The sequence below is a fragment of the Sminthopsis crassicaudata genome, chromosome 1, assembly GCF_048593235.1.
Source record: "Sminthopsis crassicaudata isolate SCR6 chromosome 1, ASM4859323v1, whole genome shotgun sequence".
Lineage (NCBI taxonomy): Eukaryota > Metazoa > Chordata > Mammalia > Dasyuromorphia > Dasyuridae > Sminthopsis > Sminthopsis crassicaudata.
This window is the reverse complement of record NC_133617.1, coordinates 274,200,999-274,273,087: the sequence shown is the minus strand read 5'-3', so window position 1 is coordinate 274,273,087 and position 72,089 is coordinate 274,200,999. Positions and strand designations below refer to the sequence as shown.

The window sequence follows — 72,089 nt, the reverse complement described above, 5'->3', positions numbered from 1 at the left end:
CTCCATCTTTCCTTCTGTTTTATGATAGCTAACTCTTTTCTTCAATCTTGTTTGAATTCCAGTGCTCTTACCCCTCAGTCCTTTCCCAGGCCATCAACTTTTCAGTTACACTTCTCTCTCATCCTTAATCTAAATCCCTTGGTGAGCCAGTTCAATTGAGGACTATCCTCTTTTCTTGAGTACCTTGGCTTTTTATCTTATCACTGATCTCTGCCTGCCAAATCCCAACTTTGTATTATTCCCACCATCTGTAGCCTTAACTTCTCTTCACTTACTGCTGAATGAAGCTGGAGAAAATTACCAAACCTTATTGATTGGTTAGAAATATGTTACTCAATCTCAACATGGCTCCCAAGTGGCAAGTCCACCTTTTTACATGACCCTTTTAATTGATTCCCTAGCAGTCACTGACCAAAGGGGCTTAAAAAAAATCTTTCCATCCTTACTCCAAACATTCCTCCTTCAGCTCTTTCAGCTGAGAACTTTGTCTCATACTTCACTGAAAAAAATTGAAGCCTTATACAGAGAGCTTCTTTTCCCATACTTTTCCTCTCACATAATGTAGATTCCTTCTGCTCCTATCAGGTCTTTCAATTAAAGATGATACTTCTCCTTTATTTATTTATTTATTTGTTTATTTATTTTTTAAAATAATAATAGCTTTTTATTTTCAAAATATTTGTAAAGATAGTTTTCAACATTCACCCTTGCAAAAATCTTATATTCTAAAATTTTCTCCCTTCCTTCTCCCTATCCCTTCACTTCCCCTAGACATTTTTCCTTTCTAATGCAAACTTTAAAAATTTTTTTTAATTTAATAGAATTTAATTTTTTAATATATGCAAAGTTATTTTTATCATTTACCTTTGCAAAATCTTGTGTTCCAAGTTTTTCTCCCTTTCCACCCCCTTTCTTCTTCCTAAGACAGCATTGCACATTGCACTGCACATACATCAGATCAAAATGGGGGAAAAAATCAAACAAACCCTAGCACGAAAACATCAACAAAAAGGTGAAAATACTATGCTTTGATCCACATTCAGTCTCCATAATTCTCTTTGAATGGGGATGGCATGTTTCAGTGTAAATCTGTTGGAAATCATCTCATTGTTGACAAGAGCCAAGTTTATCACAGTTGATCATCATGTAATCACCTTGTTACTATGTACAATGCTCTTTTGGTTCTGCTCACTTCACTCAGCATCAATTCATTTAAATCTTTCTGAAATAAGCCTGCTCATCATTTCTTATAGAACAATAATACTTCATTACATTCATGTATCATAACTCATTCAGCCACTCCCCATTGATGGATACCCACTCAATTTCCAGTTGCTTAATGCAAATCCTTTTATTTGCACAAATGATTCTATTCCTACCTTCTCTAGTAAATTGTCCCCTCTATCCTCTCTCTCTTTCAGGAATCTGCTGTGTGTGCTGGCTTTTTCTTCCCTGTTGTCTACAAATATCCCTATCCTAAAGGCCACTCACCCCCTTCCCACTTGATCCTATCTTTCCTGCTATCTCTTTCCCTTCATGGCTATTTTCTTGGAAGAAATATTTTACAATCAGCACTTTCTCTTTCTTTCCCCTCACTCTCTGGAGTGTGGTTTCCCTCTTACCCTTCCAGTTTTACCACTTGCTCCCCTCCAGTGACTCTACAATCCAATACCACCAGCCTCTTTGCTATTCTTCACACATACAGCACTCCATCTCTTGACTCCCGGCATTTTTACTCTCTTCTAAGCCTGAAATGTTTTCCCCTCCCTTATTTTCACAAGTTGACATTCTTCAAGTTTCAGCTAAAATCCCTCCTACTATTTGCCAACCACTGTGATAAGCAGCAAAGATAAAAAGAAAGGCATAAATAGTCCCTTCTATCTAGCAGTATACAATTTAATGTGAAGGAAACAGCATAAAGGGAGACCAGGAAATACTTCTTGCTTAACAAATACTGATAGACTTTTCTTGAAGGATAGATAGTGTTATCCTTAACAGGAACAGAGAAGTTTGAAGGAGGAATGTAAAAGGAAAGATGATGACTCCTGTTTGGGACATGTTGAATTTGAAATCCACTAGGATATCCAAATTGAAATGTCCATCCAAATTCCTTGAGAGCAGGACTGTTTTATTGTGTTTATATCCACTTCCTGGCAAGTGCCTGGCTTGTAGCAGGTGCTTTAAAATGATTGTTGAATGAATCCAATGACCATCCATAATTTCATAGGACTGACAAAGGATACTATCTGCATTTTGAAAAAGAGGCAATAGGTTTAGGATACAGAATGACACACACATACATTTTATACACACACACACACACACACACACACACATATATATATATATATACATATATATATATATATATATTTATTTATTTTATTTTATTTTATTTTTTTTTGCTGAGGCAATTGGGTTAAGTGACTTGTTCAGGGTCATAGAGCCAGGAAGTAAGTATCTGAGATCAGATTTAAACTCAAGTCTTTCTGAGTCCACTGAACCAACTAGCAGCCCCTCATATATTTGTTTTGCTTGATTAAATATATCTTTACAAAGAATTTGTTCTTTCTTTCTCTTTTTTAATGGGGTAAAGAGTGAGAAGAAGAGAAAATAGGTTTCTGTTAATTTAAAAAATAAAAACAGAAAGATAGAAGATGCTATAGATATGAAGTACTGCAATCACTAAGATGAGGCTATTGCTAATTTTGCTTAATTTTTAAAACTTTGTTATAAGAGATCTTACAAGGAATTGGGATAATCTGTAAGTGTAATGTAAAGCCAAAATAAATCAATAAACTAGAATAAAGGAAAAAATGATTGTTGAATGAATCAAAGTTTTAAAGTCAGAATTTTGATTTAATGCAAAGAAAGATATATTAGTGTGAGACAGGTGGGCTGCAAGACCCCCTTCCCTGATGAACTAATCAGAGATATCATCAAATACAAAGATGAAGCATTTATTTAATCCCTGCAGGGAGAGGCCCAGACACATATGAGAGCCATCCTCACTTGCCATGTCAGCCTGGAACCTGAGCAGCTTCCGGTTTGTCCAGGGTTTAAAATTAAAAGACCTGAGCCTTCTCATTGGATAGACTAAAAGGACACAACTATCCTTGACCAATGGTCATCAATGCTGGCAGATAGTGGTCAAGCTAATAGACTAAATATCAATTTATGCCAAATACTGATAAATGTCATCAGCTCAGGTTAAGTAAATATGTTTATAGCTGGCCAAGGCTCAAATTAAATATGGGCCTGCACATATTATATGGGTCATAGGGGAAACACAGAAATAATGAAAATAAAATAGAGAAAAATAATTCATACATTCCTGTAAGTTTTTCACCTTATCTCTCTATTCCACACAATTACAAATATACAGATATTTTAATTTGCATCTATGTATTTGTGTTTTCTATCTTCCACTGACCATTTGCTTTGATTTACAGACATTTGCTGTAAGAGGAAAAAATCAGGGACAGCAATAAGGCAGTTTTACTTCAGGTAACTGTCCTAATTTTTCTTTAACCATTCCACCTTAAGCTAAACTCAGGAATAATCAGGTGGGTTCTCATTCAAAAGAACACCACTGGGAAATTGAGTCTGAAGGAGCCTACCTTCAGCAGAGATCAAGATCGTCCTTCTAATTCATTCCCAAATATTCTTCTACTGTAACAGCTTCTTCTGAGTAGCTTGTGGCATATTTCTTTCAGATGGTAGAACACTAGTTTGATGATCTATCCAGACATTCATACCTGAATTTGAAACTCCAAATAAAATATCAGCTGTGGTCCCAAATGATTTTATCTCCTACAGCAATTATCATTAATCAAAGCTTCAGATGAATCTAGCTCAAGGATCATAGTATGAGATTCATCCTAGAAATTTCACAGGTTACACAGCTTATCTTTCATATCTAAATAGATAGTCATTTTGCTTTTTAAATACCCAATACATAGAAATTCTAAATTGCATATTGTCCATCCTGTTTCCATATAAAAGAAACTTTTGGATATAACATTTTCTGTCTCATCTCTATCTCCTCCCAATGCCTATTTTCTCAAACCTTCTCCTACATACTTTAAATACTCCCAAACCAATAACCCTTCTAAATAGATGCTCTATTTAAATTATTAATTGCTTTTGCAAATCAATCTTTCTTGTCCCTCTGGATCACACATGCAAAAGTTACTTGGGATCATGTGACTCAATACGGAGAAATATTTCATCCAATCAGTCCCATTCAGTAGTTAAGTATTAAAAAAACAAAGCAAAGACTTATACTTTAAAGTCTTCAAGTTATGTATTATGTATTAAATATATAGGATGTTAGAATTGAAAAGGTAGTTTAATCTTTATTTGGAGGGGCAAAATGTTTCTTCTACACATCCTCAACAAAGTGCTATCCACCTTCTCCTTAAAAACCTTTAGTAAAGGGGAAGTCATTATTTCCTCAGGTAGATCAAGGCATTTTTTTGACAGCACTAATCAGCCCTGAGAATCAAGTAGGAGGGTAGGGATACTCCCAAAGATTGGGAGGGGTTGAGATTTAGGGTTTTTCCAAACCAGGTCCACCCCTCCCCCCAAAAAAATCAGGCATATATAGTTCCTATTACATTGGGAGCATGTGGACATTTGATGAATCTACTTCTGGATGTTCCAAATGGAGAATAGTATCCTCTACCATCCATAACTCCAATTATGCACAGCAGGAAGCTGGCTCATGAAACAAATATTCATCCGTTCCTAGAATTGGACCCTTTTATGCCAGTTTACTGTCTCTGTCTATTGTTATTGATAAGGTAATAATTTTAGAATAATCTACATGCAGTTACTACTGGGCTTATATCCCAAAGAGATATTAAAGAAGGGAAAGTGATGTGTACGTACAAGAATGTGTGTGGCAGCTCTCTTTGTAGTGGCCAGAAACTGGAAACTACGTGGATGCCCATCAATTGGAGAATGGCTGAATAAATTGTGGTATATGAATATTATGGAATATTATTGTTCTGTAAGAAATGACCAACAACAGGATGATTTCAGAATGGCCTGGAGAGACTTACATGAACTGATGCTGAGTGAAATGAGGAGGACCAGGAGATCGTTGTATACTTCAACAACAATACTGTATGATGATCAATTCTGATGGACATGGCCATCTTCAACAATGAGATGAACCAAATCAGTTCCAATAGAGCAGTAATGAACTGAACCAGCTACAAACAGTGAAAGAACTCTGAGAGATGACTATGAACCACTACATAGAATTCCCATTACCTCTATTTTTGTCCACCTGCATTTTTGATTTCCTTCACAGGCTAATTGTACACTATTTCAAAGTCCTATTCTTTTTGTACAACAAAACAACTGTTTGGACATGTATACATATATTGTATTTAACTTATACTTTAATATATTTAACATGTATTGGTCAACCTGCCATCTGCGGGGTGGGAAGGAGGGGAAAAATTAGAACAAAAAGTTTGGCAATTGTCAGTATTATAAAATTATCCATGCATATATCTGGTAAATAAAAACTGGGAAAAAAAGAATAATCTACATGCAGTAAGCACTATTGCCTAATTAGAGCAAAGGTCCCAATCAATATCAAATTTTAGAAGAAATGATGAAAACTTGAAAGACAATAGTTTATAAACACTTTCAACTTGGCTTACATAAAAAGTTATTGGTTCTAGAAAATGGGAAATATATGAAAAAAATGTAGTTTTACTACTTTCTACAAAATTTTACTAGATGTAAAGTAACCACTATATTAAGGAAAACAAGAGTCTAGAAAATGCAATAAGCTAGAAATATCTGATTTCCTTGTCAAGAAGCTAGACATGGCAGCCAAGAAGAAGAGCATGGGTCTAAACTATTCATATTAGCAAAACATTACATAAGAAGATGGCGAAGATTCTGACCTCATAAAATAGTAAAAAACTGTGTTGATGAAATGAATTTGCAAAAATCTTTGCATGAAGCCCAAACAAGACATATCAGCTCAAGGGCATTTATAGAGGAACTTAAAAGAATGGGGAAAATAGGAATAGATCTGTCACCATTTCTTTTGGCACCTGTTTTCATCATTTGTGACAGTAGCACTACCACACTTGGATTCTTAAATCCTTCAGTTCCTGATATACTATGTGTGGAAGCAGATATAGTGCTAAAGAAGAAGGTGATAAATTGAATTTCATTTTACTTTTTAATAATGTCTTTTATTATTATGAACTTCATATACATCAACAAATATAAATATTTCCTTATTTAAAAAAACTGAAAAAGAGGATCATGTAGAATATCATAGATCTCTATTACATATAGCTCATTTTAAAAATGGTGATTTGAACATTGACCTCCATGTTTGTGTCCTCTTATGAATTTCTTTTTGTTCCCTCTGTATGTTTTTTAAATGCTTACTTGATGCTTCCTTTTCCTTCTCTTTTTCTTCTTTGCCTATTACTCTTCTTCCTCTTTCTTTCATGATTACTTATTCTCTCAATGTTCAGTATCTTCTGGTTCTTATTTATAATGTCTTTTCTAATAAAAAAAAAATACAACAATGCCAAATATTTTGATGATTACGGCTTTGTAGAATAGTCTGATGTTGGCAAGGAACTAGAAATTAAGGGAATACCCATCAGTTGGGGAATTATGGAATATGAATGTAATGTAATACTATTGTTCTATAAGAAATGATGAATATGTGGATTTCAGGAAAACCTGGAAAGACTTACATGAGCTGATGCTGAGTGAAGTGGGTAGAATCAGAACACTGAACACTGTAACAGTAAAATTTTACAAGGATCAACTTTGATAAAACTAGCTCTTCTCAGCGATACAGTGACTTAAGATAATTCCAAATGACTCATGATGGAAATGCTGTTCATATTCAGGACTATGGAGTCTGAATGCAGAACAATGCATACTACTTTCCCTTTTTATTGTTGTTGTTTTTTTCTTTCTTGTAGTTTTGCTATTTTGTTCTGATTCTTTTCTCACAACATAACTAATGTGGAAATATGACTAATATGTTAGTACATATGTAACCTATACTAGATTGTTGTTTTGGGGAAGGAAGAGAGGAGAGAAGGAATGGGGAAAAAAATGAAAATAAAAAAAAGTAAATGCTGAAAAGTATCTTTATATATAATTGGAAAAAAATAAAATACAACTAAGTGGGAAGGGGAAGAATCTTTTGAGATTTATTGCTTTCTTCTCACTCTTTCATAATTTCCCTAGAAGTTCTTGACCTTTTGTTCCTCCACTTGAATTTTGTTATTATTTTTCTAATTCTATAAAGTAGCATTTTGGTAGTTTGATAAGTATGTGATTGAATTTACAATTCAGTTTAAATAGTAATATCATTTTTGTTATATTGGTGTGGATTGTCATGAGCAATTAACATTTCTTCAATCATATAGCTCTACATTTCTTGAAAGATTATTTTAAAATTAAAGTCATATAGTTCAGATGTGTTTTAGTGGGTTGACTCCAAAATATTAAATGTATTTTGCAATTATTTGGAAAGGATTTTTTTTCTATTTTTGCTAAATTTTATTGTAAATATATAGAAAGACTGATAATTTTGTGCATTTATTTCATATTCTACTACTTTGCTAAAATGATTTTTAGTTAAGGCTTTAGAGTTCTGTAAACAAATCATTGTGCCTTCTGTAAAACACAGATACTATTTGCCATTTTAGTACAGTTATTCCTATGCTTTTTAATATTTTAAGTAGAAATGGGTATCATATCAAAAGCTTTTTTCTGTACCTAATAATATAATCACAATTATTATCATAATTGTTATTCAGGTGATATATAATGTTTATGATTTCTCTAATATTGAGCTAATACTACAATCCTGATATAAATTGCACCTGATGATAATGTACAATATTTTAATATGCTTTTATTCTCCCTGATAATAGTTTATTTAATATTGTGTTTAAGTTTTAATCTTCATTAAAAATTGTTGGTCTGTAGTTTTCATTCTCTACTTTATCTCTCCCAGGACTCCTAGGACCATATTTGGGATTTGTGGTAACCCCTCTTTCCCTATTTTTGCAAACAATTTCTGTAAAATAAAAATTAATTATTTTTTGAATATTTTATAGAATTTAATTGTGTATCCATGTAGTTCTGTTTTCCCCCCTTTAGTAATTCTTCTGAGGGTAGTAGATTGCTTGAGCTCATGGGTTCTGAGCCACAGTAGAACTAAAGCTGATTGTATGTCTATGGCAGGCAAATCTAACAAGAGGATGGTGAGCCTCTGGGAGGGAAGGGCCACTAAATTGTCCATAGAGCGGTGAATCAGCCGGGTTCAAAAGATGACCAGGGTGTCTAGGACAGTGAAAGATGCACAAAAAAACAAAACAAAACTCATAGTATATGAAGGCCAAATGAGGATATTTAACTTGGAAGAAGAGAAAACTAAAAGCAAATATGATCACTATTTTCTATTATTGGAAAGTCTGTTTTGTATAAGAAGATGAAATTTGCTTTGTTACTTCAGTGGACAAAATACTCTAATTGATGAGAGTTACAGGGAAGCAATATTTTGACTCAGCCTGAGAATGAACTTTCTAACAAGTAAATATTTAATCATGGAACTAGCTGCTTCATTTGGTAGTGAGCTTTCTATTCTTGAATATGATCAACAGAGATAGTAAATGATTCTTTCTCTGGGAAGTTCAAGAGGAGATTCTTACATGGGGTGGGAAGTTGTAATAAATGGCCTTTTAAGAAGTAGTTCAATGTTTCAATTCTAAATTTTAAAGTATTGTGGCTGGCTGAACCAGAAATTCCTCCTCTTTACTTCCTCCCCTACTTTTAAGCATCAGCCACCAAGTTCTGTATGTTTAGCATTTAAAAAGATGGTATATTCATAATACAGAGGAGTGAGCTGGAATAATCACCATACAGATACCTTCTAACTCACCTTATGCTTCCTCTGTTCCAACTCACGAACATTTTGTCAGTGTCTAGTTTAAACAACTTCATGGATCCTTCATGTCTTTACAGGAGGAGAAAACTTATCTCTCCTTCACTCCCTCCTTCCCTGATCCACACATAAGTGGAAGCCAGTCATTCTGGAGCAGATTTATATGAGTCTTATACAACCTACATAACAGGTTAGATTTGGCCCAGTAATTTCAGGAAAGAGCTCTAATTAATCTGAAAACTTTCTCAATATATTTCAGAAAGTTAGGAAATGAATTATTTGAATCATTTTTGGTAAGTAAACTATTCTTCCTCTTTTCTTTTTGGGAAAAAAAAAAGATTCACTGTTGAACCTAATGACTGCTGCCCTTTGTAATACCACTGGAGCTGTTTTTCTAGTAGTATTAATAAATTTATGCTGATTCACCAAACCTTGTCCCATCCTCTTTGTGGACAATGACAACACTTGGGAGGCAGCTGGCTGGGAAGAGAGGTATAGTATATGGTTAAGGAACAGAGCAAAACAAACAGGTCCTTCTAGGAACTGACCTTGTAACCTTGGCTTCAGTATACTTGGTTCTGGCTAATTGAACTAACTGGTCATTGAATCATGCTAAATAATAGAAAGACAAAAGATAATATTCTTCTCTGGAAGAGTTTAAATGGGGATGAGAAGTAGAGATATACTGAATGAGTTTGGAAATGTCAAATGGATATGTTGGGGAGAATTAAATGGAATACTTTCATGAAACAATTGCATTCAATTTAAGAAACATTTATTAAATGACTTTTGTTGGGAATATTATGCTAAATGCTGAGGAAGTGCAAAGTCTAGATAACACTATACTTGCTCTCATAGAGCAAGCTAGAGTTGAGCAGGGAGCATAATTTTTTTCAAATTCCTCTTCAGGATTCTAGCTTCAGACTCTCCTAGATATAGAGGAGAAACAGATATAATACCTGTGCCTTTTGATATCATGGAAAGAATACCTGGAGTCAGAGGATCTGGGTTCAAATCCTGCCATCTGTGATCAGTCCTATCTGATTGTTCATAATCCTATTATGAATTTTCCTTGGCAAAGATACTAGATATGTTGCCATTTCCTTCTCCAGTGTATTAAAAGAGGTTAAATGACTCATGTAAGGTCACACAATTAGTATTTGTTTGAGGTAGATTTGAATTCACATCCTTTTGATTCCAGACTCAGAGTTCTATCCATTGAGCCAACCAGTTGCCTTAGATGAGCAAATCCCTTTACTTTTCTGAGCCTGAGTTTTTCCATCTATGAAATGAGAACTAGGATTACATTATGACTAAGATCTCTTCTGATTTTAAATAACAACTGAATGGAAGCAAGAGTATCCTAGTTTCTATAGGCACCCTTGGCTCAGACCTTATGTCTATAAAAGAAGGGAAAATCCTTTTCTTTTCTTTTTCTTTTTTTTTTAAGCTTTTTAAAAAAAATTTTTCAAAACATATGCATAGATGGTTTCAACATTCATTCTTGTTTTCCAAATTTTTTTCTCCCTCCCTTCCCTCTACTCTCTCCCCTAGACGCAAGTAATCCAATATATGTCAAACACGTGCAATTCTTCTATACATATTTCCATAATTACCACATTGCACAAGAAAAATAAGATTTAAAAAGAAAAAAATGAGAAAAAAAAAAAACAAAATGCAAGCAAATAACTGTGAATTACTTAAGGACAAAGATTGTCTTTGGCCTTTTTTTGTATTCCCAGTCCTTATCACAGTGGAAGGCATTTAGTAGATACTTAATACATGTTTATTGATTAATTGATTGAAGTTCTGACTGGTGACCCAAACTACCTTTCCTTTTCTGGGCAATGTTACCAGATGACTGCAGGAATTAAAATTGTTCTGCCTACACAGGAAAGGGGGCTGTGATTTTCTCCCCTCCTCTTTCTGAATCCCAGTACCATCAGGATGGGTGAGGATATCTAGGGTAAAGATAAAAAGGGTTGAGATTCTAGTAAGCCTGCAAAAGCAGACTGATTGTGTGCATCATGATGGGTGCTGTGGGTGAATGAGTAGTTCTTTAATTTAGCATTGTTTTATTTTGTCATCTTAGAAAATATTTCCTTAAAACTTATGTTTACTTCTTTAAATTTTAACTATTGTCACATAGATGAGAATTTTTTTTTGATAGGGCCATAAGATCTTAGAGATGATTCTCTCATTTTGTAGATGAAGAAACTGAGAATCAGAGAGGTTGTGACATTCACAAATTCATATAATTAGAAAGTAGAAGAACCAGGACCTGAATCTACAATAATTTATTTTTCATGATTATATATATTTGTAATGGGTTTTTCTTGTCTTTTCAATGGGAGAAGAAGAGAATTAAGGCCTCAAAATTAAATTAAAAATAAAAAGGAGTTTTTTTTTAAAAAAGGAAAATTGTTAGGAGCACTTAATCATATTTGGAGCTGTTCAGTCCTTTCATTTTATAGACAAACTTTCTTAAACTGTGAGTCATAACTCCATATGGGGTCACATAATTGAATGTGAAAAATTTGGCAATAGTAAAAGGTATGAAATAGTCAGGCCAGGATTTAATTCTTCATGTAAAAAGAAACAAGTAATTCATCTCATTTAGTATGGAAATTTTCTTTTCTTTCTAATAAGTGGTAAAATTATACGTATACAAAAGAATTGTTTTAAAATAAATTTCTTTATGATTTATTATCAGCAAATGTTTGATTTGTATACCCATTTTATATACCTATATACTCAGGGTCTTGTAAAAATTTCTTGGATGAAAAGTGGTAATGAGTGGAAAAAGTTTAAATAGCTCTGAAATATTTGATAAAACTGAACCCTAGAGAAAGTGACAATAATAATATGATTATTATTATATATTATATTGTAACATATAAGATAAATATATAATTATATAAAAAGTAATATAATAGTAAGTAATATTTAGACTTATCCTCTCTGACTCATTCTTTCTCTCTTCCTATTACCTTAATCATTGCCTTTTAACAAAGGAAATGTTCATTTGTAAGTTTTCTGTATAAAATATAAAAGTTTAGCAGACCATTATGTTAAGCCACTACATTAGATCATAAGTTAAGATGAGCTTGGCTCTCCTTACTCCCTGTCAGGCCAGTTTTCTGTCATCTCAGGCCAGCAGATCTGGTATAGAAGCTCAGGGTTATGCAGAGTTTCAATTGTTTAAAATCATGAGAGGGGAAGGCAACACAATAAACCATCATTGCCATTAGCTTTTGATTTATCAGGCCACATGTCCCACTTGGGTGACGGATGTCATTAACATCAGGCTTGACTGGCTCAGTCGTCTGTCTCTGTCTAGAGTGTCTTCGGACATGAACGCGATCAACAGATGGGGAATTTCATGGCTACAAATGGAATTGTTTATCCTCTCATTGTTCTTGTGTCAGCAATCACGCCAAATCCATTACCCACCAATAAAAAGATCAGCGTACCCTCCATTCAGCTTTCAATCGAGCACAGGCTCCATTGAGGGGATTTAGAGTTTTAGGAGGTATTATGAAAATAATAATGAGCCGCATAAAAATTATGTAAGAACAGTTTGAAGTGCCCATTCTTAACTCAGGGATTTAGAATATTTGATAAAGAAGGAAGGCCTGGTGAATTGATTTACTATTTTCTTTAATGTGAAGTGATGCTCTGGAGAACACTGACTCTTAATACTGCAAAAAATTTTAAGTTAATGGCTTTATTATCTGACTATAAAAAAAATCACAATTATTTTCTCGAATTCCCTGAATTTTGAGGAAAAAATAACATGTTAAATTCATGATGAAAAATTTCCTAATATATTTCCAGCTTAACTAATACCTTGTGGGAATATTTCCTTTGTGTAGCTAAATGTCAGTATCTATGGAATAATTTATAGTTTTCTTATAGGATTAATATATATAGATATTTTTATTGTTCCACAAAAGAAAACTTGTATTTTGGATATAATTTCAACCTAGTATCAAGTCATTATTAATAAGATTTAAAAGAATGGGTTTTTGAGTTCCATTTTTATCCTTTGACACATTCTTTAATATGACATTTCTAATTTAAAGATCAGATTTTAGATTTTCAGACTGCCATTTGGAGTACTGGGAACACTGAGGTTGTGTCTATATGGAAACATGGAACCACAGTGCTCATTTAGTTCAACTCACCCTGAACAGAAACCTTCCTTCCCACATCCCCCACTTCCACCCCTGCCCCTTTGCCTTGTACATACCTGACAAGAGGTCATCCAAGCTTTGATTTAAAAACTTCTAGTGAAGATGAAGTCATCGCTTTCCAAAGCATCTTTTGGATGACTCTAATTTTTATGAAATTCTTCCTTAAGTCAAGTCTAGATTTTCACCTTTGCAATATTCATTCATTATTCCTGGTTATACTCACTGGATCCAGACTGAATAAGCCCCAAACCTTTCTCACTTACTTTCTTGATTCTAAATATCCTTAATTCCATCTACCAATTTCTTATGGCATGATCTAGGCACTATACCTTTTCAATCATCCCTTCTTTATTCCTAGTTAAACAGATTTGTTATTTCATCCTTTCTTCATTTAATGTTTAAAAAGGTTAAAATCAATTTGCAAAAGACTAAATTTCAGATTTAAACATTAAATCCCACACTTAGAAAACTATGCAGTTAATATTAAAAGAAGTCACTATAGACGAATTGAGAAGAATATGTCACAAAGATAATAAAAGATTCAGCACCAGGTAAATTCTTCCACAGATAAAATCATTTGGGAGCTTTTTAAGATGCTGAATTCCCTTATTCCTTGTTTATTTGTTTCTTAACTCGAAATGTCAAAAAGATTTCTTTAATATTATCATTTCGTGAGTCAGATTTTAGGGAAATAAGGTTATAATAGCATCTAAACATTAACATTAACTAGGATTACTAGGCACTAGGATTAAAACAAGAGTAATACTTTAAGAAATACAAATGCAACATGATGTGATCCTTCCTTCTTTTAGTTCTCCTTCAATTTATCTGACCATATTTCTCAGGATTCTTCATCCATGCCATACTGACTAATCATGGCTATCTCTGAGCCATCTTTCTTCTCCCACACAGTTGATGATCTCATGATCTCCAATGAGTTCCATTACTATCATATGCAGATGACTTCCAGATCTATAAACCAGCCCAAATCTTAATCATGATCTCTACTTCATCACCAATTCTTTTTTGAATATGTTGAATTAGATGCCCTGTAGATATTTCAAATTCAGCATGTCCAAAACAAAATTCATCTTCTCCCTTAAACCCTGTCTGCTTCCCAACTTTCTAGTTACTGTTCAAAGCACCAACATTGTTCCTCTCAATCCTCCCCAGTCACCCAAGCTCACAATTTTGGTACTATCCTCAATTTCTCCCTTGTAGTCATACTACATGTTTAATCTTTTTTCCAAGTTTTTATTATTTCTTCCTTCATAACATCTCCCCCCAGTTGCAGTCTCTTATCACCTCATGGCTAAATTATTGCAACAGACATCTGGTTGGTCTCCCCACCTCAAATCTCTTCCCATTCTAATCCTTCTTCCACATAACTGCTCTCTCAAGGCACAGGTTTGCTTATATTGATTCCTTTGCTGAAAAAATTTCAATGTTAAGTATGATTTCATCTAAGTAGGGAGCCCATGTTTCTCCTGTTATGCTCCATACTGTTTTATGGCAACTGCCTTCTCTCATCTATCTGGTTTATGAAGTTTAGTTTTTATTGTCTCTATAATTTGTTTGTATGAAGAAATCAAGACACTTCATTTCCTCCCTCTGACTGTACCCCATCCTTGAAATGTTTTGGAATATCTTCCTTCTGGATTCCCTGGCTTCCTTTTTAAGTCCTAGCTAAAATTCCATCTTCTATAGATAGTTTTTTCTGATCTCCCTTAAAACTAATGCTTCCACTTGAGAATGAAAATGCCGTATGTATTCAGAGAGAGAACCATGGAAGCTGATTGCAGATCAAAGCACAATATTTTTGTTGTTGTTTGTTTGCTTTTCTTTCTCATGATTTTTTCCATTTATTATCTGATTTTTTTTTGCACAGCAGGAGGAATATGGAAATATGTTTAGAAGAATTGCACATATTTAACCCATATCAGATGCTTGCTGTTTTAAGGAAGAGGATGTGGGAGCGGGAGAAAAATTTGGAACACAAGGTTTTGCAAAGGTGAATGTTGCAAACTGTCTTTGCATGCATTTGGAAAAATAAAATACTATTAAAAATACTAGTGTTTCCCCTCTGATTATGTCCAATTTACCCTACAAGTAGCTTTTGTGCACATATTTTTTTGCATATCATTTTCCCTATTAGACTCAGTTCAAGGTTCATCTCCTTTAAGAGGCTGTTTACCTAATTATAAGTTAACCTCCTATCCATAACTTTGTATTTAATTTAGATATGTCTTGTATTTTCTCATCTATGTACACATAATTTTTTATAATAGAATATAAGCTTCTTAAAGGCAGAGCCAATTTTGTTTTAACCTTTCTATCTTTAATGCATAGCAGAATGTCTGGCATATAATAAATACTGTTAAATGGAATTAATAGCTGCTATTTATATAGCTCTTTAAGGTTTGTAAGGTTCTTTCCCAGTATTATGTCATTTAATTCTCCTAACAACCCTAGGAAATAAGTGTTTGTTAAGGGACAGGTCAATTCTCTGAGAACCTCCATAGCTGTGGATCATAATATCTGAAGGAGTTGCAGGGCAGCCTTTGCTGACCCAGGTGTTGCGGACTGGGAATGAGATAAATTGGAGGCAGAGGGAAGAGGAGAGAGTTCAGACAGCACAATAGCCTCTCAATGACAGAGGTCAGAGAACAGCAACAGCCTCTCAGTCTCCTTGTAGCATCCTCTCACTACAGATCTATTCTGCAGGTTTGGGTTGGATCTTCAGCAGCCACTGTCAGGTGGCTCAAGTGTATTCCAACAGGTGCTATTTTTCTGTTTTATAGATTAAAAAAGCTGAAGCAAATGGCAATTAAATGACTTGCCCCAAAATTATTTTATGGAGAACTCACATAGGGCAAGCATTCACAAAGTGGTCAGAAAAAGTGATACAAGGACATTCTCAAGATATCACTTAAGAATTTCAGAATCAATTGTATGACATGGGAGACACAGGACTGCCAGGATGGCATGCTCTCATCAGAAAAAGTACTGTGCTCTATGAGCAAAACAGCATTGAATTAGCTCTGAAGAAATGCAAGATGTGCAAAGGTAGAGAAGTTACCCCAAATGTTCATAGGGACTATTTGTGTCCACCCTGTGGCTGAGCATTTCGAGATTATATTAGTCTGATCAGCCATAGTCCTACACATTGTAAATCGACTAACAGTGATGTCATTTTGGTCATCTTTGAAAACAAAGGACAATAACCAAGGTCACATAACTAGTAAGATCTGAGGCTAGGTCTTCCTGACTCCAAGAAAGTACCATCTAACTGCTTACTTGAATCTAATTAAATTGAATTTCTAGTTCCAGCTCCCCTTCTCACCATATTGCCTTTGAGGCCCTTTCAGTCTTCAAGATGATGATTCAATGTTCATTCAAATATTCATAAATATTATAGTCTTCAAACATAATGGAAATGACAGACCTGCCTTAATAAAATAGGTAAATTAAGGTATTTTCTCATATTAAGGTCTGTGATTATAGCATCCACAAAGGAGAAATTTGTACTCTCCAGCTAGGTGAAGTTATGGTTAGCATTGGCTTGAAATCAATATGTTTAGAATTTCTAGTTTATTTTTCTGACTTCCTGTATTTCTGTGAAATATGTAAAGTTCAATCCAAACCATTTATTCTTTATTTTTCTGCCACTGCCTATGACTACCTGTGACAGGGCAATTGGACTATACAGTGATCCTTTCTTCTTTAGAAGTATCCCCAATCAATATTGATGGATATAATTGTGTTGATCACAGGGTCATCTTCCAGCATGAGATGATTTATTGTTCAAATTAAGTGCATAAAAAAGGCCCCTTACTTGACTGACATTGATCTGTACAAGATTTATCAACCCATGATCCGCCACAAGTTTCTCCATTATTTTATTTTGTTCTTGAGAAATTTATTTTGTGTCTTGGGATTAGACAAAAGTTACCTGATATGATGTAATAGAGTTGTAAACAGATGGGGAAAGAGATTATAGAAGTCTCCAGTAAATGTCGGTAGCTTCCTTTCATAAAATCTTGATATGTTTTTAGTTTTTCATGGTTAACCATTTCTCTCTTCTTTCTGTTAATCCATGCTCTTTTCTTCTTTTTAGAAGACAAATTTGCCATTCACAATCCCCATCCCCAATCCCAGAATCCTAATTTTGGGTCTTCTCAGTGCTTGGAGAATAATACTTTGTACTTCATCAGTGACTGTACTCTAGTGTACTATTTTGTAAATGTTATTATCTCTGGCCTGTCTTTTCCCTGTCAGAATCCTAGTATAGTGTTTGACTCCTAATGGACCCCTGGAAAATATTACTGAACTAACATGCTAACCCTTAAGGTAATAATGCTTATCCTTATTTGTCACCTGGGATAATCCATTTGCTGCTAATGTGCAAAGTGGCAAGAGATTAGGATGTTTTAGCATTAGCATAGCTGTTTGTGGTCCTGTAATGCTTGCTTGGATGTCCTCATGTAGTATGACATTTGCATATTGTTGCCATGGATGTTTTTCTAAACCAGATGAAAGTGTAGACAGATTGTAATCAACCAAGCAAATTGAGTTGATGAGTTTTGAAGTCTGAGATATATTTTAGAAGTGCCGTTAATATAGTCTCACACCCAAATCATTCCTTCTCTGTCTTGCTTTCTCTATTTTTGTCTCGCTACTCCTTTTTCTCTTTGTCTGCTTCTTTCTATTTTTTCTCTACAATTCTCTGGCTTTGTTTCTTTCCCTCTTCACTCTGTTTTGATCCCTAATTCATATGAATTTCCTATTCTTTTTCCTATTTCTTCCTTAAATACCTCCTTTTCTCTTCTCTTCCTTTCATCTACCATAATGGATATTTTTGTTATTTGTTGTACTTATTAAATAAAGCTTTATAACACTTGTTATTTTAATTTTAAAAGTAGATGAGTTGACTGAGGTATCCCCTTACACATATTAGGTTGACAAAATTGGCAAAAAAAAAGGAAACTGTCAAATGCACAAAGGCCTAGCAGAAAACTGCATTAACACTGTTGGTAGAGCTGTGAAGTGGTTCTGTCATTCTGGAAAACAATTTGAAATTATGCCCAAAAAGCCATTAAACTTTTAACCCAATAATACCATTACTAAATCTAAAGATCAAAAAATAAGCAAAAAAAACCAAATGTGCAAAAATATTTACAGCAGGTATTTGTGTGGCAAAGAAACTAAGAGGAAAGTGGTAATGCCCATTTATTGATAAATGGATGAACAAGTTATGGTATATGTATGAAATGGAATGTATTATGCTATAAAAATGATAAAAAGGATGGTTTTGGAAACACCTGGAAAGATTTATATGAACTAATGTAAAGTAAAATAAGCAGAAGCAGGACACTAACTTATGCAATAATAGCAATACTATTAAGACAAAGACAAAATAAAACCAATCACAGTTCCAGAAGATGTATGCACAAACACATACACACACACAAGCACAACACATACACAGAGATATATAAATACCTATTTTATGTTTTAATATGTACTCTGCAAATATATGTATATGTGTGCATATTCACATTGTACAATACATTATATATATGAATGACATGACCAATGGGAGGATTTGTTTTGCTTAACTATACACATTTGTAGTGGATTTTATTTTTCTTGTTTTCTCAGTAGTTGGGGGGAGAGTTAGGAAAGAGAGAATTCAGAACTGAAAATAAAATTGAATTTTTTTTAAAAAGCAGATGAGTAGAATGCTTTCTCTTCCTCTAAGGAGAAAATACCCAAATTAAATTGCCTTGTATATACAATCCTCAAGCAATTTCCTCCCCTCCCCCAGGGAAAGGGGAATCAATAGCCCTCAAATGTTATTATTTAGTATCTCTCAGTTTTTGAAAACTTGTTTACTTAATTTTTTAAAATTTATTTTATTATAGGTTTTTATTTACAAAACATATGCATGGGTAATCTTTCAACATTGACCCTTGCAAAACCCTCTGTTCCATATTTTCCCCTCCTTGACCCTACCTCCTCCCCAGATGGCAGGTAGTCCCATATACATTAAATGACTAATAATAGTCAAAACACATAAAAACTAGTTTTTAAAAAAAATCATAGCTTTTTATTGACAGAACATATGCATGGGTAATTTTTCAACATTGACCCTTGTAAACACTTCTATTCCAACTTTTTTTCTCCTTCCCTCCACCCTCTCCCCTAGATGGCAGGTAGTCCCAAACATGTTAAATATGTTAAAGTATATCTTAAAGTGTATGTTAAATCCAATATATGTATACATATTTATACAGTTATCTTGCTGTACAAGAAAAATCAGATCTAAAAAGAATAAAACCTAGGAAGGAAAAGAAAAATGCAAGCAAACAAGAAAGAGTAGAAATGCTATGTTGTGGTCCACACTCATTTCCTGTAGTCCTCTCTCTGGGTGTAGATGATTCTCTTTATTACTGAACAATTAGAACTGGTTTGAATCATCTCATTGTTGAAGAGAGCCATGTTTGTTGCTGTGTATAATGATCTCCTGGTTCTACTCATTTCACTCAGCATCAGTTCATGTAAGTCTCTCCACACCTCTCTGTATTCATCCTGCTGGTCATTTCTTACAGAACAATAATATTCCATAACATTCATATATCATAATTTATTCAGCCAATCTCCAATTGATGGGCATCCATTAGTTTTCCATTTTCTAGCCACTGCAAAAAGGGCTGCCACAAACATTTTGGCATATACAGGTCCCTTTCCCTTCTTTAATATCTCTTTGGGATATAAGCCCAGTAATAGCACTGCTGGATCAAAGGGTGTGCACAGTTGATAAGTTTTTGAGCATAGTTTCAAATTGCTCTCCAGAATGTCTGGGTGTATTCACAATTCCATCAACAATGCATCAGTGTCCCAGTTTTCCTGTATCCCTTCCAATATTCATCATCTTTTCCTGTCATCCTAGCCAATCTGACAGGTTGTAGTAGTATCTTAGAGTTGTCTTAATTTGCATTTCTCTGATCAATAATGATTTGGAGCACCTTTTCATATGAGTAGAAATAGTTTCAATTTCATCATCTGAAAATTGTCTGTTCATCTCCTTTGACAATTTATCAATTGCAGAATGGCTTGACATAAAAGCTAGGTTTAAGTGAATTGACAATCAAGGAACTTAAAAAAATAATAAATAATTCAGGTAAATGTAGAGTGGAAAATTTTGGAGAATTCTTTCACAAAGTAGCTCCCCAAAAGCTGGAAAGTGAATATCTATAAGCTAATTTAGAGAAAAGACTAAAAGCAAATCCTTAAAAAAAAACTTTTGAGTTATGGGACTGACTTTTGGAAAAGGATAATGTTTTGTGGACTAAAGTATTATGAAATACAACACTAACTTTTTATACCAGTACTATAAAAACAAATTATAAATGGAGTGAGATTAGAACTTTTAATTCTCTACTCCCACAGTTTATGCTTCATTAAAAAAAAATCCCATTTCCCACAATTCCTACTACATTTCTTTCATACCCTTAGAATCCTCTAATCCCAGTATTTTGTTCAGTTCTGGGCACTACACTTTAGGAAAAACATTGATGGGAATGTGTTCAAGAGTGAATAGCACAGAGAGAGAACTGGAGACCATCCCATAAGAATGTTTGAAGGAACCAGGAATAGTTAATGTAGAGAAGAGAAGGATTAGAAAGGATGAATTATCTTTAGGTTTTTGAAAGATTGTCAAATGGAATAGACATGAGACTTTTTATAATTGGCCTCAAGGGTTAAAATTAGGAGCATGGAATGGAAGTTGCCTATAGTCAAGCTTTCCATTAATCAATTAATCAAGTTATGAAATGTCTATTCTGAGTGATGTACTATATTAAGTGATGGATAGACAAATAAAGGTAAAAATAGGGTCTGCTTTCAAGGAGATCGTATTCCAATTGTTAGAAAATATGCAAATAACTATGTATATATAAAAGAAATATAGTGTAAGTGAAAGGTGATTACAGAAGGTAGGCCCTAGTAGTAGAAGGGACCTTTTATAAAAGGTGGGATTTGAGCTGAGTCTTCAAGTAATTTGGAGAACCTGGGAGGTTCTGTCTGGGAGACAGAGTTGAAGAGGAATATCCTCTGTATGGTAGAGAACCAGTGTAAATAGATTGTAGAATAAATGGAAGCTCATTCCACTGAAACAGTTCATTCCGCTTTTGTACAGCTCTGTTAGGAAGTCTTATAGTTTATGATTTCATAACATCCCTTACATACCACCTGCTTTTTGCTCATATAGCCACCTCTCTGGTGAAGGGCCTCATCACTTCACACCTAGAATATTGCAGTGGCCTGTTGGTTGGCTTCCCTGCCTCAAATCCCCACTCCAATTCCAACTTCCACCAGTTGCCAGAGAGATTTTGGTTTTGTACAAAGCAAATCTAGTAAAGTGCCTGACGAGACGGCCCCTGGGATATTGCGTTCAGTTTGGGGGACCACATTTCAAGCAGGACACTCAGATTCTGGAGTATGTTCAGAAGGGGGAAACTGGGATATTGAGGGGACAATATCATCTCATTATTTTTTATCATTAAAATATGAGCTTTTGAGAATGTTGTTTAAACTAGATTCATATGTGTTTACTTCATTGTTAGGATCTTGATCTTTAACACCTTTGCTTTCTTTTCCTTTCAAACTCCCCTACTTCCATCTAATTATCCATAATGAGTTTCAGTAAAACAAAACAAAACAAAATAAAAAAACAAAAACACTTGTATTAGACTGCAGTCCCCAAACTATACAGCAATTGTTCTAAACATACACTGCAGAGACAGATCAGTAACTAACTAATAGTGCATCATACATTATTAGATGAAGTCAATGACATATTTTAAACCAATAGGAAGTCAATTTTTCAGCAATATGATCAATTTCAGTCTTCAATGGTTTTTCACAGAATGAAAATACTCTGAATCCAGAAAACAAAATATTCAATAACTATAATAAAAAAAATGAGATGCTGTGCTTCAGTAAGGATCAAAGCTTGGACTTGAAGAAGAAATGTAAGAAAAACTTTTTGATTTCAGAAATGGAGAACTATGAGAAAGGTTGCAAACACAAATCAGAGGTGGTTGTCAGTTATGTCTTGGTTTTGCTAAACTTTTTTCTCTTTCTTTGCTAATTTTTGTTATGACAAAAAACATTTTTGGATAATTTGGGGAGAAGAATATATTTAGAAATGTGAATGAACAGAAACAAAAGCTTTCAAATTTAAAAAGCTATCTAAAACCAATATGAGAGTACTTGATATTACTGTCTTATATGTTGCTTCCTGATGAAGTTCCATGGAGAATGCTACCAATTATATTGTTCTTAGATGACATATTTGTGAATAAGGAATTTAGTTCTGAGAAAGGCACAGATCTGAGAGAACAGATACTCTTAGATCAGTTATGGTGAGGAAGAGTTAGCAGCATCTCTCTCCACATAGCTCAACTTGACTCTTTAAGAACCACCTTTTGGGAAAAGAGTAATTCGGTTTATCCATTCATGCAAGATGTTAGTGAGTCTGTGGAGACTGCCAGCCTGAGGGCCAATTGTGATGTAGATGATTGTCCCTTGGGAGCTATACCAGAGACCACAGAGCCAATTTACATGGCTAACTGAGCAGCTGCCTAACGCTTATGATTTTCTGATTCATCAGAGATGCAGGCAACATTTGAAATACTGACCTAAAGGTGAAAAACTTCTTTTCTTATGGGCAAGTCCCAGATCAAGTCAGTGCCTCATTTAAGTACAGTTTCTATTCTAAACAACCATTAATCTTTCTGAAGGTGAAAAGGTCAGAAAAGCAATTTTTGTTCTAAGTATTTTTTTAATAGCAGAAAAAGTAGGCACTGCTCTTCACTGTGTTTGTGTTTCTTTGTAGTGACCCTTCTTCAAAGTTTTGTTTATTTGAAGACGACACACTAATTTCATGACCATTCTCCTTCTGCCCAGCTGCGTCCAGAACTCTCATGACAATTCTGAATGCAAGGTTGCCCATTAGCAAGGGCTGACAGAACAGAATGAATTAGCTGTTTATTGGAGGATTTAATAATTAAGCCTTTTTTCTTAGTAATTAATAAGTTCTTACTAAATGAGCTTTTTTATTGTGTTATTTTGTGAAATATAGTGTTGTTTAATGATTTTAAAGGTAGAAATATGCAAATTATAAAAATCTTTGGGTGGTTCCCTGGTTTTAACAGTCTGGGTACTATCTTAATACATTTTACAACTACTTTATGTCATCTTTATTGTGTGACTCATTCATTTTTTTCCCCTGTGAATTTTCCATGGAAGTCCTACTTGTTATGATGGAGGCTTTGTATATTGATTTTTTATTTTTCATAACATAATTAACACTGAGTCCAATATAAATTATATTTTGATGGTTAGAATGAGAAAAAAAGCTCCTATGCTTCTACATGAATGCAATCAAACAAAAAAAAAATAGGCCTAAAGAAGATAAGAACTCAAGTTTAATATAACTTCTTCAAGCAGAACCAGGAAAACATTGATGTAACAACAAGATTGTGTGATGATCAATTATGATAGACTTGATAATTCTCAAAAATACAGTGATCTAAGGCAATCACAATAAACTTTGGACTTCCATTTCCAGAGAGAGACTTATGGAGACTAAATGTGGATTAATGCATGCTATTTCCACCTTTCTTTCTCATGATTTTTCCCTTTTGTTCTGATTTTTCTCTACTAACCTAGCTCATATGGAACTATGTAAAAAAAATTACATGTACAACCTTAAAATATATATATATATTTATTTTATTTATCTCTCTATATATTTATATTATATATAAATACATATATTTAAAGATTATACATGTAAATTTTTTACATAATTCCATATATATATATATATGTATATATATATATATATTTATATATATTTTTTTATTTTAAAGAGAGGTTTGGGAGAAGTTGCTCTTTGCTTAATAATATGACATGATAAAACCAGACATGAATAAAATCTCCCATTGAAAATTTTTCTATTGAATAGAAGGGAAGAAAAATTATTAGCTGCCCGCAACTTTGGTTAGAGAATAAACATGTGGATCAAGAGAAGAAATTATAATCCTTACTTCTGTGAATTGGTGACCTTGAATATACCTTGTCCCATAGTGGAGTTGATAGATAATATTTCAAATTTATGGAATTGAAAAATATGGAACCCATATTCTATTAAATCTGAAACCTCAAACTTGAGGAATTTTCAAATTAAAGTCCTATCTACCATGCAGCAGATAACACTATCAAAATATTTTCTACAAGAGGCATCATAAATAACCAAAAGAAGGTCAAAATTCTGGGAACTCCAAAGATAGTCAAGTACATTCCAAATATAGAATAGATCCTTAATTTGACCAATTCAATTAAAATTCAGTAAATATTCATTAAGAATAATATGTGGTAAGCAAAGAAAGTTAAGGGAAGAAGTGATTGATGTCAGAGAGATCACTGAATGAGAAAATTGTTATAAGATAAAAATAGTGCAAGGGGAAAGAGAACTTCAAGCAGGGATATAGTTTCCCATAGGTATTACACCATCTGTATTTTTACCACTCTAGCATGTCATAGAGCTGGCTACTTCTTGAACTCCACTTTTTCAACTCAGTCTTTTGGAGTAATTTTTCTCCATTAAAATGCACCTTTCACTTTACAATGAGAGTGAATGAAAAAAATACTTAATTTTACAGAAATTCGCTTTGAAAACAATTTTCAATGAAATTCAACTCTTCTACAAAGAAAGAAACACCTTAAAGAATTAGAGTTGACTCTATGTCTCATTCTTGTTGGCTATAAAAAATCAATAATTTCATATTCTCAAATGAAAGGAATTAAAATGAGAAATTGTGATTTCATAAATCTGTTTCTTTAATCCTAACCTTTAAATTCTTCTCCATTAATGTGACTGCCAAGCAGTTACTTGTGATTCACATTTAGACATCTGGCTACTCTTAGTAATAGCAATGAACATTCAAAAAAGAAAATTTAGCATTTTTAGTTCTCAGATTTTTTTTCATGTGATAGTTTCTGAATTTAAAACTTCATATTGGTGACCAGAACATAATTATTAGAAGCAGTAAAGTTTTAGACAAGAAGGAAACTTAGAAATCATTTAGTCTAATATCTTTGATTTAAATTGTGGAAATTCAGGTTAGTAGATGTGAAAGGATTGGACACATCTTGGAAACAAGATGGCTGAACTGAGATTAGATCCTAAGTTTCCTGAATTCCAGTCTATTGTCATTTATAATAGAAATAATATGTTTTTAAAAATAAATTAGTGTATCTCAGCTGCCTGAACATCTATTATTTCTGTGTTTCTAATCCTCATTGAAACTTTCAAATATGTCAGTTATTTGTAGTTTTTACCATGTCAGCTACATTTGGAGACATTTTGTTCAAATTTTACAGAGGTTTTCTGAACTCCTTTCAGATTGTCGAAGAGTACACAAATATTCTCTCTTGTGTTTATTCTGATATGATAAATTTAGAACCTGAGAAGTTATTTAAGGGATATCTTAACTTTAAGATGGACTAGCTTGGGATATTGAGGCTGTCTTGGTCCTTTCTCAAATCTAGGTTAGGAGAGAATTAAGTAAAATATTACTGTAATTAAAATTTATCAAAGAAATAATGGACCTGATTTTACATTGGATAGATAATAACTATTCAATTATCTTAAGGCTACAGACTCCAGAAGAAATTAAGAGTAGTGTAGCTATTGGGAGATGCTATAATGTCTATAATGTCTCCTTCCTTTATTCTTCTTAGTAATGTAATATTCATGCATATATTATTTAGTTATACATGCACATTTTGAAATGTTAACAAAAATTAAAAAATATGATTCACAGTACCAATATTATACTGCCCCTTTTCAGGACACTGATGCCATTAACATGAACTACTGCTATGATCCTAGTCAAGGACAAAAAGGCTGAAGAAGTAGGCTAGTTGTGACTGAGGGGAATAACTGTTTAATATTCAGGATTTTTATCTTATGTATGTAGTGCAGGATTCTGACTCAATTGCTCCTCTTTGAATTAATTTATTCTGGACCAAAGAGGCATTTTATGGCCCTTTACTTCCATGAGTGAATTAAATGTTCTTCTCAAAGAATATTCTGTTCACTGTTTTAAGGGCTCTTAATCTGTGCTCTCTGGATTTGTTTTTAACAAATGTATTGTTAGTCGTATTTCTATAACTGTTTTTCTTTATAAATTTATGTATTTTATTTTATTTATTCAAAAATGTTAGAAGGGGTCCATTGGCTTCACTAGATTGCCAAAGGGGTTCACAGCACAAAAAAAAGGTTAAGAACACCTATTCTGGAGGATCAGTAGCCTTAATATTGCTTTCTTTTGTTTTCCTTGATTCTCTTCAATTTTAGTGTTTTTGAATTTTCCATGAACCAAAAGGTGCCAGACATAAAAGCATATTTTCATAGAATCCTCCCCTTTTCATATGTTGGTGCTTTCTCAACTTATTCGATAGCTCCAGAGAAATAATAAATATCTAGATTTTTTTTTAATTGGAGGTAAAATCTGGTGGATTTCACTAGATGAGTCACTTGGCTTGTTTTCTTTAAGTGACAACCACAAGAGTTTATACCTGGCTCAGACTGCAGGTAACAAAAGTCATGGAAGAGAAAAACAAAAGATTAGAAGGATTGTGTGAGGCAAGGGGGGAGGGTTGAAATGGAAAAAAAAGAGAAAGGGGAAAAGACAAAGGGAGAAGGAACAGAGAAAGAAGGGAAGAAAGGAGACTCTCCTTTTTTCTGTCTTCCTTAGATGGCTCCTATTATGTAATTGCTTCCTTAGAAGAGAAAAATCCTATGCTATTTAAAAAAAATTTTGAACAATTTGAAAACTCAAGAATATCAAATTTCAAAAATCCCAAATTTCTCCCCATGTCATTTGGCACATACTTTTTGGTGTATTAGTGGAGGAAACAGAAGAGGGCTAATCCTGAGGGCAACCATGGATGCGTAATGACTTTGGGGGAGTTTTTCTGGACTGCTTCATGAAGGTAGCCTAATCCAAGGACAAGATCTATCCATTGAAGACTTTCTTGCCAGTCGTGCTAGAAGGGGAGATGATTTGTAAGTGAGAAAAGTTCAAGATCCTGGGAAGGCAGCTTCTGTCTTCTGAACGATGATAGCTGATGGTAATTCTTTGTGTTCAAATTTAAACTAGTAGAGTTTCATTGAAGCCTCAAATAGAGCTGACAATTCTTCTTCTGACTGAGGGCGTGGTGCAAGTTTAGTTACTCTTTCCTGAAAAAGTAAATTAAAAGGGATTATGTGGAATCTGGAAAAGTCTAAATCAAACTGAATTAGGCTGGTCTTTAGAAAAGAGTGATTTGGCAACAAATTTTAAAAAAATATTTTACTGGATGCAGTGCTAATTGTGCTTAATAGCTATGAGGATGGGTTGGTGGTGCAGTGGTTGGAGTGCCTGGTTTGTAGGCAGGACCATTGGAGTTCAATTATGACCTCAACCACTATATGACCTTTGGAAAGTCATTGAACCCCTATTTACTTCAGTTCCTTAAATGAGGACACAGTGAAGAAAGGGACACTCTATAAAGTGGGGACACACTGAAGAAGAAAATGGCAAACCACTTGAGAAAACCCCATGGACTTTTCTATGGGTCCTATAGAATCACACAACTGAACAACAACTTTTCAGTTGACCTTTATAGAATATGTGGGCTCCTTACAGCCATCATCCTCTTCCTCATGATGACCCAGTGCAGGTATTATGAACAATGTTTTCCAGATGAGGAAACAAGCTCAAGGAGTAATTTTTCCAATAAATGCAAGAATTGGGATTGTAATAATACACTTTTTATTGTGCCACCTCACCACCCCTTATATCTTCTATTCTCCCAAAGAAGAGACATATGTAGGAATTTTTCTGTTTTGTATAATTTTTTTTGGAAGTTGTGTCTGTCCCTCGATCCCTCTCCTCTCTGCCTTTTTTGTCCTGACCCCAAAAAGACAACTAGGTAAAATAACCACAATTCCAGTAAGAGAACTATGCCATCTGACTTAGAGAGACTCCAAGGGATGACACTGAAGTGGGAATGGTTGTGAATTTTAATCATAGAGTAGGAGCTAGAAGGGAGGCTATCTAATTTAGTCTTCTTATTTTACAGTTGAAGAAACTGAGGCCCAGCGAGTTAAGTGACCTGATCAATATTGCACAAGAGGTGGGATTTGAACTTAGGTTCCCTTGTCTCCAGAAACTGTTCTTTTCACTGTGCTACCATGTTTCTCCCTTTCTACTTTTAGCACATACTAATATAAATCTATTTCCTAGCTCACCCTTCTGCCAGGGAATGAATGGAAGTGCTTTTTTGGATAGACAGTTCTTCTCAAAAATCAAATGTTTTCATTCTGAATTTAAGTGATTATTTCCAGAGGTTTCAGAAACTCTAAAGATTAATCTCTATGCCTATGTGAGTGCTTTACAATGGTTGTGTCTTCTCTCCATTGCAATGTTGTGTATTGTCATCAGTCTATGATGTGGAGTTTGGCCACAGATATTGACCAAGTTGTTTCTTCCAATGAGAACTGATTACTTCCTGCTGGACTAAAAAAAAAAAAAAATCTTCTTTCAAATGCTAGACAATATGAAACATCCTTTGAGTTGATGTATTCTTCAGCAATCAGCCTGCCATTCTCATTATATTAAATCTTACCTGCAGTAATAAGGAAAAATGAAAATTGAATTCATCTTTAATTATGGTAACCTCTGATATAACAGCCTTGGTAGTTTTCACTTACAACCTCATAGTTGCTATAAAAATGAAGGAAAAATAATGCTATGTCATCTCCAAAAACTCTTTTAGCTTCACATTCTACAAATGTATAAATTTACACATATGTATGCTAGAGAAGAGGGGAAGGAGGAAGAGGAAAAGGGTAAGAAAAAAATAGAAAAGGGAGAATAAAGAAAGAAAAAGAAGACAAGAAGAAACAAAGAAGGAAGGAAGGAAGAAAAGACCCATAGCAACCCCAAAGCAAAACTAGAGTTCTTTTGAACTGGCAAATATTCACCAGATAATTATTAAATACTGACACAGGTTTTCTAGAGGTTCTTATAAACTATTTTGTAGTAGACAATCTTATTTGTAGTCTTGGCTTGGTAGCCAGAATATTCAATTTAGCTACAAAAATGTAATCCAATTAGCAAATTCATTTTGTCTGATTCTGGCAAAAACAGCAACAACAAAAACAGAGTTAGCTTTGGGGTCAGAAGGAATGGATTTACCGACTCACATACTGGCTATGTGTGCTGGTTAAGTCACTTAACCTCAACGTAGGAGGCAAGTGTCTAAGATTATAGATTGCTGAGAAAATGCTAATTGGCATTGATAGAAATTTTTTACTAGCAGTGCCCTACAATAATTTTTAAAAATAGTTTTGTTCAACCTATTTTCACATTGTGACATGACTTGTTAGGCTATCAGAATAACTACTAATTAATTTTCTATTTTAGTGAATGTTCTGTCTGAACCTTGCATTTTGAAAATGAAAATTTGAGAGCTCTGTCATGTGGAAGAAAACTGTTGATTTGGTGCTGGTGGCTAAAAAAGTCATTGCTAGTGACTAAAACCAGATTAAAAGGAATATCTACAGATGCTAAATATTGCATATGGCCTTCTTTTAGATTGCTGTGCTGGTTTTGTTGAAAGTGTTGCTTTGGCTGATGGGGGTAGAGTAAAGTAGGGTGTTCTGGTATTTAAACAGAAAAAGCTCATTAATGAAAGTTTAAAAACTCATCAGGCAAAACAAAAACAAAAAACACAGCGTGTCATAATATTCTAATTTAGTTCAAAGATGATTTGGAGAGAAGGGAAGAGGTATCACTTCTACTTAATGCTTGTGAGACAAGCTTATCTTATCTCTCTGGCCCTTTGTTTCTTCTCAGTAAATTGAAAAGGTTGGACTAGATGGCCCAATTTCTAATATCCCTCTTTCATCTTTCATTTTTATGATCTAAGATCAGACAATTTAATGAGAAAACCAAAAAAAAATTTTGCAAGGTGGTGGTGGTGGTGGTGGTGGTGGTGGTGGTGGTGGTGATAAAATAGCAAATAATTCTGGCAGTAGATTAACAAAAAGTTAAAATGCAATCACTTTTCACAGGTTCCCGTGTAGAATCGGGAGTATCTCTGTAAACATTCTGTCTAAAGTCAAAAGCTATGGCCTAAGTCAAATTATGGCTACCTTATTCCCAAGGAAAGTCCTTGATTTTAGCCACCTCACCCTGTTTGAAGATTCTCCAGTCTGAATTATCCTGCTCATTCTTTTTGTGGGGGCGAAGAATTGGAAATCAAATCAATGTCTATGTGTTGAGGAAAGGCTAAACAACCTACGATGTATGATTGTAATGAAATATTACTGTGCTATAAGAAATGACAAGCAGGGTGATTTACGAGAACCTAGAAAAACTTACATGAATTAATATATGTGAGGTGAACAGAGCCAGGAGAATGTTATGTGCAGTAAAAGCATGATCAGTGAAGAATTGTGAATGACTTAGCTATTCTCAGCAACACAATAACCCAAGAAAACCCCAAAGGACTAAAGCATACTATCTACCTTCAGAGAAAGAACTGACATCGTTTGAATACAGACTGATACATGCTGTTTTTCACTGTCTTTCATTCTTTTTCTTTTATTCCAGTCTTCTCATATAAAGTGACTCAGATAGAAATGTGATTACTTGATTGCACACGAATAATCTACATCTGATTGCTACTTCTCAGGGAGAAGGAAGGGGAGGGAGCCATACAATCTGGAATTCAAAACTTTATAAGAAATGTTTAAAAATTGTTTTGACATGTAATTGGGGGGGAGAACAAAATACATTTTTAAAAATTATTCTGCTCAATACAAGCTAAAGCAATGGCTCAAGAGAGGCAAAGAAAAGAGAGGAAATCCTCCCAAGCTCCTGGAATATCTGACTTGGATAGAGAAATATTAAATGGCTCTAAATTATGTTTGGGTGTCCATCCGTACATCCGTGCCTAGTTGGAGTTAGGGCTTTTGGACATGACATAACTTGGTATAAGATATTTACATTAGCTATAAATATGCTGAAGGAAGAAACATTATTAGGCTTTATCCGCACCCCTACCCCCATGTGGCAATTTTGTTTTGATTTGACACTTCCTGGTACAAACCACTCTCTCCCCAATCTTTTTGAAAAAAATCAAACTCTCAAAAGTATGTTAAGCAAAGCTGTAATTTTAAAGTGTCCTTAACAAAACAATAGAAACACTAGTTTTCCTTAAAGTAACTTTTAAAGTAAAGTAGTGAAATTTTCAAAATATTTTCCTCCAATTAATGGGAGACTATAAAGGGTACTTCATGGGTGGGGGAGGTTGGAGGTAGATAAAGGAAATTTTTGTTAATTGAAAAAAAAAAAATACTACATTCAGGAAAGCCCTCCAGAGAGGAAGGAAAGTTTCTCTGCAAAACCAGAGCATCCTGGGAAACCTGCCTCGATTCTTAACGGAAACCCCTTTGGTTGCATCATAAAAGTATCACATAACAACACCTGGCTCTGTGTTTGTGCGGTTCTTTATGGAAAAATATAAAGGCAAAGGGACATTTGGCATCTCCCTCTCTCCTCCCTCCTCTGTTCCCTTTAAGAAAGGTCTGCGTTGCAGGGTGGGCTAGCAAAAGGGAAGCCCAGTTTCTCCAGGGAAACCCTCGGGCTTCCAATCCTTTAATATGAACCAAAATGAACCTTTTCTTCCCTTTCAAAAATAAATGAAACTTTTATTAAATACTTGTCTCTCGGGGGAGGACTGAGGGAGGACTGCCTGTCTTACCTGGGGCAGCGTGCCTTTGACTAGCGCGGGGATATCAGCTTTGGAATAACCAATGGCGGCTAAGCCATCATCAACATTCAGATCAAACAAAAATTTCCGGAGCGTGTCCGCCAAAATAAGCCCAGCATCTCTGAGTTTGGCAGTGCGGGTGTCGGCTCCTGAAATAAGACATAAAGACCGGACTGTAGGGAGGAAAGGGGGGGGGCGTTCTGAGAAGAACTGAATTCTAACATCAGCTGGAGACCTCATTTGCACATAACTGTCTCCTCTCTAACTCCGAGGAGAAGGGCCAGCAACGGTATCTTAGTCCGAAGTTAGGAAAGCCTGCAAAATGCGGCCCGACGCCAGCCGGGCGTGGCGACTCCGCCGGGAAACGTGTACTACCTCCAGCTAAGGGCAGACGAGTTGGCAAACGCAGCCACTCCTTTTCCCGCCCTCCGGAACTCGCCTTTTTGAAAAATGACCTTGACCAAAAACAAACAAAAAACACAGCCACTCAAATCCTTCTTCCGAACTCTCCCCAAACTTGTCCTTGGCTTGTAGGAGGGAAAGGAAAAGAGAAATGGAAGAGAGAGGGAGGAGGGGGGGGGGAGGGAGGAAAGGGGGAGAGAGACAGAGACAGAGAGAAACACAGAGACAGAGAGACAGAGGGAGACAGAGACAGAGAGACAGAGAGACAGAGGGAGACAGAGACACAGAAAGAGAGAGTCAGAGAAAGAGAGATAGAGACAGAGAGAGAAATACAGAGACAGAGAGATGGAAGGAGACAGAGACAGACAGAGGGAGACAGAGGGAGACAGAGACACAGAAAGAGAGAGACAGAGAAAGAGAGATAGAGACAGAGAGAGAAATACAGAGACAGAGAGATGGAAGGAGACAGAGACAGAGGGAGACAGAGGGAGACAGAGACACAGAAAGAGAGAGACAGAGAAAGAGAGATAGAGACAGAGACAGAGAGAAATACAGAGACAGAGAAACAGAGGGAGACAGAGACAGAGACACAGAGAAAGAGACAGAGAAAGAGAGAGAGAGAGAGAAATACAGAGACAGAGAGATGGAAGGAGACAGAGACAGAGAGAGAGAGACAGAGGGAGACAGGGACAGAGAAAAAGACAGAGAAAGAGAGAGATAGAGACAGAGAGAGACAGAGAGAGACAAAGACAGAGAGATAGAGACAGAGAGACAGAGACAAAGACAGAGACATAGAGAGATAGAGACACAGACACAGAGACACAGAGAAAGAGACAGAGAGAGACAGAGGGAGGGAGGGAGGGAGGGAGAGAGGGCATAAGAGCAATAAAGTAAGTCTAAAAGGGGAAAAAGCTTTCATGTGCAAGTGAAGGCTGATACTTTTGTAGAAAATTTGATCGTAAATTTCAAGGACTGGAATTTGCTGACATCTAGAGGTGTATTCTTTTAATTTCCTATAATTCTCCTTTTGAGCAACATTTTGATTCCAGAGGTAGACTCTTTGAAAACACCTTTCTCTTCAGCAGAGATACAGAAATACAAGAAAAACCATGAGAGTAATAGCAATCACAATAACAAAATAGGAAAATAAAACGTATGCATATGTGCTATATTGAAGTAAATATCTTCTGGTTCTTATTATATTCAACTGATCATTTCATCATGGTGCTCCTATTCAATGGTCAAATAGTAAAGAATCAAGGACCATGCCCATAAGAATTCTTTGAAATGACAATTTCTAATGTGGACATTTTTATGATGATGAAGAGACAAAAGAATCTTATTGTAAACAAGTCTAATTTTTGGAGGGAGAGACTCCAGAAAAACAAGTCTGATAGAGTAGAACATATTATTCCCTCAAACGGGGACACAACTAAAGAACAGAAAAGCAAAGGCAATTTTATTCCATTTTTCAAGACCTTCAGGTAGTAAGAGTCCATAATCACCTCCTTAAATTCATCCCCTGGTCTATCATTATTGTCAAGAAATTAAGATTTTTATAAGCATAAGGCAATATTATCATCAAACCTAAGTATAATCTTTCAGCTTCAGCTTAAACGAATTTTAACTTCCTCTGTCAGAAAAAAATTAAGAACAAAAATTTATACCCTCCATATAATGACTCTTCCATTTTTATAATTGTTTTGGTAATTCATCTGTGCCTTCTACTGTACTTTAAAAGTTGTTTACTTTGGGAGATGAAGAATAGAGATTTTAAAAAAAGGAAAAAGACCTATATTTACAAAAATATTTATAGCAGCTTTCTTCTTAGGGCAAAGAATTGAAAACTGAGGGGATGCCCATCAATTGGGGAACGGTAGAATAAACTGTGGTATGTGATTATGATGGAGTATTATTGTTCTATGAGAAATGATGAACAGGAAGCTCTTAGAAAAACCTGGAAAGTCCTCCATGAACTCTAGCATAGCAAAATGTACTGTGTACAAAGTAATAGCAATGTTGTGGGATAATCAGCTGTGAATGACTTTGCCATTGTCAGCATTTCAGTGATCCACAACTACTCTGAAGGACTTATGATGAAAAATACTATCCATACCCTGAGAAAGAACTGATTGTATCTGAATACAAATTGAAGCACACTTTCAAAAAAAGGGGGATAAAGTAAGGGATTATCTGAAGGAAGAAAAAGGAAAGTTTTATGAGGTGCAGAAAAATTTGTGGATTACTTATTTTAGAAACTATCCCCTTTTTGAAAGTAGAAGTGATTGCATCAAAAGATAGCAATGTATGTTTCCTTTTTTTTTTTTTTTAAAGAAATCAAACCGTAGCTTAAAAGCAATAATTCAGATTTATAGAAAATATGAAAATAAACTCAATAAAATGATAAAATACTGACTAGATTAGAGCAGTGGAATGAAAGCTTGACTATTGAGTTATTTAGTCAGCCTAAGTTTAGTCAGAAGGCTGAAATGTGAGAGGAGTATTTTTGTACCTTCCCTGATTCTGGGAGGGCAGCCTAATATATATCATCAAAAACTCTAGATTTCCTTATGACATATATTACAATGTAAAAATATTAATGCTGGATGGAAACTGAAAGTCTCAGATACTTACGGAACATTTTGTTGAAGTCAAAGAAAAAAAGGCAAAGTATAAATCTAGGGCAATATGCTGGAGTCAGGAAGGCCTGAGTTCAAATTAAATCTCAGACTCTGTAATTCTGGGCAAGTCACTTAATCCTGTTTGCCTCAGTTCCCTCATCTATAAAATGAACTAGAGAAAGAAATGACAAACCATTCTAGTATATTTGCCAAGAAAATATGGGATCAGGAAGAGTCAGACATGAATGAACAACAGCAATAAAAGGACATTTTAATGATTCAGTAGAACATGGCATAAAACAAAATGGAATTTAAAAAGGTTCTATTTTTGTAACTGAAGCTTTACATTGCAGAAAGGACAAATGATTAATTATTAATATATGTCTTACCCCAAAGAGATCTAGTTTCTCAATACTTTCATTAGCTTTCTTTCTTTCTTTTTTAAAATCAACTTTCTTAAATGTTAATTAATTTTAGCCTTTTATTTATCTTTGCTAATTGCAATTTAAAATTAACAATTGGTGTTCTTCACCCCTATCAGCTCTGGATACATTACAAAGCCATTCTAGTACCAGTTTGGGGTTGTCCACCATCCCAGAGAAAGGGAAAAGTGAAACAGAAAACCCTTCCTACCCCTAAAGATTAACAAAAATGATCAAAAGAAAGTCAGTCTTCAGGAAACAAGTATGGCAATATCAAATTGCTTTGTGACAATGCTCATTCACCCCAGGTTTCTTTGAGTAATATAATATGAATGATATAATGAAAATAAGGGAGGCTGAACTCTCAGCATACTCAGTGCACCCAGTATGTCACCTGGAACATAGGAAGGAACATAAATGCAAAAATGTACAAGAGTACAGACTAGAAGGAGAGGGAGATAAACAGCATGGAATTTAAGGAAATTTGGCATTTACTGTTAGCTTTTAAAGAACTTCTGAGAGTGAAGCCAGAATAACACAATGATATATATTCTGGCTAAATAACTATCCTGACTGATAGAGTTAGTCAACAATTTTAAATTCTTGGAAATTAGATAATAATTAGATAATAAGGAATTGGTGGAGAGGGAGAATGGAGAAGGAAGGAGTAAGACTCCAAATGAAAATGTCATTGATGTCCAAAAAATTCCAAGGATCTGCAAGTGCATGAGAATAATCATTGCAAACATCAATCATACAATTTGCCAATATTCTCTCTTCAACAATGAGGGGATTCAAATTAGTTCCACTTGTTCAGTGATGAAGACAACCATCTATACCCAGAGAGAGAACCATGGGAACAGAGTATGGAACACCACATAGCGTTTTCACTCTCTCTGTTGTTATTTGTTTGCATTTTGTTTTCTTTTTCAGTTTTTCTTTTCCTTCCTTTTTGATCTGATTTTTCTTGCACAATAAGATAATTGTATAAATATGTATACATATATTGGATTTAACATGTATTGGACTACCTGCCAGCTAGGGAGGGGAGGGGATAGAGGGAAGGAGGGGAAAATTTGGAACAAAAGGTTTTGCAAGGATCAATGTTAGAAAAATTACCCATGCACATGCTTTGTCAACAAACAAACAAACAAATAAATAAAACAATATGCCAATATTATATCAATACAATATCAATCCCCAAAATATTATTTGGACTTACTGTGTATTAGATTCTGGATAAGAAGGGTTTTTTTTTGGCATAGAATGGATTTGAATTAATTTGTTAAAAATTATTTTTATCAATTGTCAAAAAATAGATATAGTAGCCACTTGAGACATCAATGGAAGATTAGGAGTTGCACTTTGGGAAGGGAGGGAAATTGGTGAATAATTCTAATGTCCATGAAATTAGTGGAAACAATATTTCCATTTAATTGTTCATGCTTATAGGATCTAGGGTTAGGAGACAACTTAAAAGTCATATAACTTAACTCATTTGTTTTACAGATGAGAAAATTAAAGGCTCAGAAATACTAAATGACTTGTTAATCACATTAATGAATCATGGAGCTAGAAGGAACAGTACCCAAGGGCTAGAGTTGGAAGAGACCCTGGATGTCATTGAGTCCAACTGCTTAATTTGTATGGGGTCACACTAGCTCTAGATGTCAAAGTCAGGCTTTGAATAGAGTCCTCAGACACTAAGCCAAAGCTATTTTTGTTGCTTTTAAGTCCTTTTAGTCATGTCTGACTCTTTGTGACCCTACTTGGGGTTTGCCATTTCCTTCTCTAGATCATTTTACAGATAAGGAAACTGAGGTCTCCAGATACATAAAACAATAATTTAAAAATACTAATAAACCCTTGTAAAGAATGGGAGAAATACGCAGAAGGCTAGTCTTCATTGTAACATTTTTAGCTGTTTATTCCTGGTCAAGTCACTTGATCTCTGTAAGCCTCAATTGCCTCTTCTATCAAATAAGGATAATACCTGAAGGCGAGAAGAACTAGATGATCACATAGAATCTCTCCACTTCTAAAATTTATGATTCCATGAAATATTATTATAATCTAAGGTAAATTTTCCGATTTATTTTGTGGTATCAAATTCTTCCTTCTCAGAATTAGTTTTAGATGATTATATGATTTTTGCCAATGGTAAGCAACATTGAAAAATTTATGTCACTTATGTAAATAACAGGTTCATGAATAGCAGAATCATACCCAAAATCTTTGCAGTCTCTAAGTGCCGTTCAGGAAACATTTGTGCCGTGAAAGTAAATACTGCTGGGGAGGTGAGTACCACAGAAAGGCCATGTGGCTGCAGGAGGGGAAAAACACCAAAAAATGATGAATATTAACAGACGTGAGAATTTGTTCTTTGATCAGAAGATTCTAAATAGTGACCCTGTTTAATATGTGATTCAAATAATTAAACACAAACCCACAGCTCCCCAAAATAGACAATGGATTTTTTAAAAAATTACCACCAAAGAATGATCCACATTATAATCCTTTGCTTTATATGTCTTCACCAAACCAGAAATTGGGTAAGACATCCCATGGCTGGAAACAAAAGAAATTGCTCATTCAAATACATGGATGTATTCATTTCAAGTCTCAAAATTAATAATAAAATAATTCTCATCTAAATATGGCATTTTATAAAAGACACTACTGAAATGGACTGTAGGAATACCACACATAATTCTCAGTTTCATGCAAATCTGTCTTCTCTTCCCCACTCCTGCTTTGTTGACCTGAGAAGTTAGAGATATTAGATAGAGCTGTGCCTTGTTCATGAATAAAACCCTTGAATTATTTCAACCCCAATACTTATGGTTTTGTGAGAAATGTTGATACAAGAGAAAAAAAGTACCCCAGCTTAATTGGCCTTCTCCAAAGATGAGATGGTATCACCCGGAAACCTTCTTTAACCAAATATAATGGAATTTTAAACAAACAGCCTGATGATGCTTCCTCAGCACATACCCCCTACAGGATGTTGAATTCATTGGAAGTGCTACAAGCTTGGGGAACATTGGGAATGCAATGTGTTCCTTAGTGACACATTATAGTCATCATTGGTATTTTACCAAATGTTTCATTTAGTGAGGCTGGATGAACAGATCTGTATGTTTATGAAAGACTCTAGAATATCTCTAGCACTGGCAAATGCACTAAACAACCAACCTATAGGATTATATATTGCAAATTCTCTCTTATGCATTTTGTTTTCTGTTTTGTATGATATTATTTTTATATGGACTCCCTGGTTTTCTTCAAAACTAAGGTCAAGAATATCTTCTATGTGAAGCCTTTCTTGATCTCTTTTACACAGTTCCTAATGCCCTTCCTCCCTCAAAAACATCGTATTTGTTTTTTATAGTATTCTGGTTGTACAGGCATACATATACATAAGTGTGTGTGTGTATATGTATGTATGTATATGAGTTTACCACAACTAAAAATGACTTTAAAAATATTTTTAGAGTATAAAGATAAAAGCTTTATTCATTTTTTAAAATGTCACTGAATACTTAGAGTGATATTGGCACTGTCAAAATTAAATTAAACAGAAGAGAAAGTTAGTTCTAGTAACAGTTTTTTTTCCTTTTGGAGATGTTAGTGGAGAGTAAAAAAAGAGTAAATGTCTTGCTTGAAGTTATCACTTAATGACATTCATTTATTCAAAAAACATTTATTGAACATTTACCATGTGTGAAGTGATAAGCTATATGTAGACAATAAGATTCTGAACTCATGGGTTTTATAGTCTAATAGAAGAATAGAAACTATCCATTAATGAGAAAATATTTACAGTAGGTTAAGTTGAATTTCTCATTATAATATCTCTAAATTTGACTATTTGTCTTAAATCTAGAAGTTGAAATGAAGATCTGGGCTTAGCTTACCAGAGATGAACACCAGCATTTCCAAAGCCAATACCAGCAAAAGCACTTGCCAAGTGCATGTTTGATCTTGCCTCAAGGTCATCGGGATTTTTGACAGCTCTGTGAATAATATAAATAAATATCCAACATTAAAATATCAGCACTGGTATTATCAACTGGAAAAGGTGTAATATTCTGAAGGAAAAATAGTTGGTTGAATAATTCAAACTACTAGTAATTTCCTAGATCAAGTCAAAGGGAGAAACATTCTCCAATAAACAGTTTTAGTAGAAGAACAATAAATAGGCTGCCACATTGGCCCCATGAGACAAAAGCCCTGTGGAAAGAAAAAAGCTAACCCTTAAATTTTAAAGACATTGCTTTGGAAAGTTAATCAGAGGCTCGGTTTTCTTCTTCAACTGAAAATGATCTATATAGGTTATATGTATATGTGTCTGTGAGTATGTTTTGATATATACACATAAAAACACGCACACATATGATTATAATGAAACTCTCTGAAGTCAACAGTTGCTTGTGCATACCAGGGAGCTTGTACAAACTAAAACATCATTCTTTTATTTATGGTTGCTTCAAGATGGATCCACTAGGAACCTCTTTTGGCATCTTTTGATATAATACACACTTTTGAAAACATAAAATTTACTATTATTATAGTAAAAGCTTTTCTTTATCCCTCTTATTCTAGTGTCCCTAGAGAAACAATGAATTTTCTAAGCTTCACTTTCAAAGGAGCAAAATCCTCATATGGCATTTGAAAATATTATTTAGAACAACAGTAAGGTGGAACCCTATTAACTGAGCCTATTTCTCATTTTGCCATGGTTTTACCTCATTGTTTTTCTTGTATCCTTTGATACTGGAGATAGTATCTTTTCTCTAAAACACATAGCTCAAAGCCTTAAAGATTTCTCTGTCGTGACTAACATAAAGAAAGTACTCTTATCCATACATAGTCTTTCAGTGCACCTTTCCCCATGTGGCACAAAAATACTGACTTCCATATTCTCAGGATCTGTGATTTTATTGATGGGGTTGATGCTACTGATGCAGTAATAACCTTTGAGGATGTTTTTTGAGAGTTGTCATGGCCAAAAAACTCATTGTGGTCAAAATGATATTGAATATATAAATAGACATGTATATGTATATAGTTGTCTTGATTGAATATTTGTGTTTTTTGATGGATAGGAAATAAGCTTTTAAAAGTAGGGACCACAGCTTCCTATTAGTATTAATAAATATTTAAAAAATTAACTGACAATGATCTATAAATGTCTTTGATCACTTTGGTCAACAATTACTTTGTGTCTCCCCCTCCCCCACAACCCTGATCTCATGTGGTGCTACATGTACTACGTAATTTACTAATGTACTAAGAAATAGTGTATCTTGAAGTTATCTGTGTTTATATCTTAAGCATAAGACAGATGAAGTGAATGTTTAGAGTGAAAATACAATTACAAGAAACCTTTTATGAATTCATATGCTAAATAATATATCAGTCCATAAGATAATGTCTGGACGTGAACTTGGTGGGACCAATACTAGAGGAACTGAGCCTACTCCTTATTCTCCCTCACCTCCATGTATAGGAAAGATTATACCCCCAAGATGTTGGTGAAAGTGTTTGTCCATTTGTTCTTGATATATCTTTGAAGAAAACATCTCTTCGTAAAATTTTCCCAGGATTAAACATTATATATGCTTGTCATTGGGCCCTTCAAAATTTAGCCTGAAGTCAGAAAGAAGTGAGTTCAAATTTGACCTCAGATATTTATTAGCTGTTTGATCCTAGGCAAGTCACTTAACCTTGTTACCTGAATTTCCTCAAATATAAAAACGGCACCTACCTCATTGTGTTGTTGTGCAGATCAAATGAAATAATACTTGTAAAGCGCTTAGCAAAGTACTTGCCATTTAGTAGGTGCTAAACCCATGCTTATTCCTAAATGCCCTTATTCCTAATTCCTTATTCCCTTTCCCTAAAGTCTTCATCCTTTTTCATCTCCATACTTAGCATAGTTCTTTGCACACAGTAGACAATAATGTTTCTTGTTATATAAAGTCAGGAATAGCCATACTGGGTCAGAATCATGGTCTATCTAGCTCAATAATCTCCAGTAAAATGTAAATATATCAAGGGCAAGGATTATTTTTATTTTTGCCTTTTTACCTCAGCACCTATCTCAGTACTTAAATATTTGGCGAATGAATATTTTCTTGCTAACAGAGATCTCAAGGACTTTTCATGATTGCTTTGCATGTCTAACTACAACCTTGAAGATTTAGATTCTATTAGCAATTTTTTATGGTGGTGTTTTTCATAAATTTGTCCAAATCTTTTTTTTAAATTCATTTATATATTTTGCCTTTATTAGCTTCCTCTTGGTTGCAGCACCATAATTTATGACTCAGTACATTAAATATTTCACAGATAAATAGAACATTAGAGTCAGAACAGATGTTAGAAAATCACTAATCCAATCTTCTCCTTTTCAGAATAATGAACCTAAATAGTAACTTCCTTTTATTTGTCCTTACCTTGTTCAGCTTCCAGAATGTCCACTCTCATCTTGATCAATTACCACATATAGCACTTTAAGATATGTAATGTGGTTTATATACATTATTTCATTTGAACCTTACAACAAACCTGTAAGATAGGTACTACAGGTATTACTATCTTCATTGCATAGGTGAAGAAACAATTTCCAAGAAGATGGATTCGTCCATGGTTACGTAGCTAGTGTGACTTGGGGGTATGATCTTGGGGCTTCCCAAATCTAGATTCAACCTTCTGTGTGATGTGCATATTCTGGGATAAGGTGAAAGAGTTGTGAGGTCAGCCTCATCCAAACCATTCAGGATTTTATGGATTTTGGTCATGTTCCTCTCCTGGCCCCTTAACCTTTGCCTTTCTGATTTGGAAGATCCAAGTCTTTTAAGATTATTCTACATTATACCATTTTAATGGACACTTTCTAATTCCATTATGTCCTTCCTGGTGTCAAGTGATCAGAATGATGGGCAGTATTCCAGAAATGGATGCTTCATGCTTTCATATAAGGGTAGGATTGTATTTTAGAGTCTATATGCAGAACATACCTTTTCAGATACTTGGCGACAATATGAAGTGCATGTAGGGACCAGACGTCACTTATGGGGTTGCTGCCCTGATAAGCTGGTCGATTGATTGGATTTAAAGGACAAGGGCTTCTCATGTGGTAAGGAAGGGCTGTGTATGACTCCAATGCATGGCTGGAAAGGAACAGTCAAGCAATTGAATTAAATGAAAGAGCTATTTTCTCTTCACACAAAATATAAATTATTGCCTTGAAAATTTTTAATGGTTGTTCTACTATGGGTATGCTATTAGACCTTCTATTTATAAGCTTTTAGCTGCTAATGATTTTAACCATCGTGGGGGTTGGTAATTGGTGGCTCTTAAGCTCTGTAAGTCTTTAAGTACACATATCAGGCTCCTTTAGGCAAAACTAAAAAGTGAAGTATGATTTCACATTTCATTAAGGACCAGATATTATAAATTATGAACAGAATTGTTAGTTTTGGTGATCAAGACTGAAGTTTTCACCATCAATCCCCAACCTCAACTTTTCCAAAGCTTGGAGCCCTTTTTGAGGACACTCAAATGCTTCTTGCTCCTCTTTGGAGTCATACTTTTCCCCTTCCTACCTTCACTTTCTTTTCTATCTATTAAAACCCAATCCCCGCTTACTTCCAAGTGGACATTTAGATAATCTTATTTTTATTGCAGTTTGGTCATTTTCAGTGGTGTCCAACTTTTCATGATCCTTTTGGGGGCTTTTTTTTTGGCAAAGGTTCTAGAGTAGTTTGCCATTTCCTTCTCCAAATCATTTTAGAGATAAGGAAATTAAGACCAATTGGGTTAAGTGATTTAGTCATACAAGCTACTAAGTATTTGAGGCCAGATTTTAAAGTTTTCTTGACTACAGGCCTGATACTCTATCCACTGTACTACCTAGCTATTCCAATCTTATTTTACTTATGTGAGACGGGAAAGGACTCCTGCTCCTTGGGTAGCAGCAGGCTCAGTCTGTCATTCTGATTATAGTATAAATAGCAGAACATAATATTTAAAGACAAAGGGGAACAAAAAGAGCAATTTCACTGTTTATATATGGTCCTTACCAAAGTACATCAAAACCACTGTTAGCTACCACCCGAGGAGGCATGTGAAGTGTGTGCAAAGGATCAATTATTCCTAGGGTGGGTTTGATAACTCTGGAGGCAATACCTAAAGAAGAAATTATACAAATGAATTAAATGCATGAATATTCTTTTAAAAAATAAATCACTTGATTCAGGTCAGTTATAATGATCTTGTGATGAAGAGAGCCTTCTACACCCAGAGAGAGGACTGTGGGAGCTGAGTGTGGTTCACAACATAGCATTTTCACTCTTTTTGTTGTTTGCTTGCATCTTATTTTGCTTCTCTTTTTTTTCTGATTTGATCTGATATTTCTTGTGCAGCAAAATAATTGTATAAATATATTGGATTTAACATATATTTTTACCATGTTTAACATATATTGGCTTATTTGCTGTCTGGGGGAGGGAGGCAGAGAGAAAGGGAGAAAATTGGAACACAAGGTTTTGCAAGGGTCAATATTGAAAATTTATCCATGCATAGGTTTTGAAAATAAAAAAAAAAAACTTTAACAAAAAAATCACTTTTATAATGATTCTGAAAAAAATCAAAGAGAGTTTTTTTAGCTTTATATCAAAAGGCAATATTGCATAGTGAAAATATGCTGGCAAATGAAAGAGAGATCACTTAGCCCTTCAGTTTTGGTTTTAATTACTTAAGGTTTAAAGGTTTCACTGGGATTCAAGTACTACACAACAGAGGTTTTACCCCATTTTAACTATGACACTGCCCATAGTGGCTGCTACAGTAAACAATTAGCTAAGTCCTCATTCTGTTATGCCAGAAAAGCTTGGATAAAGATAAGCCTGATGTGATACTCTGAGCCAGAATTCAGAAAAAGAACATTGGGCAAAATTAAACTGTTAGTGAAATATGATTGTATATTGCATTTTTAAGTTATTTTATTTTTTTTTAGGGCAGGGGAAATATAGAAAAGAGCGAAACATGTATCACAAATACATAATAGAATTTCTTAGTGAAGAAGATGTCTCATTGATGAGGAAGGAGATTGGCATCTCATTACATTATATTATAAGACTAATCTCTACTAAAGTTATTTGGTTATAACTAAACCTAAGTGACCTTGGATCACTGTTTATTTATATTGAGAATGGAAGAAAATAAACAGCTATTAACAACCTTTTTCAATCTTGTTCTTTTTTATTTTTCTTATGTCAGGATTTCTTTTAAAGATAGTTTGGTAAGCAAGAGAAATGAGGAAACCAAGACTTATTGATAACTTACTGACATTAACATTCTTACCAGTTTTTACTTTTAAGCACTCATAGTCAAAAATGGCAACCCCTGTAGTCTCACTCCCAGTTCCAGCTGTAGTTGGAACTAGAATAAGAGAATATCAATATCAGAATACATCTCATACAGGGCTTATGGAAATATTTAATTCATTCTTAGAAAACAAGGGACTAAATGACATGGCAGCAGGTCAGCTTTCCTGACCTCATTCATTCATCCATGTTAACAAAGTCTGTATTAGTTAGTGGAGGTGCATTGTGGGAAGCTCTGGAGTCTTTCACATCAGTGCTTTTACAGCCACAGCTGTGCATTCACTTGCAAGCTGCTCAGCATCTCTTGTAAGAAAAATCAAGTTTGGGCCCTCTGAAAGGCATCTCCTCTGGCAACAAGCCTGGCAATGTTCTACTTTTGCTATGCTTCATGGTTCTGGACATTCTGTCAAGATTTTAAACTTTGCTAATCACCCCTCTGTGTGATGCTGACACAGTTTTCACCAGGGGGTGCCATTTGCCAGACATCAATTATCCTCCTTCCTGCTGATACCAAATTCATGTCAAAACACTTCATTTGTCATCAACTGAATCCCACCACACATCACATCACAATGCTCCTCCACAATAGGCGATGGTCTGGGGTTGGAGAAAGGAAGGGCTGTTTTTAAGTGTAGTTGTAAACACTTCAGCTAAAAAATACTACAATAATGATAAAATATCCATAATATGGGGAGAGTGGAGGAGAACCATTGTTCTTTGTATTTGCATGTCTGTGGAGAAACGGTAGGGAATGGAGCAGATGTAATTCACAGCCGCTCATAATGTAGCTGATGCTACCCACATGTCACTGGACAGGGACAAAGCGCGAGGACAGCTGAATGGTAGATCATATGGTGGAAAGGGTTAGACTAATACCAGGAAAAGAACAATGAACAATACTCTTCCATATCTCATTGGACAGTAAGATGGATAAAGGACAGGGAGATTTACAGCCAATAGGAATACAATATTCTGTGCCCAAAAGCATCAAAAGGCATGGTGTTAGGTAAAGAATTCTTCCCACATGGTTACTACTTCATGATTTAAGTTTAGGGATTTTCTGTTCACAAGCTTTCCTCATTTGTGGATCATAGAAATTGAACGCTAATATTTAATAATACTTGTTTTCATCATTAAGCTGTCAAAATCTTTAAGTGAAGTTAAAACAAGGTATCATCCTCATGAACTATCTTTTATAAAGTTTACATTCTTAAATTATTGGATTAAATACCGAGGTAAGATTCCCTTCCCCTTCCCCCCAATGTATCAAAGATGAAGAGATTAATCAAAAGTGTGCTTTACCTGCAATCAGTGGTTTAAGAGTCACAGTGACAGGTTTTCCTTTTCCAATGGGAGCATTAACATAATCTAAGAAATCAGCATCAGGGTTGGATGCATAAAGATTGGCAGCTTTACAAGTGTCTATGGTAGAGCCACCACCCACAGCAACAAACGCATCAAAGGCTCCTTTTTTGGCAAATTCAATAGCTTCCATGAAGCTTGGAGGAGAAAAAAGAATCCTGTCATCTTTCATTAGAAACTGATGTTCATTATTACTAAATACTTCCATTTAATGTTAAGTATTTATTATATGCCTGCTATGTTTTAGGCACAACTTTATTAATGTATTAAGGACATAATAACTAAGAGAAAGAGAGTTCCTGACCCTGAAGAGCATCGTGATATAAAGGGCAGAACATTGAATCAGGAAGATCCGGATTCAAATTCTACCTTGAACACTTAGCTATGAATTCCTGGACAAGTCACTTAATCTGTCTGTGTCTCAGTATACTCATCTATAAAATGGAAAGACTGAACTAAGTGGTTTCAGAAGTCCCTCTTAGCTGTGAATCTGCAATCCTATGGACATGCACATAGAAAATATGCTGTAAAGAGTTTATAGAAAATAAAAACAGTAAAAGGAGAAGGGGAGCATTAACATAAAGCTCTATGCAAATATTAAGTAATAAGGATATGATGTATTTGCAGTCCTTTAGAGTAGCCAGTCTCCCCATATTTCACCCCTCCCATAATACCTTGTATCCGTTGGTTCCACCCTGACATTATTATAAACTTTAAAGTTTATGCCATTCTTTATTAAGGAATTCATGACTACTTCTACTGGCGGCAGCTGGGAAAGGTTCTTATCTGTCATCAAACAAACATTTTTAGCACCCATATTTTGAAGATCCTATAACACAAAAAATATAATAATTGTGAAGTAATAGTTGCATTTGTTAGAACCATGGCTCTCATGACAGATAAATTTGAACAATTCAATTTCCAAAATGTCACCATGGCTTTCATGACAGATAAATCTGAACAATTCAATTTCTAAAATGTCATATTTTTCTAGTACTCCATTATCACCAATTACTATTATTTTAATGGATAACTACAAAATAGAATGTAGACTCTTAAATATTTACCATGCCCACTTCTTTTGTCACTCCTGCCCCATATCTAATATTTGAAACTGCCATCTGCAAGAAAAAAGTGAAGTTGTAACAACATGACACATGCATAAAAGATTATGATTATAATGATAAAGACATAATGTAAAAACTTTAACATAAAATCCTTATCTGCCCTCCTCTCTTTCTCCCCAATAGCATTGCTATAATAGGCTATTAAAAGAATAGTTTCAATATAGAAATGTTTTACATGACTGAACATATATGACCTATATATGATTGATTACCATCTGGAGGGGAGGGAAGAGAAGAGAGAAAAGAATTTGAAACTCAAAACTTAAAAAAAACCCAACCCTCCAAATGTTAAAAATAAAAAAAAAAAACACTGCTTATATGTAATGGGGGGGGGGAAGTATATATAATTAGAAAAAAATTAGTCTCACCTGGTCTTCCTGCCTTGAGCTTTTTCCAGTCTACAATTCATCCTTCACATAATTCTAAAATAAATTTCCTAAAGCACAGTTCTGATTATTCACACACTGCTCTGCTCAAAAATCTTTACTGGATTTCCATTGCCTAGACTAAAGCATAAAATTCAAACTTTTTGTTGTGTAATTTAAGATCTTCCACAATCTGGTTCCAACCTACTTTTACAATTTATTTTCTATTGCTCCCCTCCATGCACTCCGTGGTCCAGCTGATCTGCTACACATTTTGTCTCTCATTTCCATCCCTCATTGCTTACAATGCTTTTCATCTCTGCCTGCTAAACTTTTTATTCCTTTAAAGCTTTAAGTTCAAGTGTAAGTCTTTCAAGGAGCCTCTGATCTATTCCTCTTCTTTAAGCAAACATGACTCCCTCCTCAAATTTTCCTACTGTCCTTTTAGTAGGCCATTCTGCATTTCCATCATATTTATCTTTTACTTATCTCAGTACATGTTATTTTCCCCTAGCAGAATATGAGTTCTTGTGAGAATAGCAAAAGCATCATTTTTCACACTTGTATGCTATGCTTAGTACTGGGGCTTTGCATATAATATGCTCTTAATAAATATTTGCTGAATTAGACTGAACCTATGAGATATTTAAGTTCAGTTTTCAGTATTAGTTGAATATTTATGGAACTAGAATTTTTATCATGTCAGAAGATATTTCATTAACCAGTACAGAAGGTTTCTAAGCATTTGTTTTCTGTTACATAGAACTTCAAGATTTGCAAAGTGCTTATTATATGTTATTTCATTTGGTCTTTATAATCATGCTGTGAGGCAGGTCCTATTATTATCATTCCTGTTTTTCAGATGAAAAAACTGAGGCAGAGATAGGTTTAGATGATTCTCCCAAGATCATACTACTAGTATTTGAAGCAAAATTTGTACACATATTCTTGACCTGGCTGCTTCACAAAAGATCTATGTCAACATTATACCTTGAATGTACTTTGTACTAGAAAGGTCTTTACAATTATAATGACTTTATAACAGTTTAATTTTTAGCTTTAAAAGCATAAATATTTGATGATTCCAGTAATTATAAAACATTGTCTTGAAAATCATTATCTATCTAGGTAGTATAGTAGACAGAGTACCCATAGTCAGGGAGGCTTGAGTTCGCATTTAACTTCAGATACTTATTAGCTGTGTGATTCTGAGCAAATTACTGCCTGCCTCAGTTTCCTGATCTGTAAAATGGGATAATCATAGCACTTCCTTCCCAGAGTTGTGAAGACTGAATGAGATAATAATTGTAAGATGTTTAGCACAATTTAGTGCTACACGAATGTTAGTTATTATTATTGTAATTTTTTATTTATTATAAATGATCTTGGTCTCATAGCGACCTTGCATATCTTTTGCGTAAAGACAAGTTTAGCTAAGTTTGAAGAGGTTCATTTACCAACATGTTTGTCTTTATTTTATTTTTTTTCCTACAGCCATTATAAATATGTTTACTAAGTTGTAAATGGGTTGCTATTTATGTCATAATGATGACTTTACAAATGCCTGAATTATTTATCATAATGATGACTTTACAAATGCCTAAATTATTTAAGCAAACTTTAAAATAACTAAGTATTGTTTTTTTGTGTTCATTCTTAAGAAAGATTAAAAAAAAAAAAAAAGAAAAGAAAGATTAAGTTGTTTTCTACCTCAAATGCATAATCCGTTGTTTTTTCAGAAGCAGGAAATCCAGGAGCTAGAAGAGAAATTGAATGATGAAAATCAGTATCAAACTGGACCTCAAAAAACCAAAAGATCATTACTCAAAACTGATTTGTTTTTAAACAGTGAACATTTAAGTTTGCCCTTGTATGAAACTTTTTTTTTAATGTGTCAGGTTTCACTGTTGCAATTCTAATTAAATTTAAAAATTTGTTTATTTTAAATAAAATAGGTTAGCCTGTAGTGCTAGACTGATTTTGGAGACATGGCTCTAATGCCAGCATTCTCTTAGTCAAGTTCATTTTGGGGATGAAAGGAGGCACTGGTAAGTCATTTAACATTTGAAAAAGGAGATTTACTTTGTCCTCACAAGTAAAGACATGAAACAAGGATATTGTGATTTGGCTTCCAATCCCCTCTCCATATGGAAGTACACTAGTCAGTAGGACAACAGGATAAGGAAGTTCTTGTACTCTTAGGCACCCACCAAGTCTTCATTTGCTAGGACTTTTTAAGCTCTTAGATGAACAGAAAGCTGAGTAATCAGATCTCAAAGACAGTCGTGTCTTCTTATCAGATAAAACCTCTTCATGTGATGGGTGTGAGGAAAAGAAGCTATGTTCAAGAAGATACCTATCATAGATGCTTATTTAGAAAATGAATAGAATGATTTTAAATATTCTTCATTGAATACATTAACAGTCTAACTTTAAAAGATGTCAAATGTCTACACCTCACTTAAAATGAATTGAAAAATCTAGCCTAAATATTGAATAAACAAATATCTTATGCAAATGTTATACCTCAAGTCCTATCTCAGATTAATGTAAGGTTAACATTCTTAGTTGCTGAGGTGAGGGCTCTATTAAACTTCTGGGAAAACTGGAGAGCAGTATGTAGAAATTAAATTTTGGCCAGTATCTCAAACTGTAAGCCAAGATAAGCTCCAAATGGTTGTATGACTTAGACATAAAACATAACATCACAAAGAAATTAGAAGAGCAAGAACAAAAGTACCTTTCAGATCTATTGCTAGGGGAAGAATATGTAACGAGATAAATCATCCCCCCAAAATGGACAATGTTGATTATATAAAATTTGAAAGTCTTTGCACAAACAAAACCAATACTGCTAATATTAGAAGGGAAGCAAATAACTGGGAAGAAACATGTTTATAGAACATTTCTCCTATGAGGATTTACTTTACTATTTTTAATGGCTTTAATAATAGTTATTGTTTATGTAGTATTGTATTTGTATATTGTTTATATAGTACTTAAGTTTTGCAAAGCACTTTACAAATCTTATCTCATTTTATCCTCTCCAACAACTCTGAATTAAGGTACTATTATTATGTCCATTTTACAAATGAAGAAATTGTGGCAGAGATTAAGTGGCTTATTCAGTCACATAGCTAATAAGTATCAGAGGCAGGATTTGAACTGAGATCTTCTTGACTCTAGGTCCAGAGTTCTAGCATTGTACTGACTTTCCATTTGAGTGTATAAATATAAGAATCACTCCTTATTGGGGCAGATAAATGGCACAGTGGACAGAGCATTGGCCTTGGAGGCAGGAAGACCTGAGTTCAAATCCTGTCTCAGACACTAAAAACTGTATGACCCTAAGCAAGTCACTTAAGCCAGATTGTCTCAGCAAAAAGAAAAAAAAAAAAAAAGAGAGTAATTACCCAATTCACAAATGGTCAAAGAGTATGAACAAGTAGTTTTCAAAGAAGAAATTCAAAATATAAAAAATGCTCCAAATCATTAATAATTAGGGAAATAATTAGGGAAATCAGCAGCAAATTAAAGTATAACTGAGGCTCTATTTCATACCCACTAGATTGGCAAAGTTGATAAAAGGTAAAATGACAGATGTTGGAAGTTATGCATCAATTATAAAATAATTAATTTTTCTTTTTGGAGATGAATCCATATTTTCCTAGCATAGAATGATAATTTTTCAGGACACAATAAGATCTTACTTAAGGTAACAAAGGATTATGCTTCACAACAAAATTATAAACAGGACTCTAATCAATAAATTATATATATAGATATAGATATGTATATATCTATATCTATATCTATATATATCTTATATACTATGACACTCTAAATTATAAATTACCCAACAGGTGCCAATCTGCATTGACTGAGATTGTTTCCTTCTTAGAAGTTTCCTGAATTAATGAAATCACAAGTTTGGTCCTCCAGTGAATGATGATGGTGATGATGATAGAGATGATGGTGGTGGTGGTGATGATGATGATGATGATGGGATTTCACTGGGAATTCTTCTACCAATGCAGAGTGGCACCTGTTTGATAACTTCTAGTCTTCAATAATTGTCTAGGACACTACATTTTAATAGCTTCTAATATAGTACCTCTTGATGTCTTATCTTTGGGGATGGGTATTACGGTGCCTCTGGGTTCTCAAAGGTCATGCCAATAAAGTGTAAATTCTGGTCAACCTGTCAAGTTAGAAAGATTTTGAGGAAGGGACTGAGTGATAGATTATGGCTTGTAATCTGAGAAACAGTCTATCTAAATTGGAAAGCTTCATCACTAAGTTGGCAACTGGATAAAGAAATTTTTTTAGCCATAGCACCTTTGTAAGCCCATCTACTAAATTTTGAAAGTGTTTCACTCTGTATTAGTGAAGGATGTGACCATACTGAGGAAGCCACAGTGCTTTGAGGCATTTAAGTATAATACACTTTATAGCCTGTATAAGCAAAATGACTGACAGAACACCTTCCTGAAACAAATTAATTTAAATTTTTTTTCTTTTTTTTGTGGAAGGCAGTTTAGATCTGTACTTTCTTGAGGAAGAAGACTTAATTAATGCACAATTTGTCTTTGACTTATGGCCTTAAAAAAATGGTCTGACTCACTGAAAGATTGTGACTTGCTTATGGTCATACACTATAATACTTGTGTGTGTCAGAGACAGAATTTGAACCCAGGTCCCAGTTTTCCTAAGGTTAAAACTGGCCTTCTAGCTGCACCACCACACTTCCTCTGCTACATGTTCCCTTTAAGAAAAATTAGGGCATAACAGAAGCTGAATCCTTCATGTCTCTTTGAAAATCTGATTCAAAATTTTGAAATGGGAATCAAGTGATCCTTTGTTAATTTTTGCTAATAGTTAGGAGAAAACAATTGTGAAAAAGGAAAGACCTCTATGCTTTTCAGGAGGTTTTAATGATTGAGTCACTCAGCAGCCTGACAGAGGAGCTAAAATCTGGATTCTGAATCAATGAATCAGACTATGATAATAAGCTACACATTCTTTGGGGTTAAGCTTGAAATGCTGGGCTACTTGACCAATATGGAAATGCACTATTATGTCTTCCTCTTTGTTCCCTTCCTTCACAAACTTCTCTGTTGTTTTCAGCAGTGAGTTTCATGCTGTTAGGCGCCTTCTTTACTCTCCCCTTGTCAGGTTGTTTGGATTTGACCTTTCTTTCTAGGGTCTAAATCAGTTTTTGTACTACTAATTAATATGACATTCGATGGACATGCTAATATTACAATGGGTCTCCTGCTGGTCTGTTGGACAATGAACATTGTGAAGACAATGGACTTTGTAAAGGTTTAAGATGTTGTGGGAATAGGAGATTGTTGGTTTATTTCAGTTTGGGAGAAATGTAATGTTATTTTAAAAACACACATACAACAAAATATTATTTTATTAAAAAAAATTAGTGTCTTTTCCTTAGAGAAATCACTCTTGACTTTAACTTCCTTTTCTGACTTCTATCAGAAGAAAATTTCTTGAATAAAACTTTTCAATGAATTCAGATCAAACTTCAAATTCTATCTGAGCCACCATTTTCAGACCTTGCAAATCATTAATATACACAGTCCTGTGTTTGTTATTTCTATCAAGAATAAAACATTGTACAATTATATATTAATATTTCTCTTTAACCAACATTATATATCTAGCTATAACTAGCTAATATAATCCAGCGATATGTAACTATTACCAGATTTATAGAAATAGGTCATTTAACCTTTTATGTTCACAGAGTTTCTGCTTACGTCCTAAAATTATTTTTATGTTTCTTGCTTTGTTCTTTGTCCTAATTTATAGCAAACTTTGCTGCAGAGATTTAAATTGTAGCTATTTAAAAAAATAAAATGTATTACCTTGGGAATAAGTGTGAGAATGAGTTGGACACTGGCATCTAAGGAAAAAGAAAAGAAGAAAGATTTATTTAAGGAAAACTTGCAAAATCAGAGGTTAAAAGACTTGATCATTGCAGTAACTGTCCATTGTCTAAGGTAATCTATAAGATGGGTAATGAGTAGCTATTAACCAATAAAGCATAAATATATCTAGGGATCATTGTGAATCTCTGTAGGCATAGCTGGATAAGGGTTAGACTATTTATTCATTCTTTCATTATTCACATTGATTTAGCAAGTATTTACTGAGTACCTACTGTCCTGAAAGCACAGTATTTAATATAATAAATATTCAATAAATATTTGTTTAATCTATAGTTTAGCCCAAGTGATGAGTATCCATCTCTTCCACAACGGGAGATTAAGGCCTTGATTCCAAATCCCATCTGAAATGATAATTACTTACTGTTCTATGGTTTTAATTTCCCCATCTATAATATGATGAGGTTAGACTTGATGACCTCTGAGGTCCCTTTCAGGTATAATTCAATGATATTATCATCCTTTTCAAGGTTAATCCCTCCATCTCTGCTATATTATCCCCTTACACCTCCTTTAGGAATTTGTTTCCTAAATTCTTCCCACTCTTTTGAATCTTTTTTTTCCTTATGAATTCTTTCTTCTTATATCTTTAAATCAGAACAGATCTTTTTTATTATTTTTATTTATTATTTTTTTTTGCTGAGGCAATTAGGGTTAAGTAACTTGCCCAGGGTCACACAGCTAGGAAGCAGTAAAGTGTCTGAAGTCGGATTTGAACTCAGGTACTCCTGACTTTAGGGCTGGTGCCCTATTCATTGAGCTCCCTAGCTGCCTTAGATCTTTCTTATTAAAAACAAAAACCTTAACTTGACTCTACTCCTCTCTAAAGCGACTGTCCCCTTTGTTTCCTTTCTTTGATTTCCAAATTTCTGTCAAGTGTGGTCTACCTCTTCTCCCATTTTCTCACTACGCATTTATCTCCTGAAAGCCATGCAGCTTGGTTTCTACCCCCATTACCCTGGTGGAATCTCATTATCCCAGTGAAAACACTCTTCACAGTGACTAAGTTACCATATTCAATGACTTTTTACTCAGTTTCCATTCTGTATTCTTCTACAGAGTTAACACATATACATTCTCCCCTTCCCCATTTTGGAAACTTTATTTTCTCTTAGCTTCTATTAACTATATTATTCTGTTGTTGTTGTTGTTGTTGTTGTTGTTGTTGTTGTTGTTGTTTTCTGATAGCTCTTTGAATCTTCTAGACATTTAAAAAGCAAGAATTCACATTATAGCATTTTAAGATGAAGAGTGCATTTTTATGATCTCAGAGGCCACTTTTTAATTTTGGAGGGCAATCACTAGAGTATCTACTGAAAGGACTTGTACTTGGCTAATTCTCAGTGTATTGTTGAATGTTTTAAATAATCAGAATTGTAGAACTGGCACAATCATGAATGTTCACAGAATGGCTAAATATTTTACAATAAATCAAGACTGCCACCTAGTGTTTTGAATAGTGAAATATCAATTGATTTTATTTACTGAAGCAAACATACTGGAACTCCTTGGAAAACAAAAGTAAAAAATGATTCAACTATTCACAGTCAATAATATTCTTCCTCTCTTAGTTATTATGACATTGCCCACTTGAGTGATCATTTGAATTTTCACCAGAAGAAAGACAAAGACAAAATCCAAATTCATCACTTTAAAGCCTGAATGTGACTCCCCATTATATCATTAGGATATCATTATATTCTCATTATAGTCCTATTGTGGTAAGGGACCCCACAGGGCCATCTAATCTTATCCTGTTACTTTATAGATGAGAATACTGAATCCCAGAGACTTTAAATGATTTATTTGAGGCTGCATGAGATGTGGGATCTGAAACGAGGTCCTCCAACTACTCTTTCCATTGAGTAATGCTGCTATGTTTAGATTTTGCTCCCCCTCTTCTCTACCCTTATACGTTTCTGTCATAGGGCCTACCTCAAATGAATACTTTTTTTTACCTTCCTTACTATTCCTACATGTATCCTTCCATTGTTTTCTTTTCCTTTTCCATATTTCTAATTGTTGTGTCAGTAAGGTTGACTTGCTTTATTCAAACATTTGGGTTTTAGCTTAAAAGGTGCCTCCCCCCCCTTTTTTTTTTCCTTTAGTGGTATTTTTCCAAATACACATAGTTGTCATCATTCAGTTTTGCAAGATTTTATGCTCCAATTTTTTTCTCCCTCCCTCCCTTATCTTCCCCTTCCCCAAACAGCAAACAATCTGATGAGTTAAACATGTACAATCCTTTTAAACATATTTCCATATTTATCATGTACAAGAAAAATCAAACAAAAAGGGAAAAACCATAAGAAAAAGCAAGCAAACAAAAAAGATGAAAATACTATGCTTTGATCCAGTCAGTCTCTCTGAAGGAGGATAGCATTTTCCATCCTTCATTTTCTAAAAGGAACAATGTTTCATATAAGGAAAAGATGAACAAGTGGTAGGAATGTCCTCCTTTATAGGATGACCTGAAATGATTTCCTCATTTTATTTTCAGCAGATTGCTGTTTTTGTGCAGAAGTTCAGTAGAGTCTGACTCTTTGTGGCCCCCCAAACCATAGAACACCAAGTCTCTTGTATCCTTTACTACTTCTCAAGTCTGACGAAGCTCATGTTCATTGCTTCCATGAGACTATTCATCTCATCCTCTACTATTCCCTTTTCCTTCTGCTTTTTTTTTTCCACCAAATCCGGAGCTTTTCCAATGAGTCCCATATTCTCAATATGTGATCAAAGTGCTTAAGGTTCAGTTTCAGTATTTGACCTTCTAGTGAACAGTCTGAGTTAATTTCTTTAAATATTGACTGATTTGATGTCCTCATTGTCCAACGGACTCTCAAAAGTCTTTTTTCAGCACCACAATTTGAAAGTGTTGATTCTGTGGCACTTAGCTCCAAGTCTAAGAGCCATACATTGACAATGGAAAAACCATAGCTTTGACTATATCTTACATTCCAGGTTCTTAGTAGATGTGTATCTATAGTAAAATGCCTAATTTAATTCTCAAATATTAAGGATTATAGGGAATGGATCTGAGATTTCACTGGGATAGGGAACTTCTAGGTGAGGAAACTCCCTCTAACAATGAAGACTAGCACCTTCTCTGTAACTATAGTATTAGAAAGTTGCCTAGACAATTCCTACAAACTTTAGATGGAAAACCTTATTCAGAGAGAGAACTGAATGCAGATCAAAGCATACTATTTCACTTTTTTCTGCTGCTTTTTTTTCTGGTGGTTTTTCCCCTTTTATTCTGATTTTTCTCTCCCAACATTACTCATATGAAAAAAAAAAATATATATATATAAAGTACATCTATAACCTAAAATAAATGAAAAAAAAATGAAATAATGATGCCTAGAGCATTGAAGAGTTGTGACTTATCCAGCTAGTATATATCAGGGCAGGTCTTAAACCCAGGTCTTTCTGAGATTAGCTCTCTATTGATGATGTCTTTCAATAAGTATATCAGTGTTGAAATATCCAAATGACATAATATTATCAACAAATATGAGGGAGAGATGCGGGCATAAAGCATGGTTTCAGCTCTATAATGGAAAACTCATACTATCAGGAGTAGGAATGGAATTTTGCATTTTAAAATGCCAAGACACTTCTCTCCCTTTCCTTATTACTTAACAACCTCAGAAGTATTGGATATTAGCTGAAACCCACAAAGATAAGTAATTTTGGCTGGTATTCACACTAGTCAAACTGTTTTGAGTCATGCTGTTGACATTTGTCTGTGTTTATTATTTTTTAAAAATAGGGGTTGAAAGATATAATGCTTGAGGTGGTATAAAATTCAGGGAATTCCTTCTTCCATTTATTAAGCCCTTAGTAGGTGACTGACAAAGAGTGGGGCTAAACAAAAATTAAATAACTCATTCACCCACCAAAAACGTTCCTGTCCTCTGGACGTTTACATTCTATTGAGAAAAGAAGATATGGAAATAAGTTTAAAATGGGGAGAGAAATAACTAGGCAAGTCCTTTAAACTCTTATTCCTCAGTTTCTTCATCTGTAAAATAGAGATAACTGTCCTTGCATTATGAACCTCAGGAGAATGCATTTTTTTTTTTTCATTTCAGTTTTTGGAGAAGGTTCAGATTACGTTCAACCAAATATTATTAATGGAAGAATCTGTTTCAGAAATTGTTTTTTCCCCCAAATCTTTAAGTGATATAAAATTTTGAGTTATGTTCAAATACACAAATGGATCTGTCATGTTTTCTATTCTCTCCAAAGATGCAAATTGAAACGCGTTTATCCCGTTCAACTTTTCTCTGTCCTCGTGTAAGTTTGACACCCCATCTGCTTTCCTCACTTTCTCCTGAAATCTGGTTGCCCGTTTGTTAGTATTGTTGTTGTTACAAAAGAGGAAACCGAGCTGTGGAATATTAAAGCTGGAGGGTAAAGGGTCTTAGGGATCATTTGGTACAACTTTAATTTACAGAGGCCCAGAAATGACTTAGAGTCATGGAGCATTAGAGCGTTAACGTTGCAGCTTTAGGGAAAGAGCAGCTAGAGTAAAATTCTGTAAGATAGGGAGCGGAGGGAATCTAGCTTTATTCCCCCTTTCCTCACACTACCCCTTCCCCAGCCCAAAGATAACAGTCCTGCCTTTTCAACAATAAACTCTGAGTCAGAGTTTGTGCCTGCGCAGCTGGGACGTTAGTGGAGGTCGGCTGAGCCCGGGACATTAGGACAATGGCAAAGGCTTCGCTGGGGGATGCAGGGAGGGATGGGGCCTGGGGTCACCTGCTCCTAGAACTGTCTGGGGGGTTGGTGGAGGGGTCTCTTAGCTGGCTAGCTGGTGGCCCGTCCCCACCCACCATTCTCCCCAGGCTCTGTCGGGATACCCGGGGCCTGCCCCAAAGCTGGGCCCGAAAAGGGGGCTCGAGCACTCACGCCGCGCGCTGCAGCTGCCTCAGCAAGTGAGCGACCCTGTCCCTGCCCGCTGCGGCCATGGCTGCCCGGGCTGCTCTCAGCTGCAGACTAGGGACAGACAGACAGACAGACGGACAGGGTCTCTGGGAGCCCGAGAGAAGCCGTCAGCTCCGGGGCGGGGCCATCCCGGGCCCCACCCCCGGACCAACCCTCCATCCTCCCCCTTGGATCTGGCCAGTGCCCGGCAGGCTCCCCTTCCCTCCTTGCGCCATCCCTTACTTTAATGCCCTTTGCCTCTGATCGCGGGGCAAGCCGGTTGGCCATGCATCTGAACCTTACAGGAGGTGAAGCTTCCTTCCTATTACTCTCTTCCCTTTTCCCCAGCTGTAAGTCACCTGCGGAGCCACTTTTTTTTTTTTTTTTGGTGATTCAGATTCAAGTTCAAGAGCAGAGTCCCTACCTCCAGCTGTTTATGGAGACTACGGTCAAAAGGAATTCCTCCGCCCTTTGCTCATTCCATCCTCTGGGGACAGGGGGCAATCCAGTGAGCCTTGACTTTTGCGGTTCACGGTCATTTCTTTGGCTTAAGTATTAAAAAGTCTACTAAAGATTGTATACTTAAGCACTAATATATTTGTACAAATTAAATCCTGTTCCCTCCAAAAACTTCTGAGTAAAAAATAGGGAGCGGAAACGTTAGAAGTGGGGGTTGTTAGGCAGTCAGGAAGAAGAAGGGCTAGGCTGTCAGCTTGTAGACATCAGTTTTTTCCTCTGTAAAATGACTTAGATGATCAATCTCTGAGCTTCCTTCTCTTACTGTTCTATGATTGTAGACCACTGAACTCTTTTGGGAGTCAATAACCTATGGGGGGAGAGGGGAGAGAGAGAGAGAGAGAGAGAGAGAGAGAGAGAGAGAGAGAGAGAGAGAGAGAGAGAGAGAGAGAGAGAGAGAGAGAGAGAGAGAGAGACAGAGACAGAGAGAGAGAGAGAGACAGAGAGAGACAGAGAGAGAGACAGAGACAGAGAGAGACAGAGAGAGACAGAGAGACAGAGAGAGAGACAGAGAGAGAGAGAGACAGAGAGAGAGAGAGACAGAGAGAGAGAGACAGAGAGAGAGAGAGAGAGAGAGAGACAGAGAGAGAGACAGAGAGAGAGACAGAGACAGACAGAGAGAGAGAGAGAGAGAGAGACAGAGAGAGAGAGACAGAGAGAGAGAGAGAGAGACAGAGAGAGAGAGAGACAGAGAGAGACAGAGAGAGAGAGAGAGACAGAGACAGACAGAGAGAGAGAGAGAGAGAGAGAGAGAGAGAGAGAGAGAGAGAGAGAGAGAGAGAGAGAGAGAGAGAGAGAGAGAGAGAGAGAGAGAGAGAGAGAGAGAGAGAGAGAACTGCTTTCCTTTCTTTCTAATAGCCCAGTATTGGGAACTGTGCTAAGTCCGGAGAATACAAAAATCAAGGCCTCACAGACCTTATATTCTCGTGGAGGGAAATATATACATAGTTAAGTATACAGCTAATATTTACCAAAAGTAATTTTAGGTGGAGTCTAAAGTCCTACTTCTACAAGAAGCCTTTCCTTAATTTAGTGTCTTCCCTTAGATTAGTTCCATTTTTGCTTGTGCATTGCTGCTTACATTTTGTTACTCCTCAGATTGTGAGCAACTTGAGAGCAGAGAGACTGAATTGTTTTTGTACAGTTCTTAGCACAGTGCCTGACACATGTATTACAATAAAATCTTTATCTTACCATTTTAAAGACGACAGAAATTACATTGAAATGTTGGGGTCAAGGTATAGTTTATTGGTTGATCAGAACAATAAAAGCTCCACCACAGATCAGGCACAAATAGCCTGGCACACAGTAGGCAATAAACAAATGTTATTGACTGACTGAAGAGGAGGATGTATCAATAACTAGGAAAATAGGGAAAGATCTCTAGAAGGCCCTTAAACATGATTTGAAGGTCTCTAGGGATTTTCTGTGGCAGAAGTAAGTGAAAAAAAACAAACAGGGGACATCACCAGCCTATTCAAAGGTAAAGAGGTGGGAAATGAGTCATTCTATGCACAAGAGGACGAATGGGGATGGAAAGTAGAGTGAGTGAGGAAGAATATTTGATGAGAAGTCTAGAAAGATAAAATGAAGCCATATGTTGTTTTTTAAGTCATTTCAGTCATGTCCAATTCTTTTATGACCCTATTTGGGATTTTCTTGGCAAAGAGATTGGAGTATTTTGCCATTTTCTTCTCCAGCTCATTTTACAGAAAGAAGGAAATCAAGCAAACAGGGTTAATTGACTTGCCCAGATCACACAGTTAGTAAGTGATCTCAGGACACATGTGAATTCAGATCCTCTTGATTACAAGCCTGGCACTCTATCCATAGCACCATTTAGTTGCCTCAAAGCCATATCCTGAATTTTAAATGCCAGATTGAGGAATGTTTATTTTGTCCTAAATGCAATAGACCCCAAAACTTCAGCAAGAGAGTAGTATAGTCTACTGGATGGGGTACTAGACTTGGATACATTTTAAAGTTCAAATTCAATATTTCCTAATTGATCTTTTGGCTAATTACTTTTCCAATCCTATTTCCTCTTGCTAGCTATACAAAACAGGCTTTTAATATTGTAAAATCAACTCTCATTTTCTTCTCTGCTACCTTTCCATTTAAACAAATTTTCTCTTGAAATCCTACTATTGACTTAGGTTAGTATGGAGGTTGACACTATGCAAAACAATATAGTACAACAGAGGAAATAATGAGGAGAGTATTTTGCAAAATTTAAAATGCTACAAAAATTTGAGTCACTGTCATTTAATTAATCTGTTTTACCAATTTGGATTAAGATAGAAACATATCCACATCTATTCATCCTATGCAATCCTATTTCAGATAAATGTGAACTCTAGTAGGCACTTAGGACCAGAAAAGTTTTATGTACAACCCAATCAAAGGTGCTATTTGTTTACTTGAAGACCTAAGGGTGGAAAAGCTTATCACTAGAATTAGTAGAATTAGGGGGTCATAGAAACTTATAGACTATCAACAAATGAAGCACTTGTTTGTGTTGAAGTCAAAATGCAATCAACTCTTTTTTTCATGTAACAAAAACCTGTGTTTTTGGCTAAGAGCTCACATTTTTATAATATATACTTTAGTATTTGATACTTAGGGCAACCTTGTAGTGATATAGAGATTATGCTTATTTTACAGATAAAAAAACATACCTAGAAAATTCCAGTACTTGTTCATGGTTACATATAGTCTCTGGCAGGGATTAGTTATAACTAGGTGTTTGTTGATTACAAATCCTATGCTTTTATTACTGCATCACACTGCTAATTGGTAAATTATATGACACTGGAGTTTAGTTTCTATAACAGACTCCTTTGAAAGGGGTTAGCAAGTTGTTTTGATTATTTTAATTACTCTTTTTCAATTGCTTCGTCATAGTTTCTTGGCTAGTCATGTTATTTCCAGGGTTAGAAAGAAAATCTCTGAAAAGTCCTGGAAAGCTAACTACAAAAAGCCAGATGTCAAACACTTAGCAATCAGGTTGATTTGCCATTATAGGGAATTTAGTTTCCTAATTATATGACTACAGTAAGGGTCAAAAGCTTCCTTAGCCCTCAAAAGGCCTTACAATAGTAAGATTGGAGTATTAGACCAAGATACCTTTTTCAGTTCAAATCCAGTCTACCACTTACTACCTAATTGAACTTTTGGTTACCTTTCCAACATTATTTCCTCATTTAGGAAATGGTGATGGTTTACATTATATGATTTCTAAAGTCCTTTCCAATTAGGCAAATTTTGCTTAAACAGAATGCAAATAAGGATATGAGAATTCAGCTTAACATTTGAATCTGTAACCTTGGATTTGGGGTTAGAAAACTTGTGACTTTGGACAAAACTTTTACCGAGTCCATTTCTTCATCCCTAAACTGAATTAGCCCCAATGATATCTAAGTTATATTTTAAGTGTTATGGAATTTAGAATCTCAAAAACTTTTCTGTTGTACAGTCATGAAATTATTTGCTAATTTTTCTCTATTTTTGAGGGGGGATAGGACGAGACATCTACAATTTCATCAGATTCCAGAGATCTTATTGAGCAAATTCCTTCTTCTTTTGCCCAAGAATGGCCTGTGAACACTGAAAGGTTGTCTTAGCCATTGTCACATAACACATCAAAAGTGGAATCTCAACCGGTCTTTTTGCTTTCAAACCTGGTTTCCAACATACCAGGCAACATTACCTTTGCAACTAACATTCACACCATTACAAAGTTTAAACTGCAAAAGGACAAAACTGTTGAATCAAAATATTTCTTTCTAGATTTTAGACTGAGCAGAAAGGTTACCGTTCTAGTATAGACCCTCACATTTGGACAACAGCAACAGGTCGCTTGTGGATTTGCCACTAAAGTGATTTTTTCTAAAATGAAGGTCCAATCACTTGAACTCCTTCCCCTCCAACTTAATATTTAACTCTTGTAGCTTTCTTATTGTCTCCGGGAGCAAATACAAAATGCTGTTCTGCATTTTAAGTCCTTTATAACCTACCTGTTCCTACCTTTTTACTTTTCTTCTACCCTACTTTCCAACACCGTCCTTCAACCTGCTCCTTAAACAAAATACTCCAACTCTGAGCATTTTCTTTGGCTGTCTCCCATTCCTGAAAATTACTCTTTGCCCAGGTTTCCTAGAATGACCCAATTAAAAACTTACCTACTACAGAAAGCTAGTTTTTCTCAATGCCTCAATTCTGGTGCTTTTTTTTTATTTCTTGCATATAATTATCCTCTCTATATAGGGTATAGATGACTTGTTTTATATTTTGTTACTTCCCCATTAGATTGTAAATACCTTGAGGGCAGGTACTGTATTTTGCCTCTTTTTGTTTTCCCAGTGCTACCTTACCATACAGCCAGTAACGACAAGAACTTAAATGTTGAATGGAATCTAGTTTCAACCCCTTGACCTTACAGCTGAGGAAATTCAGCCCCAAGATGCTGAACTCACTTGTCTAAGGGATCTGAACAAACTTTTCTGATTCCACACAGTTCTTTCCATGCTGTATTCAATTCAGTATTACAAGAAATAATGCAAACTTATTTTCAGCAACCTGAGACATTTAAAATATTCATATACTTTTACTATGGATAAATAGGAATTTTCATTTTAAAAAGTTAACAGGGGCTAATCCTAATTGACTAGAAAACATAGTTTTTTTAAACAAATACAATTCCACTAGAATATCAGTGTTTTTGACAAATAGAAAGGCCTTCATCATGTTAAACAGATTCTCAATGGAGGTCTTAAGGAAAAATAAGGGGAATTACTGTTGAAAAAGCACAAGGGTTATGATCTATATTGGTAGGAACACTGACAAACTAGGGAGATGACAAACCCAGAATATGTTTATGAGATTTCCTAATCCCCTTTGGAAAAGTTTTACCATGTTCTAGTTTGTATTTCCATGAAGGCTTGCTGTATGATCCTGACAAATTCCTTCCATTTTTGCATTGCCCAGCAACTACCACAAAAGTATGGTTAATAACTGAACAATTTATCATTTTCTGAATTTTGAATTAAGTCATTTCAGCAAAAGGATATGAGCTGCTTAAATATCTATTACTTAGGGATATGATGCTAAGTAATTAAAAAAGTGGATTTTACAAAATGGTCAAGGTAATATAACAGGAGGCCTTTAGGAACAGGAGTCCTAAGTCAGATATCATCAGTCATACTTTTTAGTATTCAAATCCCAACAGTTAGGGGGAATATTCTAACTAAAAGATTTCCCACAAGTTCTTCCTAGGAGTTTGCAAGCTTAAAACTTATGTGGTATCTATGTACAATTAATCACTGTAGACTCAAAACACAACCTCATGTTTTTCTAGTTTTAAGTATTTCCCCAAAGACAACTCTATCAAACTCGTCTGGAAGTTATGCTATAGTTCCTTTCCATATTAATCTGGCGGTCAGGTGACTGCAGGCTGCTGTTTTTAGGTGGCAAACTCAGAATGCTACACCATATTTTTAATGCTATAAGCTCACAAATACATAGACAATTTTGAATAGAAGCCCAACATTTATTAATCTTTACAACTGGTTACCTTTAAACTCAATTCTGAACTCACAAAATTAAATTTTTACCAAGAATCTGAAATATATTAAGTTACAAGCAGTTTAAGTTTTCGAGTTCCGAAAAACATTTCAAACTAGGCTTGAGTCTCAGCTCCTCCACAAAAATCCCTGGATTACTGCCCCCCATTCAACTTTTCAAAGTCCAAAGCATTTAGATTTCGGGTCCCCAGTTAGGCGCTTCACCAGAGCACCAGAGGGCAGAGGATCCCGTCTTTCTGTCTGGATCTCACTGGGGTCCCGAACACAAGAAGGCACTACCGATACAATTCAGTGATGGAACATACTAGAGGATCACTTCCTCCTCTTCCCTGCTGGGCGCTGTCCTTTCTTGCCCCCCAGACCAGAAGGCCCCCCTTTCCGTTTGCTTCCCGGGCCTGCTGGCCCTCCTTTCCCCCTCCCCCCTAGGCCTGGAGGTCGCCCTTTCCGCTTGCCCCCCCGGCCCTTTCTGTTGCCCCCCTTGGCCATTTTCCTCTTAGCAGCCTCTTCCCTGTCCTCCTCCCTCATCTGCTTGTTGGTGGCCCGGGTCACGTCCATTTTGGGCTTTTTGCTGTTCATGACCCTGATCAGTTCTAGCTGACTCTTCCTTTCGGCAGCAAAGTCTCCGATGTTGGGCTGGAAGTGGCGCTTCTTGCCCGGGCCCCGGGGGGGCTTCTCCTTGGGCAGCCGCTCCTGGAAGCGCCCCACGGAGGCGGTGGAGACCTTGGCCACCTGCATGGCTTTGCCCAGCTCGGCGCGGCTTTGGTAGCCAGTGGGGTGCATCCCTCCCTGACTGGGCAGCTGCACCTTGTGGGCGCGGGCGATATTACGCAGCCGGTTCAGCTCGTTCTTGGCCACGCGCTCCTTCTTGGCCTGCTGCCTCTTGGCAAACTGGTCCTCGTTGGGGTCGGCGCTGCCCGGCACCTCGATCAGCCATTCCTTGGTGTCGTCGCGAGCCCGCTGGTAGCCCCAGCGCCGCCGCCACTGCTTGCTCACCTCGTCCCACACCAGGCTGGTCTTCTTCCGCGGCCGGATGCCCTTGAGCTGCGCGAACTGCTGCCAGCGGGTGAGCGGCCGCGGCTTGGGAAGCGGCTTTTCGCGGGGCAGCCGCAGGCCGGGCTCGGGGAGCTTGGCCACCACCGCCTCCTCCACGCGCTCCGTGGGGAGCTGCCACAGCTGGTTGATAAGCAGCTGCACGTTGTCGCGGGCCAACCCCTGCAGCTGCCCCTCCAGCTCCGGTCCGCTCCGCTGCCGCAAGCCCGTAGGGGGATTCCTGTCAGTGGCCAGCAGGTTGCCCAGGTCAAATTCGAGCTCTAAGTCCTTGTGCACCGTGATGAGCCGCAGCTTCTCCGCCTCGGCCTGCTCGGCCCGGGCAAGCAACTCTTCGGCGCTGCGGACCCCCATGGCTAAACACAGGGACCGGTAGCTGAGGAAACCACTAACACACGCCGCGGACAGGAACACGTGCGTTTCCGCGTACACTCTTCCGGAAGTCAAAAGGTTCCCCTTCCGGCGTCAAAGGGGAAGTTCCGGGCCCCGTCGTACTGGAGCACGACCGTCAGAGGGCAGCATTGTCGTATTTATTGGACAAGACGGCCGGAGACCGCTTTGAGATTTGGTGAGGGTTGTCAAGAGGTATCCTCTTTGTGGGACTACAAGTCCTAGCGACCCGGCTAGAACTACGGATCCCAGAATGCCATGCTTCCCGGCTCTCGGTTTGAATTTCAAACTGAGGTACTGGAATCTCCTCAGGATTTTATCTCGCCGCTTTATAAATTAGAGCAGGATACTCCACTCGGGACCTCTTTTCTCCCGAGAAATTTTTAGGCGACCCCAGATATATAGATATATAAAATAAATACACAAATCAAACGCTTATTGATAATAAATCATAATTTCGTGAGTCCCCACGGTTAGTTTGGAGACCTCATATGGGGTCGTATGAAAAGCTTTGAATTAAGAGGGATGAAAAAATTGAAATAAAATTTTTAAATTTAAATTTAAAAAATACTTAACCTGATTTTTTTATCTGGAAAAGACACTTTGTGAAAAATGACTTGGGGGAAGGAAGCAAGCAGCTCTTGATATGTGCCAGTGCTTTTTTACCTCCAGCTCTTGATCCCAAACTGAACCTAAGAATCAATAAAAATAAAATGTACATATAATAAAATAAATAAAAAGGTTATCAATTAAGATCCATGATTCCGGCGAGGAACACTAAACAAGCCGCTGTGTGAGAAAGAGTAGTGGGTACTGGAAGAGAAAGATTTTTAGATTAAAAAAATCAAGATAATAGCTCTGCCTTTGGCGGGACATTTAGTACAGTGGGTGGGAGGAGTGGGGAAATATTAAATGAAAAATTATAAAACAAAATGATACGTCATTGTTAAAGATGTATAAACAAAGTATTTTGTCAGGTCTGAGGGGATGATTAATGATTACAGATATTTATAAATAAAATGAAAACATCATAACTTTCCCCATTATGGTTTTGATATTATTGATATTGAATATATTACATCATATTCACATATTTTATTTTACTACTATAATAATTTAGAATTCTTCGGTATGAAGGGAAGGCCAAAAGTTTTTTGAATGGATTTTTTTCAGATCAAGGAAGTGCCTTGCCCCTAAACCCAGCAATGTGAAAGAAATAACTATAGTAAATATAAGGTATATTGGCCATAGCAAAACTGACTTTTGGAGAGTTTTTTGTTATTATGACAACAGTACCTCATCTTTGAGATTGATCACTTGAAGTTACATTTTTGTATTGTTGGGTTAGCACCATGTTGCAATCACACAGAGAATAAAAATATTCAATTGTATGTGTTAGAGACCATAATGTCTTTTTAATGTTGATAATGTGGATGCTGTAGCTCTAAGCATCCTGACTTTTTACCTTACTTGTCTGATAAATGACTCCTTCTGTTTGAAGAAATTTCAAAGCTCCATTGACAATCTTTACCAAAAAAAAACGAGAAAAGATTAAAAAAAGTGATAGAACTCACATATGTTGCTTTGCTACTTTCAGTTTGGTGATTTAGTAGATGTCACCTGAGACCACTTCTCAAGCTAAAACATATAAACAATTATATATTTTAAAACATAATATGCTTTTTGATATCATTTCCTTTAAGGACTTTGCCAACTAGGGAACCAAACCCCTCAATCCCTTGAAGCAAGAAGAGCACTGAGAGCATAACTCCCAAGTTTCCCTGGCTAGTAACATATTTTTTTCAAACATTTCCCTCCTCTCCCACTCAATTATGGGGAATGCTGCTTCAAATTAATTCAGTGCCCACTTGGGTAGGAAGACAGGACTTCCTTAGTCCTTCAAATTTCAGAAAATGCCAAATGGTGTACTCTTCCAGTACTTTTAGAAAAATGAAGTTCTTCCCTGAAGGCTAAATTACCTTCAGGAGTATATCTCTCAATCCTGTTTGAAAAGATCTCCTTTGAGGGTTTAATTCCTTTTAAAGGTTAGTCCAGGAAATGTGCTTGGGTTTTAAATATTGCCAGTTACATCCAAATCTTATAGGTTTCATCCATCTTAACACAAACTAGGACACAAAGCAAATACAAAACAGGATGCACAAAATTATTCACTTACCCTTTTTACCTGCAGAAGATATAACTGTTGTCAATAGGTAGAGAGTCAATTCACAAAGGTAGAAACGCTCCCGTTTTGGAAAATTTCTCTTGTGTCCGAAAGAATAAGGAGAAGTTCTGATAAGGATCTGGGAGAAGCAACTCTTATTTCTCCATTTCCCCTGCTGTCGGCATCTATTGTAATTTGAGATTTTAACAAAAGAGTAAACAGAGGCAGATCTCTGCACAAGATAACAATTATTAGCAATGGCATGCTGCCTGTCAGTAAAAGGGTCAATAGATTGCCTCCATTTATGCTAATGACCTTGAACAAAAGGACTATTACCATTTTATAGGTTTTTGGGTAGTACAGAACAAAAAATAGAATAGGGTAAATGACATCATGGGATTGGAAATCAACATGATTGGTTGCAGAGATGAGTGCTGGGAACAACATGATTGGTGAGAAGAACTTCTCTCATGAGACTTAGAAATGCTCATTGTTCCAGTCCAGGTGTGAGATAGCAGCCCAGACTTTTGGACAACAAACCAGACATCCTTGAAGGATAGCTTGGTAGATTAAAGATGTCAGGCTCAACTCTGTTTCTTTCACATACATTCTTCAGGGTCAATTAAATTCCTTGAGGCAAGAGAGCTGGGTTTTTAAACTTAACCCATTATTGGCCAGTTGAATTCTGAACTAAATTCAAAGATGAAGGATCATCCTATAATCAATGATGTGATTTTTAGTATGTTCTTTGTTCTATGCTTAATGAAAAATGTTTTGCCCTTCTATTTGGGGTCTTTGGACTATCTTGAGGGATCAAGAGATGTTTTATTTGTGGGTAGCAACTCTACTAATGATATATAACTTCACTGGGAGAAACCTGTCTTGATTTATCCTTTTGTTAAATCTCAAATGCAATCACATAGAACAAAGAACAGAATGATGATAGGGAGGAAAATAATGCAATTGATTATAAGAATGGAGATATCATGAGGGTGAGAACAACATGATTGGTTACTTAAGAAGAGCAAATTAACACTGAGTGAGAGCCTAGCAACTACCCTTCTCCATGTTACAGCCCGGCTTCTTAAACTGTGGCTAGTGACCCTCTATGGAATCTCGTAACTGAATATGGGGTTTGCAAAATTATGATTTATTAGTAAATGTTTGTTTTACATACCTATTTTATATACCTATATAACTGGGATCACATAAAAATTTCTCAGGCAAAAATGGATTACAAATAGAAAAAAGTTAAAGCCTGATTTATAGGTCCCATTTGCATCATGAAAGGATTGATAGTGGATTAAGGATAGTAAATTCCCTGATTCCTAGGAGGGAGATGAGACTCTCAGTTATTCAAGGACAGGTAAGGATGGGCATTATATTTTGTGGAAATGTACCCGATCAGCTTATAGGACTTCAACAATAGCAAAACAAAAAAAAAAAAAAAAAATCATGGAATTTTTCAGGAACTAAAGGTTCACTTGCAAGATTAAAGATAGTAGACCATACTCCGTGGTGTCTACCTGAATTCCTCAAGGATAGCAGCTTTTCTTGAGGCAAGAATAGAACAGTGATTAGCAGGAGAACTGAAGTTCTAAACTTAGCTCATTGGCAAAGAGATAAAATGTGGCTTGAGTAATAAAAAATGGACAGTAATACAGAAGAGAATCAATTATAAAATAATACAGAACCAGTTTAATTCTTTTACCTTTAAGTTTGGCAAGCCTGAATGCAGGATTCTGTGTGTGTGTGTGTGTGTGTGTGTGTGTGTGTGTGTGTGTGTGTATGTGTGTGTGTGTGTGTGTGTTGAGAGATAAACATGGGATGAAAAAGGGAAGTCAAAGAGAGAAGGGGACAAAAGTGAGAGACAGTAGAGAAGAAAGAGACAGTTTGAAAAATAGAGACAGAGAGAGAGAGAGAGAGAGAGAGAGAGAGAGAGAGAGAGAGAGAGAGAGATCACACTTTTGGTGCAATAAAGGCAGAAATATAGAAAAAAGGTAGAGTTTGATGTGGCTTTACCAATTTTACTTTGTTGTTTTTGTACCCAGGTCCATTTGTGTGTCAACCAGGAGCACTGTGGAAGATCAAGGAAGCCTCATTCTACCTGCTTTCCGCTTGTCTCTTAAACCCAGTCCCCTACAATTCCTATGAAGTTTTAGGAAGCTGATTGACAATCAAGGATTTGACAGGATTTAAAAGGAATTCCCTAATCTCAAATGAGATAGTTGACTAAAATTGAAAGCAGCAGAGCAGTCAATTTTATAGTTAATCTCAATCAGGACCTCCTATTGTCTTTTTTATTGACTTCCAAGCTGAGTGTCCTTATAAAGACTTTAATCTCTTTGGAAGATTAAAAATGGTTTAGTCCATCCCTGTAAAGGAACAGACTTTTAGCAGTGGTACCCAAGTAGATGAAAACAGAGAGCAGCCAGTGTTACTGAAAAGAGATTCTGTAGCTGTGGACCAGAAGATGGTAGCAGAGAGCAGTGAATGCAGCATCTGAAGCATAGAGACCAGGGGAGTCTCTTCAGAGAGTGGTGACTTGGAGCACAGCACAGCAGAGACCACCCCGTCTACAGCATAAAACATTTGCCATCCGGCACTGGAGATGGAAGCCTCGGAGATGGAAGTGTGATCGCATATGTCTGTTCCAGGAACTATCACTACATTATGTTGTTTTAATTAGATCATTATTTATAATAACAGTTACAAATATATGTGCAAGTACTTTAAGACTTGTAAAGTGCTTTACATGTAATTTCTTATTTGATGCTTATAACCCTATGAAGTAGATGCTCTTATTATCCTATTTCGATCAGAGAAATGAGAAGTCATTGCATCCATCTCTTTTGTTTTGTTTTGTAAGTGAGAAAACTGAACCCCAAAGAAATTTAGTTTCCTATCCAGGGTTACATGGCTCTTAAGTATCTGAGACAGGATTTGAATTTAGGACTTCTTGTTTCCAAGGCCAACATTATCCATCACACTAAGGTCCTAAAGGTGTGAGGTATATTTTCTATATGTTACTTTATTAGTTTAGTTAGGTAATTCCTAGATCACCCATTCAATTCTAGCTCAAAATATATACTAGATCTTTAAATTCCCTCTCAATTTAAAAATCTTAGGAACCTAGAGTTTTTAGCATTGGACAGTGTTTATAGGAACCATCTCGAAAGTGTTGTGGTTGTTGTGTGTAAGTGAATTTCAAATTCAAGATGGTAGAATTGCCATTTTTGATATTAGTTGTTATCTTTTCTCAGAGGATCAAAATGTCATCACAATGTTAGAGTCGAGTTATAGCTTTGGAGGTGAAAAAAAGATTTCCATTTTGTTGGCAATGATATAGACTATGACTGTAGAACAGTAGTTGTCCTTCATTCTCAAAGAGAATTTAAATAATATCACTAGAGTAGAATCAAGTTAGTGTATCAGAATGCTCTGCCACAGGTCGGACATAAATAGTCCCTATGAATATTTGGGGTAATTTCTCACCTTTGCAGTTTCTTTTGAGCTAATTCAATTCTGCTTTGATCATAGAGCACACCATCTTCTCGGATAATGGCAGCTACATGGTACAGTGATCCATTCCCAGGGCAGATCACTTTCTCTGTAGAATTATTTATTTATTTTTTTTGAGAGGCAAATGGGTTTGTGACTTACCCAGGATCACTCAGCTGCTAAGTATCTGAGGATACATTTGAACTTAGGTCTTCCTGATTCCAGGGATCCATTATACCACATAGCTGCCC

General features: G+C 35.6%; 2 protein-coding genes across 3 annotated transcripts; both read right to left on the bottom strand.

The window, feature by feature from the left end:
- Window positions 1-26,398: 26,398 nt before the first annotated feature.
- On the bottom strand, window positions 26,399-58,774 carry ADHFE1 (alcohol dehydrogenase iron containing 1). 2 transcript variants are annotated; one of them, XM_074278801.1, is made up of 15 exons: window positions 58,624-58,716; window positions 53,629-53,666; window positions 51,858-51,944; window positions 49,454-49,500; window positions 47,319-47,372; window positions 46,926-47,080; window positions 46,192-46,388; window positions 44,867-44,944; window positions 43,585-43,690; window positions 42,520-42,672; window positions 39,412-39,510; window positions 37,984-38,062; window positions 37,721-37,817; window positions 32,041-32,198; window positions 26,399-27,466 (listed from the first exon to the last, which is right to left on the bottom strand). In XM_074278801.1, exons 5-15 carry the CDS (start codon window positions 47,370-47,372, stop codon window positions 27,383-27,385), a joined length of 1,260 nt encoding a protein of 419 aa, XP_074134902.1. In that variant the 5' UTR covers window positions 49,454-49,500; window positions 51,858-51,944; window positions 53,629-53,666; window positions 58,624-58,716; the 3' UTR covers window positions 26,399-27,382. The 2 variants fall into 2 exon arrangements, with proteins under 2 accessions (XP_074134902.1, XP_074134901.1); XM_074278800.1 differs by lacking the exon at window positions 51,858-51,944 and having other exon boundaries at window positions 58,624-58,774.
- Window positions 58,775-64,681: 5,907 nt separating this feature from the next.
- Window positions 64,682-66,232, bottom strand: RRS1 (ribosome biogenesis regulator 1 homolog). The gene has a single exon (XM_074278799.1). The coding sequence runs from the start codon at window positions 66,135-66,137 to the stop codon at window positions 65,049-65,051; it is 1,089 nt and encodes a 362-aa protein (XP_074134900.1). The 5' UTR covers window positions 66,138-66,232; the 3' UTR covers window positions 64,682-65,048.
- Between the last annotated feature and the right edge of the window lie 5,857 nt (window positions 66,233-72,089).

What these genes read in the sequence shown, in the direction of transcription:
- ADHFE1 (XM_074278800.1), bottom strand. Translation starts at nt 58,682, where the DNA reads ATGGCCGCAGCGGGCAGGGACAGGGTCGCTCACTTGCTGAGGCAGCTG. An exon ending in TGACAAAAGAAGTGGGCATG is followed by an intron (nt 47,081 to 47,318) that starts GTAAATATTTAA and finishes TTTGTGTTATAG; the next exon opens with GATCTTCAAAATATGGGTGC. An exon ending in TCTTAAACCACTGATTGCAG is followed by an intron (nt 44,945 to 46,191) that starts GTAAAGCACACT and finishes CTCTTATTCTAG; the next exon opens with TTCCAACTACAGCTGGAACT.
- RRS1 (XM_074278799.1), bottom strand. Translation starts at nt 66,137, where the DNA reads ATGGGGGTCCGCAGCGCCGAAGAGTTGCTTGCCCGGGCCGAGCAGGCC.